Source organism: Lepidochelys kempii, chromosome 8 (assembly GCF_965140285.1).
Source record: "Lepidochelys kempii isolate rLepKem1 chromosome 8, rLepKem1.hap1, whole genome shotgun sequence".
Lineage (NCBI taxonomy): Eukaryota > Metazoa > Chordata > Testudines > Cheloniidae > Lepidochelys > Lepidochelys kempii.
The window spans coordinates 2,203,912-2,270,289 of NC_136387.1; the positions used below are offsets into that span (position 1 = coordinate 2,203,912).

General features: G+C 45.0%; 3 protein-coding genes across 4 annotated transcripts in view; 2 read left to right on the forward strand and 1 right to left on the reverse strand.

The window, feature by feature from the left end:
• LOC140916470 (ovomucoid) overlaps positions 1-4,233 on the forward strand; it is a 4,647-nt gene extending 414 nt beyond the window's left edge. Inside the window, exons 2-4 of the mRNA XM_073358114.1 lie at positions 1,611-1,633; positions 3,682-3,797; positions 4,038-4,233. Coding sequence (XP_073214215.1) covers positions 1,611-1,633; positions 3,682-3,797; positions 4,038-4,119 — 221 coding nt within the window. The 3' untranslated portion in view covers positions 4,120-4,233. The remainder of the gene's footprint in view (positions 1-1,610; positions 1,634-3,681; positions 3,798-4,037) is intronic.
• Positions 4,234-18,908: 14,675 nt separating this feature from the next.
• Positions 18,909-20,792, forward strand: LOC140916471 (ovomucoid). Its single transcript, XM_073358115.1, has 4 exons — positions 18,909-19,022; positions 19,603-19,625; positions 20,254-20,378; positions 20,621-20,792. The coding sequence occupies exons 1-4, from the start codon at positions 18,965-18,967 to the stop codon at positions 20,664-20,666; spliced, it is 252 nt and encodes an 83-aa protein (XP_073214216.1). The 5' UTR covers positions 18,909-18,964; the 3' UTR covers positions 20,667-20,792.
• Positions 20,793-42,764: 21,972 nt separating this feature from the next.
• UBLCP1 (ubiquitin like domain containing CTD phosphatase 1) lies at positions 42,765-60,311 on the reverse strand. 2 transcript variants are annotated; one of them, XM_073355190.2, is made up of 11 exons: positions 60,210-60,311; positions 55,960-56,150; positions 55,338-55,429; positions 54,853-54,938; positions 54,646-54,761; positions 53,388-53,486; positions 52,327-52,364; positions 49,500-49,598; positions 48,883-48,999; positions 46,398-46,525; positions 42,765-43,782 (listed from the first exon to the last, which is right to left on the reverse strand). In XM_073355190.2, the coding sequence occupies exons 2-11, from the start codon at positions 56,111-56,113 to the stop codon at positions 43,755-43,757; spliced, it is 957 nt and encodes a 318-aa protein (XP_073211291.1). In that variant the 5' UTR covers positions 56,114-56,150; positions 60,210-60,311; the 3' UTR covers positions 42,765-43,754. The 2 variants fall into 2 exon arrangements, with proteins under 2 accessions (XP_073211291.1, XP_073211292.1); XM_073355191.2 differs by lacking the exon at positions 60,210-60,311 and adding an exon at positions 56,246-56,439.
• Between the last annotated feature and the right edge of the window lie 6,067 nt (positions 60,312-66,378).

The following is a 66,378-nucleotide window of genomic DNA, read 5'->3' on the forward strand; positions in this document are numbered from 1 at the left end:
AAGGGCTGTTCCCGGGCTTCTCTATGGACTGGGATCTCACTGACTCTGCCAGAAACCGAGGCAGCTCAAAAGATTCACAGCCCCTAGAAAACAAACATCCATGGAATCCCCTTTCTTTTGGAATTTCTTCTCATCCACGGTTCTAGTTGTTTTCTGATTATTTTGTTGGGGACAAGGGGGTTGGTTGGCAGTAAAATTCTTGATCTAGTTGCCTACATAATTTTAATTCCTGTCATTGTTTATTAAGAAACTCCACAAAGAGGCCATTAGGTAGGGTGACCAGATGTACCAACTTTATAGGGATACTCCCAATATTCGGGGCTTTTTATTATATAGGCACCTATTTCCCCTCCCCTTCCCCCCAGTTTTTCACAATTTTTATCTACTTACCCTACCATCAGGAGTCAAAAATTCCCACCCTGGATCAGACCAGGCACCCTTCTACCCAATCTCTGTTTCCAACACTAGCCTGTGCCAGTGTATTTAGAGCGATGTACAAGGCCCTCAGCAGTTCTGAGGGAAGCTTCCCACAGGAAAAATTTCTTCTTACCTTGTATTACGTAGGAGTTGCTTTATGCCCTGAATTAATCCAGTTCAACGATACTTTATTAGCATGACAAGATCTATGGCATTGCCAAAGTAGAAAGCGGAGGATTTAGATCCTCTCCAAACATTTGCTTTGTTGGGGTTAAATCCCTACCTTGTAATGCTGGATGATCCCGTTATCCATAGCTCCTTAATACAGATAATCGTCACTTGGGGGGCTGAGATCTTAGTCAATTGGATAGAGTTTCATTAACAAACAGAGTCAGACCTGTTCAGAATGAAACGTCTCATTAGAATTGAGTAATTGTTGATGTAACTCTGTGCTATGGCTTAACTCTGAAGAGACACTTAAATAATGGAGGTTTCAGAGTAGCAGCCGCATTAGTCTGTATTCGCAAAAAGAACAGGAGGACTTGTGGCACCTTAGAGACTAACCAATTCATTTGAGCATAAGCTTTCGTGAGCTACAGCTCACTTCATCGGATACGGAGCGAGAGAGAGTCAAAAGCTGCTGAGGTTTTTATGGATGCCCGTGAGATCCTGGATCCTGCAAAATAGCTGCTGAGACACAACCGTTAGTGTTCTGGTATTTTTCAGACAGTGTCAATGAACGGACCAGACAGGGTCCCTGGCAGAGTGTGCAGTGTTATGGTCACACCATCCAAATGGATGTTAGAGTAAAATGTAAAACTCTCTTTCTGGATGCTTGTAATGTACTACGACATGAAGTTCCTGGAAAAGTAGGAAACTCCCCAGCCTCCCGCAAAGGTGAGGGTGAGATCCTGTAGAGGAGACACCTGTCTAGAGTAGGATCACTCTGGAACGTCCCAAGAATGTTTGCCTCTTCCTTCCTCCATTCCTCCTTTGCGACGTCACTTCAGTTAACACAGGTATACAAGAGCTGACATCCCTAGTGGCACAACCCCATACCAGAACATTTGAAAAGGCTCTGTACCAAAGTAAAGAGAGAGACTTGGTCAGAACTCGGGACATCAATAACCCCAGCACCAGGATGGGCGAGAGAATCTGAAACAGTCTCATTCTGTCTGTATGTTTTGTTCCAGATGCTGCTGGCCAGGCTGGTAAGGTAAGTCGAACTCTCCCTGTTCATTAATAATCACTTTCCCCAGTCTCTGGCTTGTAACATCACAGGGACCATGATCTCTGGGTTAGAAACATGCTAGAACTCATGACTCAAAGCAGAAGCAGAGTCTACCTCCTGCCCGAGCCAGGGGAGAGTGAATCTCTGGGGCTGAGAATCCCTGGGTACATCTACACTGGAACAAAAGATCCAGGGCCTGGCCATGGCTGGACCGGCTGAGCTGACATGGGCTCAGGGGGCTTGGGCTGCAAACCTAAAAATTGCGGTGTAGATGTTCAGGCTCTGGGATCCTCCCGCCTCGTGGGGTACCAAAGCTCGGGCTCCAGCCCAAGCCCAAATGTCTACACAGCAATTGTACAGCCCGAGCCCAAGTCAGCTGACCTGAGCTAGCCAGGAGTGTCTCACTGCCGAGTAGACGTAAGCCATAGGGTCAGAGTGATGGATTCCATAGACTATTGTACAGGGCAGTCTGTGATGGGCCTGTGGGAGACACAGGGAGCAACTGAGACAGAACAGAGGAAGTGACGGTATGACAAGAGCATGAGGTTTTTTATTTATGAGCATCTGCTGCCTGTGGAGATGCTCTTTCACTCACATTCTATATGATGTTGGTTCAGAAGCGTCTCTTAGACCTTCTGTATCCCTATGTTCACCCCTTTAAGAAGACTGTGATAAATTTTGTACAAAGTATGCAGTGTAAGGGATCATTTGAAAACTCATAATGTGCTGAACATTATTGTCCTGTTAAGTCTGTGAGACACCATGGTATGTAAAGTTATAAGATTCTACTGTATAAGACATGTCCCCAGTCTGGGGAAACAGTCATAAACCAGAGACAAAAGACAAACTAACACCTCAGCCAGGTCTCTACATAATCAAACGGACCATCACGTGGTTAAGGGGCCATTCTTTGGCAGCAAAAAAGCTGTGAGCGAGAAATTTACTTGTTGGCAAAGGAACAGCTGGAGGTTCCCATCCCTACAAACTTTCTGTCGCATGAACCCCAGCTGGAGATGATGCTCAAAGAAGAGGGAAAAATATAAGAATGGGGAACAAACTCCCCAAGTTACTCCTCCCTTTCTCTCTGCCCATGACATCAACAACACCTGAAAGACAAGGAAAGTAACAGTGGACTGAGGGAGGGGTCCTGGCGGAAATGACAGCCAGTAAGACTGCTGAAGCATTTGGTGAGAGAGACCTTTTGCTTTGAATTCACGTAGCTTGATAAGTCAGGCATTAGTGGTGTTTTGCTTTTATTTTCTTGTAGCCAATCCTGACTTTGATGCCTCCTGACTTGTAATCACTTAAAATCTATCTTTCTGTAGTTAAGCATCTTGTTTTATCTAAACCAGTGTGTTTGGATTGAAGTGTTTGGAAAACTCCATTTGCGACAATAGGATTTGTGCATTTCATTTTCTATTAATAAAATGACAGACTTTATAGGAGCTTATATGGTCCAGGAGGGTGCTGGGCAGTACAGAATTCACACTACTGGGGGAAAGTCTGGGACTGGAAATTTGCTGCTCTTCCCCTGCAGTGTAATTCAAGAGTGGCTTGCTAAAGGACTCATACAGTACAGCTCGGAGTAATTTACATGCTGGAAGCTGTGTGTGAGTAGGAACAGGAGTGGTTGCTTTCATAGCAAAGCAGAGTAAAAGGCACCCCAGGTTGGAGGATTGAGGGGACACAGCTGTTCATCAGTCCAGATTGTACCCTGGGTAATGTCAGATTAGCATCTGATGCCTGCGGAGATGCCCCTTTGCTCACACACCATGTGATGTGGGTCAGAAACGTCTCTTACACCAGGGAGACGGGCCCGGCTCCTCCTGGCAGCGAGAGGGGAATTGGGAAGTCAGTTAATCAGAACGTCAGTAGAGACTAGGGACAGGATTAGGTACTGTGACCTCTGGGGGCCAGGGACTGTCCCTTCCTCTCTATTCAGAGAATGCCCAGCCCCATGGGCGAGTGGGGGCATCGGGGCACTACTGAAATGCAGACAATTACTGTAATAGCAATTCTAATGTTCCTGGTAGGGTTTCTGCAGTGAGTACAAGAAGCCTCCGGAAATCTGCACCTTAGAGTACAACCCGGTCTGTGGCACTGATGGCAAGACATATGGAAACAAATGTGTCTTTTGTGGAGCAGTCTAGTAAGTATCAGAATAAAGGGCCCACTAACAAAAACTAAAATACAATTGTGAGGTAATTCAAGGCCCTGCCTGCGCCCATATCTTTACTTCGTAGAGGCTGGGTCGACTTCCTCAGTGTAATTTTTCCTGTCAGCAAATAAGCTCTGGTGAATTTGACCTCCTGGGGCCTTGACAGATGCTTTGCTCTCTTTGGCCATCAGGTTGCAGCACTGAGTTCTGTGTCTCTCTCTTTCCCTCTAGTGAAAACCTTGGAAGTCTTTGCTTTCAGCATTATGGAGAATGCAAGTCGCACAATGAGGACAAGGAAAGAGAAGACCTTTAGCATTTGGTTCCCATGAGCAGATCCCTGCACGGAGTCACGTTCTCGTCTCATCCATCGGTTCCAGGCCTCTAAGAGCATCGCTGACTCTCCACCTGTCTATGCAATAAAGCAAACTCAGCAGAATTTGTGACCTCTGTGGGGTTTTTTCCCCCTTTCCAAGGAGGGACTCTGCTCTCCCGTGTCTCACACAAGCTCTCCCCAGCTTACAGACCAGAGTTAATGAGAACACAAAGTGCAGTAACCAGTCACAGGCTTTAAGGGAGCCACAGACTGGCAAGTATTATATCTCCTCCTGCCATGGCTTTTCCTACAAGATAAATCGATACACAAACCCCGGACACGTTCCCTGTGTCTGACTCCCTTCCAGGCCTGAGTATTCTCCATGGACCACAACACGAGACCGTGAGCAAAGCCCACGTAAAAGGCCTTGACCTGGGAGAACAGCAAGGGATGGGAGGATACAGGATCCCCAACCCAGACATAGGGCCCAGGGGGCTACTAGTCGGGGTGGGAGGTGTAAAGGGCTTGTGGGCATGTGGATCCATGCTGTGCGTCACACCCTACACACCAACAAACCCTTGATCCTTCCAATACTGCCCCCCCAGAGACCCACGAGCTGCCCAGCCTGTCTGTCTCCTCCATGGCGCGCAGGGGACTGCAGAGTCCCTCTGACTGGGGTCTGAGCTGCGCTGTGCAGCAGACCAACAACCTTCCACATTTGGTTCTTCACGTGCATGGAAGCTGCCTCACTTCTGGGCTGCCCTGGGGGACTCCCAGTGACTCATGAGACTCTGGGGGCAGGGAGACGTCAGAGACAAAGAACGGGGAGGTTGGTATAAAGAGGCAGCCCGAAATGACTCTTGGGAAAGGGGGAGTCTATACAGGAAGGATGGGATCCACCTAAACCAGCCTGGAACCAGATTGCTGCCACTTAAAATTAAAACGGTCGTTGAGCAGTTTTAAAACTAAGGGCTGGGGGAAAGCCGAGAGGTGCGGAGGAGCACGTGGTTGGGACAGAGACGTCCCTTAGGGCAGGATCTACTAATGGGGATTGGCTATGTCCTATTAAGGAGGAGAGGATGGAAGATGATAAAGTACAGGTAGGATCTGATGAGAAACAGTCAAATGAAAAAAAGTCTCATTTAATTACGTCATGCAACGGGAGACAGCTAAAAAGCGACACATTTTAAAAGTGCTTCTATACCAATAATAAGCTGGGTGAACTAGAGCGCCTCGTATTCAATGAGGATATTGATATAACAGGCATCACAGAAACCTGGTGGAATGAGGATAATCACTGGGACACAGTAATACCAGGGTACAAAATACATCGGAAGGACAGAACAGGTCGTGCTGGTCGGGGAGTGGCACTGTATGTGAAAGAAATCAAATGAATCCAATGAAGTAAAAATCTTAAATGAACCAAACTGTGCCATAGAATCTCTCTGGCTAGTAATTCCATGCTCGAACAATAAGAATATACCAGTAGGGACATATTACCGACCACCTGACCAGGATGGTGATAGTGACTGTGAAATGCTCAGGGAGATTAGAGGTGCTATTAAAATAAAAAACTCAATAATAATCGAGGATTTCAACTACCCCATATTGACTGGGTTCATGTCACCTTGGGACGGGATGCAGAGAGAAACTTTCTTGACACCTTAAATGACGGCTTCTTGGAGCAGCTACTCCTGGAACCCACCAGAGGGGAGGCAATTCTTGATTTAGTCCTAAGTGGAGCACAGGATCAGGTCCAAGAGGTGACTATGGCTGGACCGCTTGGTAATAGTGACCATAATATACTTAAATTTAACATCCCTGTGGCGGGGAAAACACCACAGCAGCCCAACACTGTAGCATTTAGTTTCAGAAAGGGGAATGACACAAAAACGAGGAGGTTAGTTAAACAGAAATTAAAGGGTACAGCACCAAAAGTAAAATCCCTGCAAGCTGCATGGAAACTTTTTAAAGACACCATAATAGAGGCTCAACTTAAATGTATACCCCAAATTAAAAAACAAAGTAAGAGAACCGAAAAAGAGCCGCCATGGCGAAACAACAAAGTAAGAGAAGCAGTGAGAGGCAAAAGAGGCATCCTACGAAGAGTGGAAATTAAATCCTAGTGAGGAAAATAGAAAGGAGCATGAACTCTGGCAAATGAAGTATAAAAATACAATTACGAAGGCCAAAATAGAATTTGAGGAACAGCTAGCCAAAGACTCAAAAAGTAATAGCAAACATTTTTTTAATGACATCAGAAGCAGGAAGCCTGCTAAACAACCAGTGGGGAACTGAACGATCAAGGTGCTAAAGGAGCACTCAAGGACGATAAGGCCATTGTGGAGAAACTAAACGAATTCTTTGCATCAGCCTTCACGGCTGAGGATTTGAGGGAGATTCCTAAACCTGAGCCACTCTTTTTAGGTGACAAATCTGAGGAACTGTCCCAGACTGAGGTGTCATCAGAGGAGGTTTTGGAACAAATTGATAAATTAAAGAGTAATAAGTCACCAGGACCAGGTGGGATTCACCCAAGAGTTTTGAAGGAACTCAAATGTGAAATTGCAGGACTACTAACTGTAGTCTCTAACCCATCATGTCAATCAGCTTCTGTGCCAAATGGCTGGAGGTTAGTTAATGTGGGGCCAATTTTTTAAAAGGGCTCCAGAGGTGACCCTGGCAATTACAGGCCAGTAAGCCTGACTTCAGTACCGGGCAAACTGGTTGAAACTATAGTAAAGAACAAAATTGTCAGACACAGAGATGAACATAATTTCTTGGGGAAGAGTCAATATAGTTTTTTAAAGGGAAATCATGCCTAACCAATCTACTAGAACTCTTTGAGGGGGTCAACAAGCATTTGGACAAGGGGGATCCAGTGGATATAGTGTACTTAGATTTTCAGAAAACCTTTGACAAGGTCCCCCGCCAAAGGCTATTAAGCAAAGTAAGCAGTCATGGGATAAGAGAGAAGGTTCTCTCATGGATTGGTAACTGGTTAAAAGATAGGAAACAAAGGGTAGGAGTAAATGGTCAGTTTTCAGAATGGAGAGAGGTGAACAGTGGTGTCCCCCAGGGGTCTGTACTGGGGCCAGTCCTATTCAACATGTTCATAAATGATCTGGAAAAAGGGATAAACAGTGAAGTGGCAAAATTTGCAGATGATACAAAAACTACTCAAGATAGTTAAATCCCAGGCAGACTGTGAAGAGCTACAAAAGAACCTCACAAAACTGGGTGACTTGGCAACAAAATGGCAGATGAAATTCAACGTTGATAAATGCAAAGCAATGCACATTGGAAAACATCATCCCCGCTATACATATAAAATGATGGGTCTAAATTAGCTGTTACCACTCAAGAAAGAGAGCTTGGAGTCATTGTGGAGAGTTCTCTGAAAACATCCACTCAGTGTGCAGTGGCCGTCAAAACAGCAAACAGAATGTTGGGAATCATTAGGAAAGGGATAGATAATAAGAGAGAAAATACCATGTTGCCTCTACATATATCCATGGTGCACCCACATCTTGAATACTGCGTGCAGATGTGGTTGCCCCATCTCAAAAAAGATATATTGGACTTGGAAAAGGTTCAGAAAAGGGCAACAAAAATTATTAGGGGTATGGAGTGTCTGCCATATGAGGAGAGATTAATGAGACTGGAACTTTTCAGCTTGGAAAAAAGACAACTAAGGAGGGATATGATAGAGGTCTATAAAATCAAAACTGGTGTGGAGAAAGTAAATAAGGAAGTGTTATATACTCCTTCTTATAACACAAGAACTAGGGGTCACCAAATGAAATTAATAGGCAGCAGGTTTAAAACAAACAAAAGGAAGTATTTTTTCACACAAGACACAGTCAACCTGTGGAACTCCTTGCCAGAGAATGTTGTGAAGGCCAAGACGATAACAAGGTTCAAAAAAGAATGAGATAAATTCATGGAAGATAGGTCATGGAGGATAGGAGGATGTACAGAGATGGTGTCCCTAGCCTGTGTTTGCCAGAAGCTGGGAAATGGTGACAGGGAGTGGATCACTTGATGATTCCCTGTTCTGTTCATTCCCTCTGGGGCACCTGGCATTGGCCACTGTTGGCAGACAGAATACTGGGCTAGATGGACCTTTGGTCTGACCAGTGTGCCTGTTCTTATGCTCTCATGACTCAGGGACCCGGTTTTGATTCTCAGACTGAGATGTTTCAGAGTAACAGCCGTGTTAGTCTGTATTTGCAAAAAGAAAAGGAGGACTTGTGGCACCTTAGAGACTAACCAATTTATTTGAGCATGAGCTTTCGTGAGCTACAGCTCACTTCATCGGATGCATACTGTGGAAACTGCAGAAGACATTATATACACAGAGACCATGAAACAATACCTCCTCCCACCCCACTCTCCTGCTGGTAATAGCAGGAGATTGTTGCATGGTCTCTGTGTATATAATGTCTTCTGCAGTTTCCACAGTATGCATCCGATGAAGTAACTAATCTGAAGTAACTAATCTGCCTTCCTCTGCAGGTGCGTCAAAATTTACAAAGGCTTATTCTAAATTCACCCATGTATGTCAGGGCAGTTTAACCTTTCCCCACGAATATTTATTGCAGTCCCGAAAGGGTATCTGATACAGACACATTCTTGTCTGACTTACAACTTACAAGGGAATGACGATTTGCTGTATTGGTTTGTAGAATCAGTGACCATTTCAACAGGGATTTCATAATCTAATTGGAGAACCCAACCTCTTGTCTATATATATGAGATCTCCTCCCTTAGGCTGCATTGAGAGATCATCTGCAGAGCTCAGCGCTAACAGACTCCAGCAGACCCACGAACCACTTCCACCATGAAGACAGCAGCTGCCATTGTGTTCCTCGCTGTGGGGCTCTTCTCCAGCTTTCAGGGTGAGTAACTTTTGCTGCAGCCTGTACAGAGCTCTGTGTCTGACCCTCTAACCTTCGGCACGGGCTCGATTGTTAAAATCTTGCTTGGCACGAGCTAAGGACATTTGGGTGTTGAGACTAAGCCGGGGAAGTGGTTCATGGCAGAAACAGCAATTTCCTTTGGAAAGATGTAACTGAGGGGCCATTAAGGGCCTTTCCCCAAATTCCAGTCTGGGAGCTTCAAACAATCGCACCTGCAATTAGTTGTGTGCCCCGGTGATGATATTTCAGGCAGGCTGTGGGTGCATTACGCTCATGTTTCTATTTGTCACACCGATTGGATGAGGGAGCAGAAAACCTTCCCATGGCCCAGTTGCTGGTTAGGAAGCTGCATCCATTTTCCTAGGCAGAAATGAATGTTATTAACTGATTTCCCTCTGACATTCCCTTCGTGGTATGGTTTGTGTCTGTGTTTTCTTCCAGATGCTGTCGGCCAGGGTCATCGGGTGAGTCTAACTCTCACTTTGAATGAATTGTCACTTGCCCCGATCCGTGGTATGTAGTATCATGGAGACCAGGACCTCTGGGTTAGAAACACGCTGGAACTCATGAGGCAATTTGGGAGCAGACTGTACCCCAGGCCCTAGTGAGGGGAGAGCGAATCCGTGGGGCGGAGACTACATGTGGTCAGAGTGCTGGATTCCATACACTATTCCACAGGACACCATCTGTGATGGGCCTGTGGGAGTCTCAAAAAGCAACTCAGAGACAGAACGGGGAGGGGATGGTATAACAAGTGCATAAGGCTTTTTATATTTGAGCATCTGCTTCCTGCGGAGATGCCCCTTCGCTCACACACCTTATGGTGCAGGTTCGGAAGAGTCTCGTGGACCAGGGAGACGGGCTCAGCTCCTTCAGGCAGTGAGAGGAGAATTTGGAAGTCAGAACCACTGTAGAAAGAGACAAGGGACAGGATAAGATAGTGCGGTGGTGGCGGGGTGGGGGGTGTGACTGTCCCTTCCTCTGTGTTCATAGCATGCCCAGCACCATGGGAATGTCAGGGTACTACTCCAATACAGACAATAACACTGATATTCATTTCACTTGTAGGGTTTCTGCAGTGAGTACCAGAGTCGTCCAACTTTCTGCACCTTGGAGTACAACCCGATCTGTGGCACTGATGGCAAGACATACGGCAACAAATGTGCCTTTTGTAGTGCAGTCTTGTAAGTAGATAGGATGAAATTCAATAAGGACAATGCAAAGTGCTCCACTGAGGAAGGAACAATCCGTTGTACACACACACAATGGGAAATGACTGCCTAGGAAGGAGTCCTGCAGAAAGGGATCTGGGGGTCAGAGTGGATCACAAGAGAAATATGAGTCAACAGTGTAACACTGTTGCAGAAAAAGCAAACATCATTCCGGGATGTATTAGCAAGAGTGTTGAACGCAAAACATGAGAAGTAATTCTTCTGCTTTACTCTGCACTGATTAGGCCTCAACTGGAGTGTTGTGTCCAGTTCTGGATGCCACTTTTCAGGGGAAATGTGGAGAAATTGGAGGAAGTCCAGAAAAGAGCAAGAAAAATGATGAAAGGCCTAGAAAACATAACCTATGAGGGAAGCTTGAAAAAATTGGGTTTGTTTAGTCTGGAGAAGAGAAGACTGAGAGGGGACATGATAACAGTTTTGGAGTACATAAAAGGTTGTTACAAGCAGGAGGGAGAAAAGTTGTTTTAATTAACCTCTGAGGATAGGACAAGAAGCAATGGGCTTCAATTGCAGCAAGGGCAGTAGTTAAGCACTGGAATAAATTGCATGGGGAGGTGGTGGAATCTCCATCCTTGGAGATTTTTAAGAGCAGGTTAGACAAACACCTGTCATGGATGGTCTAGATCAGTGGTTGGCAACCTGCATGCAGCCCATCAGGGTAATCTGATTGTGAGCTGCGAGACATTGTGCTGACCTTGACTGTCTGCAGGCACGGCCCCCCACAGCTCCCAGTGGCCTCAGTTTGCCGATCCCGGCCAATGGGAGCTGCGGGAAGTGGCAGGCAGCACATTCCTGCGGCCCACCACTTCCCGCATTGGCCGGGAATGGCAAACCACAGCCACTGGGAGCTGGAGGGGGGGGGGGGCGTGCCTGCAGACAGTCAACATCAGCACAATGTCTCACGGCCCTCAATCAGATTACCCTGATGGGCTGCATGCAGGTTGCAGGCTGCAGGTTGCCCACCACTGGTCTTGATCAGGAGTGCTGGGGACTGGACTAGATAAGCTCTCAAGGTCCCTTCCAGTCCTACGATTCTATGATTCTAAAGAAATAAATAGCCCATTTATAAAAAAAAAAACATAATTGTGGTGTGATTCAAGCCCCTGCCTGCGCCCATGTCTTTACCTCCTAGATGTTGGGTCAACTTCCTCAGTCTAATTTTTCCTTTCAGCAAATAAACTCTGGTTAATTTGACATAATGGGGCCTTGACAGAAGCTTTGCTCTCATTGCCATAGGGGTTGCAAGCCTGAGTTCTGTGTCTCTTACTTTCCCCCTAGTGAAAACCTTGGAAATCTTTGCTTTGACCAGTATGGAGAATGCTGAATCCTCAGGGGTGCTGAGTGCTGATATGGAGCTGAACCCCATTTGCTTCTAGTTCCCACCAGCAGATCCCCACATGGAGCCACGTTCTCGACTCATCTTCCATTTCCAGGGCTCCTGACAGCATCACTGACTATCCCCTCGTCTGTGCAATAAAGTAAACTCAGCAGAATTCGTGATCTATGGTTTTTTTCTCTTTCCAAGGAGGGACTCTGCTCTCCCGTGTCTCACACAAGCTCTCCCCAGCTTACAGACCGGAGTTAATGAGAACACAAAGTGCAGTAACCAGTCACAGGCATTAAAGGAGCCACAGATTGGCAATTATTATATCACCTCCTGCCATGGCTTTTCCTACTAGAGATATCGATACACAAACCCCAGACACGTTCCCTGTATCGGACTCCCTTCCAACTCTGAGCGTTCTCCTTGGATCAAATCATGAGACCATGAGCGAAGCCCCAGTAAAAGGTGCATAAAAAGGTGATGACCGCGGGTTGGAGAGCTAAGGGGGGTGCCATTGAGTAGACCCCAGAGGGAGCAGAGATGCAGGGATTCAGTTAACCCCAGAAATGTGACACGGCCCACGTCACAGAGCCATGGATTCATAGAGCGTAAGGCCATTACATCATCTAGTCTGACTTGCTGTATAACGCAGGTCTTACATTTCACCATTACCCCTGTGCCGGGCCCAGCAATGCAGCTTCCAGAAAGTCACCCAGACTGGGTCTCCAGAGATGGTGAATCCACCATTTTTTCTTGGAGTTTGTTCCAATGGTTTGTCACACTCATCGCTAAAAATGTCCATCTAATTTCTAATTGGAATTTGTCTGGCTTTGGTTCCAGCCACTGACTTGTGTTCTGCCTTTCTCTGATCTCATAATGAACCTTTTAGTACCCAGTATTCTCTCCCCTTCAGGGTACTTACACACGGCAATCAAGTCACCTCTCTGCCTTCTTTCTGATAAGCTAAACAGAACGACCTCTTTAAGTCTCTCACTGCTCAGGCATTTCCTCCAGTGCTCGAGGCACACAATGCACAGTCAACCTGTGGAAATCTTTGCCAGGGGATGTTGTGAAGGCCAAGACTATGACAGGGTTCAATAAAGAACTAGAAAAGTTCATAGAGGATAGGTCCATCAGTGGCTATTAGCCAGGATGGGCAGGGATGGTGTCCTTAGCCTCTGTTTGCCAGATGCCTCTGGGGCACCTGGCACTGGCCACTGTCGGAAGACAGGACACTGGGCTAGATGGACCTTTGGTCTGACCCATATGGCTGTTCTTATGTTCTTAAGTCATTTTTGTGGCTCTTTTCTGCACCTCCTCCAATTTTTAAACATCCTTTTTCAAATGTGGACACCACAGTTGGAGTCAATCTTCCAGTATTGGTCCCAGCAATCATAGAACCATAGAATCATAGGACTGGAAGGGTCCTCGAGAGGTCATCTAGTTCAGTCCCCTGCACTCAAAACAGGACTAAGTATTATCTAGACCATTCCTGAGAGGTGTTTGTCCAACCTGCTCTTAAAAATCTCCAATGATGGAGATTCCACAACCTCCCCATACAATTTATTCCAGTGCTTAACCACCCTGACAGTTAGAAATTTTTTCTAATGTCCAACCTAAACATCCGTTGCTGCAATTTAAGTCCATTGCTGCTTGCCCTATCCTCAGAGGTTAATTAAAACAACTTTTCTCCCTCCTGCTTGTAACAACCTTTTATGTACTCCAAAACTGTTATCATGTCCCCTCTCAGTCTTCTCTTCTCCAGACTAAACAAACCCAATTTTTTCAAGCTTCCCTCATAGGTCATGTTTTCTAGACCTTTCATCATTTTTGTTGCTCTTCTCTGGACTTTCTCCAATTTGTCCACATCTTTCCTGAAATGTGGCCCCCTGAACTGGACACAATACTCCAGCTGAGGCCTAATCAACGCAGACTAGAGCAGAAGAACTACTTCTCGTGTCTTGCTTACAACTCTCCTGCTAACACATCCCAGAATGATGTTTGCTTTTTTTCGCAACAGCATTACACTGTTGACTCATATTTCACTTGTGATCCACTCTGACCCCCAGATCCCTTTCCGCAGTACTCCTTCCTAGGCAGTCATTTCCCATTTTGTATGGGTGCAACTGATTGTGCCTTCCTAAGAGGAGTACTTTGCATTTGTCCTTATTGTATTTCATGTCCCTATTTACTCCAGTTTGTCCAAATCATTTTGAATTTTAATCCTATCCTCCAAGCATGTGCAACTCCTCCCATCTTGGTATCATCCACAAACTTTGTAAGTGTAGTATCTATGCCATTATCTAAATCATTGATGAAGATATTGAACAGAACCGGACCCAGAACTGATCCCTGCAGGACCCTACTTGATATGCCCTTCCAGCTTGACTGTGAACCACTGATAACTACTTTCTGGGAATGGTTTTCCAACCAGTTTTGCACCCACCTTATAGTAGCTCCATCTAGGTTGCATTTCCCTAGTTTGTTTATGAGAAGGTCATGAGAGGCAATATCAAAAGCTTTACTAAAGTCAAGATATACCACGTTTACTGTTTCCTCCCTTAACCATAATGCTTGCTACCCTGTCAAAGAAAGCTCTCAGGTTGGTTTGGCATGATTTGTTCTTGACAAATCCATGCTGACTGTTACTTATTACCTTATTATCTTCTAGATGTTTGCAAATTGATTGCTTAATTATTTGCTCCATTATCTTTCTGGGTACAGAAGTTAAGCTGACTGGTCTGTAATTCCCCGGGTTGTCCTTATTTCCCTTTTTATAGATTGGCCCTTTTCCAGTCTTCTGGAATTTTTTCCATCTTCCATGACTTCTCAAAGATAGTCGCTAATGGCTCAGATATCTCCTCAGTCCGCTCCTTGAGTATTCTAGGATGCATTTCATCAGGCCCTGGTGACTGGAAGATATCTAAGTTGTCTAAGTAATATTTAACTTGCTCTTTTCCTATTTTTGCCTCTGATCCTACCTCATTTTCACTGGCATTCATTATGTTAGACATCCAATCACCACCAACCCTCTTGGTGAAAACTGAAACAAAGAAGTCATTAAGCACCTCTGCCATTTCCACATTTTCTGTTATTATTCCCCACACCCACCCTCATTGAGTAATGGGCCTATCTTGTCCTTGGTCTTCCTCTTGCTTCCAATGTATTTGTAGAAGGTTTTCTTGTTACCCTTTATGTCTCTAGCTAGTTTGATCTCGTTTTGTGCCTTGACCTTTCTAATTTTGTCCTACATACTTCTGTTATTTGTTTATATTCATCCTTTGACATTTGACCCTTGTTTCCACTTTTTGCAGGACTCTTTTTTTTATTTTTAGATCATTGAAGATCTCCTGGTTAAGCCAGGGTGATCTCTTGCCATACTTACTGTCTTTCCTACACAGTGGGATAGTTTGTTCTTGTGCCCTTAATAATTTCTCTTTGAAGAACGGTCAACTGTCTTCAATTGTTTTTCCCCTTAGACTTGCTTCCCATGGGATTTTACCTACCAACTCCCTGAGTTTGCTAAAGTCTGCTTTCTTGAAATCCATTGTCTTTATTTTGCTGTTCTCCCTCCTACCATTCTTTACAGTAATTAACTCTATCATTTCATGATCACTTTCACCCAAGCTGCCTTCCACTTTCAAATTCTCAACCAGTTCATCCCTATTTGTCAAAATCAAATCTAGAACAGCCTCTCCCCTAGTAGCTTTCTCCACCTTCTGAAATAAAAAATTGTCTCCAATGCATTCCAAGAACTTACTGGATAATCTGTGCCCTGTGTAATTTTCCCAAAGATGTCTGAGTGGTTGAAGTGCCCCATCACCAGCAAGTCCTGTGCTTTGAATGATGTCATTAGTTGTTTAAAAAAAGCCTTATCCAACTCTTCTTCCTGGTTTGGTGGTCTGTAGTAGACCCCTACCATGACATCACCCTTGTTTTTTACCCCTTTTATCTTTACCCAGAGACTTTTAACAAGTCTGTCTCCTATTTCCATCTCAACCTCAGTTCAAGTGTATACATTTTTAATATATAAGGCAACACCTCTTCCCTTTTCCCCCTGCCGGCCCTTCCTGAGCAAGCTGTCCCCTTCTATACCAATATTCCAGTCATGCATATTATCCCACCAAGTCTCTGTGATGCCAACTATGTCATAGTTGTGTTTATTTACCAGCATTTTGAATTCTTCCTGCTTATTTCCCATTCTTCTCACATTAGTACAAAGATATCTCAGATTCTGATTTGATTCCCCCCCTAGTTCTGTCTTGTTTCTCCCTTATCCCTGCTATACCAGCCCATGCTTCCCCCAATTCCAACTCTTCTCCCAGGTATCCATGTTTTTGACTTACCTGTGGGCTTTGGTCACCTGCCCCCTTTGAACCTAGTTTAAAGCCCTGCTCACTAGGTTAGCCAATCTGTAGCCAAATATGCTCTTCCCCTTTCTTGATAGGTGGACCCTATCTCTGCTTAGCAGTCCTTCTTCCTGGAACAGTGTCCCATGGTCAAGGAAGCCAAAGCCCTCCTGGCGACACCATCCTCGCAGCCAGGCATTCACCTCCAGGATGCATCTGTCTCTGCCCGGGCCCCTACCCTTGACCAGAAGGATCGAAGAGAACACCATCTGCACTCCCAACTCCTTCCCCCTTACTCCCAGAGCCCTATAGCCATTTCTGATCTGCTCAGGGTCATACCTCGCAGTATCATTAGTGCCCAAATGGATGAGTAGCATGGGGTAGTAGTCAGAGGGCCGGATGATCCTTAACAATCCCTCCATAACGTCTTGGATATGGGCAGTTGACAGACAGCATACCTCCCAGGATGCCATGTGAGGGCAACAGATGGGTGCCTCCATCCCCCTCAGAAGAGAGTCACCAACCACCACCACCCTACTTTTCCTCCTGGGAGTGGTGGCTGTGATCCTCCCAGCCGCGGGGGTACATGGCTTCTCCTCCTCCTCTGGGGGTGATTCCTCATCGCTCGTTGCCAGGGCAGCATATTGGTTTTCCGATACCATGGTGGGTGGGTTGGGAGCAGAGGTGGAGCACAGCCTGCTGCCAGAAGTCACCAGAGCCAGTGTCCTCCCTGTGACAGAGCCATGTCCTCTCCCCGGGTGGTGTGACAGCAGTCCTCTGTAGCTGGGTAGCCTCCTCAGCCTTGGATGTCTCCATGTGAATACTCTTGAGGAATTCCTCCTGCGCACGGATGCTCCTCAGCCTAGCCACCTCCTCCTGTAGCTCGCCCACCTGCTTCCTGAGAGATTCCACCAGCAGGCACCTCGCACACCGGATGGTCCCCCCAGCCTGGCTTTCTGAGAGTGGGAAATGCAGGCCACAGTCTCTGCAAATCCACACCAGGATTTGGGTAGAGGCCTCCATGGTCAGGTTCTCTGACTGGATGCAGGTGCAGGTGGAGGAGACAGGAGCAGCGTTGTCACTGGCGATGCGGCCCTTCCTAACCATAGCGACTATATTATGACTCCCTTTTACCAATCCCCTCTCAAACTCCCCTGTTTGCTAACTCTCCTTGGTCACCTAGCCTCTGGCTTTTAAGGCCTTCTCTTCTCCGTCAGCCCTACCCCCTCGTTAATCACACAGGGGTAGGATGATCATAAGGCTGATTGAGGCTGATTAAAGATGATCAAGGATGATCCAGGGAACAAAGGCGCAAACAGTCCCCAGACCCACAATCCCAAATGACCCAGTATCTGAAATAACTGAAAATAACTGAGATAACCTGAAAGAGAAAGAAAGAAAGAAAGAAAGAAAGAAAGAAAGAAAGAAAGAAAGAAAGAAAGAAAGAAAGAAAGAAAGAAAGAAAGAAAGAAAAACACAAACAGCCAAACAAACTCACTCACCCCGAAGTTAGTACTCGCACCTTGTTCATTCAGCAGGGGAATCTCCTTCTCCCCCTCTCAAACTGCCCTGTTTGCTGTCCCCTGTTTGCTCTGTCATGTACAGAGGTAAAATCACCTCCTAACGCCTGCACTCCCCTGCTTCTACAGCCAAAGGGTCTCGTTAGCCATTTCTGTTACATCGGGAGCTCATGCTCAGTTGCTTGCCCACTATGAAGCCTAGCTCCGCTTCACAGTCTCCACTTTCCAGAAGACTGTCCCCTATTCTACAGGACCAGCCTGCAGCCGCTAGACCCAAGTGGATAACTTTTCATTGGCTGTATTAAAACCTATTTTGTATGTTACAGAACATCTTACGAAGCAATCTAGATAGTTCTGTTTGACAGCCCTGCCCTCATCATTAGATGCCACTCCTCCAACCTTTGTGTCATCCACAAATTTTATCAGCAATTATTTAGTATTCACTTCCAGAGCAGTGATGAAAAAAGTCGAAAACTGCCATGCCTAGTACTGATCCATGCAGAACCTCACTAGAACCACCCTCATTCACTGATTATTTCCTCTTAACAACTACTTGTTGAGGCCTATGAATTAGGCAGTTAATAATCCATTTAACATGTGCTCTATTGATATTGTATAATGCTAACTGTATAGTGATAATGCAAATGTTTTTAGTCACCATGTTGTGGGGTACTAAGTTGAAAGTCTATGTATGTCACATCTGCGCAGACCCGTTTATCCACCAAACATCGTCTCCCTCCTGCCTGAGCTCGAGTGTCCAATGAGCTGTTACAAACAGGCTGGCAGGTGCCTGAACACTAAAGCAGGCGTAGGTGTGTTGGGAACAGGACACGCAGACCCTAGAATGTGCTGGGTTACTGGGGCATGATAGCATAGACTAGTGTGAGTGATGCAAAGCAGCTGTTCTGAGCAAGCAACAGTGCACAGACACACAGGCCAAAGGTAAATGATCTCTCCTCTCTACAATGCTGTACTAAGATTTACGATTTTGGTAGAATTAGCCATGCGTGTGAGAACAATGTAACTTTCCTCACGAATATTTATTGCAATCCCCAAAGTGTTTTCATAGTGGCCACTTATGAGCGTCCTGTATTGTGCAGTTTATTTGCATTAGGGATGGGGAACATTCTTCATGCAAACACCTGGGCTCATCTGACAAGCAGGATTGTCATGCATGAACAAGAGTATTTGTTATTTGTTGCTCGGCACACCTGACCTTCCTCCTGGAAAAGTTTTAGCCAACTAATCAGGGAGCAACAAACGTACTTACATCTGACTTAGATGATCAATGAGCCATCATGAATTAGGAATAGGGAATGACCATTCACTGTACTGGTTTTTAGAGTCAGTGACCATTTCAACAGGGATTTCATAATCCAAGTGGAGAACCCAACCTCTTGTCTATATATATGAGATCTCCTCCCTTGGGCTGCATTGAGAGAGCATCTGCAGAGCTCAGCACTAACAGACTCCAGCAGACCCACGAACCACTTCCACCATGAAGACAGCAGCTGTTGTTGTGTTCCTCGCTATGGGGCTCTTCTCCAGCTTTCAGGGTAAGTAACTTTTGCTGCAGCCTGTACGGAGCTCTGTGTCTGACCCTCTAACCTTCAGCACGGGCTCGACTGTTAAAAACCAGCTCGGCACCAGCTACGGACATTTGGGTGTCAAGACTAAGCAGGGGAAGTGGTTCATGGCAGAAACAGCAATTTCCTTTGGAAAGATGTTACTGAGGAGCCATTATGGGCCTTTACCCAAACCCCAATCTGGGCACTGCAAACAGTCGCACCTGCAGTTAATCATGGGCAATGATGACAGTATTTATGGGTCTGAGCGTGAGTGCATTTGTCTACATGCTTCTATCAGACATTCCTTTGTGGTTTGCTAGCCTGATTGTAAATCTCCATTCCCACTGGGGTCTGATTCTCATCTCACACACACTGCTGTCTAACCTGCTTGTGAGGGTCATGGAGTTACATTACCATACAGCTGGCGTTAGTGTAGGGAACCTTCCCATGGTCACATTTGACAATGAGGAAGCTGCATGCATTGTCCTACAGAGATGAATGTTCTTAAGTGACTTTCCTGCCAGCATTTCCCTTCATTGTGTCATTTGTGTCTGTGTTTTTGTTCCAGATGCTACTGCTAACAATGGTAAGGTGAGTCCAACTCTCACTGTTAACTAATTATTCACTTCCCCTGATCCCTGGTTTGGAACATCAAGGAGCCCATGACCTCTGCATTAGAAGCATGCTAGGACTCAGGAGTAAATTGGGAGCAGGCTTGACCCTGCGCCCTAGTGAAGGGGAGAGTGAATCCCTGGGGCTGAGACTCCATGTGGTCAGAGTGATGGATTCCATCTTTACTGGACAGGACACCTTCTGTGATGGGCCTGCGGGAGGCACTGGGAGCAACTCAGAGACAGAACAGGGAGGGGCCGATATCACAAGGGCACAAGGATTTTTATATTTGAGCATCAGCTGCCTGCGCAGATGCCCCTTCCCTCACACACCTTGTGATGCGGGTTCGGAAGAGTCTCATGGACCAGGGAGATGGGCTGTGTCGTTGCCCTTTCTTAGCTCCTGCTGGCAGCAAGAGGGGAATTGGGAAATCAGTTCATCAGAACCTCTGTAGAAAGAGCTGAGGGGCAGGTTAGATAATGTGAGTTCTGGGAGGCAGGAACTGTCCCTTCTGTGTTCATAGCACACCCAGCACCATGGGACGCCAGCAGGGCCCTCATGTAATACAGAGAATGGCATTAGTAATAATAATAATTAATAATAACAGCAGCCACAGGGTTTCTGCAGTGAGTACCAGAAGCCACCTTCTGTCTGCAGCAAGGAGCTCCACCCGATCTGTGGCACTGATGGCAAAACATACAGCAACAAATGCTTCTTTTGCAAAGCAGTCTGGTGAGTACAGGAATAAATGACCCATTCATAAAAATGAAAACACAATTGTCATGTAACTCTAGCCCCTGCTGGCGCCTGTCTGTCTTTACCTCCTACAGGCAGGGTCAACTTCCTCCGTCTAATTTTTCCTGTCAGCGAATAAGCTCTGGTTAATTTGACATAATGGGGCCTTGACAGAAGCTTTGCCCTTGTTTCCCAACCAGTTACAGCCCTGAGTTCTGTGTGTTGGTTTTTCCTTCTAGGGAAAACCTTGGAAGTCTTTGCTTTAAGAAAGAAGGAGAATGCTGAATCCTCAATGGGGCTGAGGTGGAGCTGGACCCTTTTTGCTTTTAGTTTCCATCAGTAGATCCCCACATGGAGACACGATCTCTGCTCCTCCTCCATTTCGAGGGCTCCTGCCACCATCGCTGACTCTACAGCTGCTGTTCAATAAAGTAAACTCAGCCAAATTCTTTACTTCTGTGATTTTTAACCCTCCCACCCCCACCCAATCAGCTACCCACATTCCTCCCAAGCCTGTCCAGACCCAGGACCTGCAGAGGCTGTCCATCTCCTCGTTGGTGCACAGGAGACCACAGAGACCCTCGAGCCAGGGTCTGCGGTGCCCTCATACCCCTATGCAGCAGACCAACAAACTGCCAACCTTGCTTGGTCCTCAGCAGAAGTATCAGCTGCCTCAGTTTGGGGCTGCACTGGGGGGGAGTATCCCTCTGCCCCCAACCTCTGAACACAGTGCCCCTGGCTGTCTATTGATGCCACATCACCACTTCCCCTCCCGCCAGGCCAAAACTGGCTGTCCAAACGAGAGTTACACACCAACGGGCAAGGTGCCTGGACTTGAAAGCAGCTGGCACAGCTGTAGGAACTGGGCAGCTGGTTACTTGGGTATGATGGCAAAGGTGACTGGGGTGCCAGGTGGCTGTTGTGAAGACGCAAAGGAGCTCTCGACCCGTATGACTGAACGTAAACAATCTCGCCGCCTCTACCGTGGTGCAGTACAGTGTCCAAAACTTGGTTCTGAGTGATTTCAGACAGACGCTTCCAACATCAGAGCCTGTTCTTAGCCATTTCCTGCCCAGACTAAAAATGCTTCAATTCATCAGATCATTTTATTTCGCAACTACTAATTTGACCAGCTCAAGCTGGGAGCCAAGTTTTTTGGGTTTTTTGTGGGGGAGGGGACGGGGACGGGACACAATCCATTTAACTAATAAAGTTGGACCAATTCTTCATCAGGCTTCTAGCTTGTACGTTGTAGCCCCATTTCCTACCCTTCATCTCTTTGTTTCTTTAGACTGTAAACCTTCCAGGACAGGGACTGACTCCTTTCTGTGTCTGGTTGGACCCAGCACAATGTGGGCCTGGGGCCCTGATCCCCCAGCCTTTATGGGGGCCTTTGGGGGAGAAGGAGAAGAAGAAATTTACATGCTGGCTAATTGTGTCTGCTGCATAGAAACTGACACCTGGGAAGAAGGCCTTGCAATTCCTATTGGGATCATAGGCCAAATATTGGCTGGGATTGAGGATCGGTTTGTCCCTGTGTGTACTAAGCCATTCAGCTAGGGCACACATTTAACTAGTGCTTCTTCTGATTGGATGCAGCTCTTGCCAAGCCAGTTTGTGGCAGCCCCATCAGCAACGTGCAGAGCCCCTCAGACCAGCATCAAATCTGGTCGGGGGCAGTCATCACAGATGTGTGACATTGTCTGCCTTTGGCCTCAGCCACATGTGGGGTCCTCCTGGTGGCCCCAGATGTGAAGGGCCGGCTGCACATTGACCCTGGCTCACTTGACTAGGTTCAGAAGGACCCAAGAGTGGCATGGCAAATCAAAGCTAGGTCCACGCGTGGTGGGGTCAGCTATAAAAGACTGGTTTCTGACCTCAGCTGCAAGTCATTCTTCACACCACATCGACAGCACAGAGACATTTGGTGCCAGGGGCCCCACAAAGGCTGACTCAAAGCAAGTGCCCTTCTGTACAGGGGTAGGCTTGAGTTTGCCCCAATCTTCTCAACAATCCTGGCTGTAGCAACCTCCCGGCAGACATGTGGAGGAGTGATGTTGTTTAACACAGGGAGCCACGGTACTGGTGTGGGTCGAATCATCCCAGTTATGATGTACATGGTTGAGTGTAGTTGTGTGCTAACCAACTTGACGTGAGATGAATGGAGCCAGACCAGAGCACAGAATTCTGCTGCAGAGTAACAGAGGGCTAAACCTAAGGTGACCAGACAGCAAATGTGAAAACAGTGGTGGGACAGGGGGTGGGAGGTAATAGGAGCCTATATAAGAAAAAGACCCAAAAATCGGGACTGTCCCTATAAAATCGGGACATCTGGTCACCCTAGCCATATGATTGGAGAGTCTGTGCCTTTGCTTCTCCTGCAGTGCCAGCCCATGTACTTAGAAGGTTGTTACATGGTTAAGACGTGTGAAGGATCTATCTAGGGTTATGCCAAGGTAGACTGGGTGGGATTTGTGTTTCAAGCGATGCCCATTGAGACAGCAATTCAGTTCTTGGCCTGCTCTGGCGTTATAAAGGTGGAACACACTCAGAACGGTCTTGGTGGTAACTGCCACCGACTGTAGTATTTGGCCATCTTCATCAAGTCAGTGTTTAGGGTTTGTCCCTTTTTGTACTAAGCCATTCAAGCTAGAACACAAATTGAAATCCAGCCCACACTGACAATGTCCTTCCATTGGAGGACTTGTAGCTATGTAACAGGAGCCCAGCTTCCCAAGTGGACATTAACGCCTTTCATTCAAACTGGATAAGTGGTAGAATGTCGTGTGAACTCAGGGTGCCATGGGGAGACTGGCCCTTTAAGGGGAATCAGGGCCCAATCTGCCCTTGATCGCCTGCTGAATGCTGACCTGGGGGTAACTGACTGCTAAATGAGCCCTGGGACCTAATAAAAAGGTTACCTGAGCTTAGCTAAGGAGGGCAGGTCCCTCAGAGACAGAATGATCCTGAGGAGAGGAGCTCCCAGATCATCAGATTTCTCTGGAGACAGGGAACTGTCTGGAGACCCCACCAGAACAGGGAGTCTAGGAGATGTTCTTGGAGGCAGGAGATTCCCAAGGGAGAGCTGCAAAAAGCAGACAGCCAGGGAGGCCTGGGTCTCAGCAAAGGGACCTCCCAAACCGTGGCAGGAAGCTACTGCCAGGGATAAGGGGCTTCTGGAGAGAAGGGGCTTACAGAGAGAAAGCTGCAGAGAGAAAGTGCTCCCAGGGAAGGGACAGGAGCAGCTCCGGAGAACGAACTGGGCATGGGGCCTTCCCGGCTGGTATGAGGGACTTAGCAAAGAATGACACATTTGAGCTTCTCGGTACTTCCACGGCTCATTGCAGCTCGGAAAGACATTAGCCTGACAACAGCTGTTCTGTAGAACACACAGGGCATCAGCATCACAGTGTTGCCTTGAAACCCTGGGGATGGCGCATTTTACTTGCATTCTGTGGGTGGCTGGGTGGACAGAGGGATGGATAGACAGAGGTTAAAACCAGGGGGAAGAATGGTTCTGTGGGGAAAGCACAGGACTGAGAGATAGGAAACCAGGCCAGAAGATTTCTACTCCCTTCATCTGTAAAATGGGGATAATATCAACATACCTCAGGGTGCTTTGGTGAAGCTGACTGCTTTGTGCTGTATCAGGGCAAAGTACCGGCTTTACTAAAAGTGATGATAATACATGTGTGTAATTATTCTTGCAGGTCGATTGTACCAGGTACCCTTAAGCAAAGGAGCAAGGGCCTTTTTTCTGTATGAAGGTGTGGCACAAATGATATGACATATGGCAACAAGTGCCTCTTGTGCTCAGCAATCTGGTGAGTTATTTGGGCCTGGGGCTTCCTTTTTATGATATATGTGTACAGCACCTAGCACAATCAGATCCCAGAATGCATCAGGAGGGTGTTCATGGAGGCATGGGATGAAAGAAATCAGTTCAGACTAGAATAATGGGCAAATTATACCATCCTGGTATAGCAGACAAGAGAAAAATGGGTACAATTGTTCCATTATAGTTATATTCTGAAATAGTTTTAATCTCTCCTTCTCTCTCCCAGGGAAACTGGAATCAACACTGGCATGAAGCATAAAGGCAAATGTGGGGAAAAGGTAAATCCAGGCATATCATAATTTATATGTTTATATGGCGTTCAATCCCACAGGCGTTACAAACTACAGTGCCCTGTGGAATGCAGCCATCACCGGGGTGGAAAGCAGGGGTCCACTTGGGTGTACAGAGGTGGAAGAAGTAATGTTACCCCATGGAAAAGTCCTGTTCCTACAAAACCTGCCAGGGGATCTTTAACCCTCACACAGAGGAAACCGGACCTTGGTTTACAGACAAGGAAATTGCAGGGGACTGAACACATCGACCATGCAAGAATGAAGAGCTGAGCTGACTCTGGTAGGATTTGATCCTGCGATTCAGGGTGTCTCAGACATTCAGCAAGGACCTCTAAGCAGAGCTGGTTGGACATTTTCCATCAGAACACACTGATTCAACAGAGTCTAAATGTTCTGTGGGAATGCCCCGGCCGGCTGCCTGAGCTGGGGGGCGGACAGGCTCTCTAGGCCACCAAGCTCCCTAGCCAGCCAGCCTGGAAAGTTTGAAAAAATTCCCTTCCAAAACTGAATGTTTTGAAATTTTCCCTTCTGCAGAAAACTTCCCATTTCCAGCTGTTCGTTCCGATTTGGAACAAATTCGGGGGGGGGGGGTGAACTTTTGCAGGCCAGAAATTCCAGTTCCCACAAGCTCTAAAACGACACCCTCCGCTCCACTGAAAAGAGCTCTGCACTCAAAATGCTCGTGCAACTACTTGGTATGGCTCATAGTTACATAGATATCACTTGGGGGTCCCCCCACGGCTAGTGCCAAATCTTAGGCTCCTTTTATTGTGGGCTAAGGCTCAATAGCCACACATGACGCAAAGCTTCTGCTCTTGGCCTCACAGGGCAGGGACATTTTGAGCTACAGGTCCTGCTTTGGTTTTGTCATTGGTGGAAATGGCAACAGGTCTGCAGCCAAAACGTTCTCTGTTCACTTACCAGAGCTGTTGGTCGAGTCAAGTCAGTTGCCCCTGAACACAGACAGACACCAGCAGAAAGAGAAGGCAGGAGAAGGGGGAGAGAACAGGTGCCCTCTGCTTACTAGAATACGCTATAGAGGGGAAAACCACTAGCAATAACAACCTCATTGAATGAGTTTGGAGCATTGTGCAACCGTGTTTTCAGGTTGACTGCAGTCGGTATCCACAAGCAAAGAGGCGTGGCCCCTTTTTCTGCCCGAAGGGGTACGATCCCGTCTGTGGCACGGATGGTGTGAAATATGGCAACAGATGTCTCCTGTGTTCAGCAATGTGGTGAGTGCAAACGAGTAACGGGCTCTCCCGAGAGCAGCTCTACCTGCCATGAACACCCCTAGCTCCTTCAGAAGGGCAGCGTCACAGGGCGAGCGGGCCCTTAAGGGGATTGCAGCTCAGCTGCACTCTGCCCCAGGCTCACCCCCACCTTCCAGGTGAAGGGAATGAGCCCCCGGATCACATGGTCAAAGCTTGGGGGTCTCAGAACCAGGCCAGCCAGTGTATAACAAGCAGGCTTAGCTCAGGTAGAGAGGTTCTCCTCAGCTCCCAGGCTGAAGGGAGCAGGCCAGGAAGGCTGGAAGCTGAAGAAAAGACTCAGCAGAAGGGAGCAGAGCGACTCTTAATTTCCAGGCTGGGGGAGTGAGAGCTGGAGGCTGCAGATCGGCTCCTGGGTCAGTGGGAAGGAACTGGCTGATGTAGAAATTATGTCGAGCTGGCTTGTTTTGGAGAAATAAAATGCAGCCCTGAGGAAGAGGGACTGAGGCCCATGGATTTCAATAGACGTTGGGAGCCTGAATACCTTTGAGGCCTTGGGCCTAAGCTCCCGATGCTGTGAGTGGTTTCACTGATCACTTCCTGCTGAGCTGGCCCACTGGCTCACAGGCAGTCTTTCAGCTGAGGCTTGTTACAGTTTCTGTGGTGCCTAGTGCTCCTAGGTCACCACTCGGAGCAGTGCATCCTCTAGCCAAGGCGGGCGCCCACACCCATGATGCCAATGTCACGAGTTTGCACCACGGGGACCGTGCGTCTCTCTCTAGAGCCTGGTGGGACCTAAGGGGTCAAACCGAAACTACCAGAATGCCTGAGGAGGCGCCATGTTCAGGGCAGCCTGTGGTTGAGGAAGGGCCTGGCACGCATGGAAAGAACTGGCAGTACCCGCCTGGCAGTGTGGGTGGTAACCATGGATATGCCTGACCCAGCCACACTGCTCATTCGGTGCACCCCAGGATTTCAATTTAACAGTGGTCTTATGCGAAGCACTGTGACAGTGGATGTTTCTCTCTCCCACTGTTGCAGGGAAAGTGGAACCCAGCTCAGCATGGAGAATGAAGGAGAATGCAAGCCACAGGTAGACCCAGGGGTATATTTAGTGATGGTAATTGCTGTTACCTGAGACTGGTGAATAATATTGTACGCTTATATGATGCAGGCCACACTCCAGAGAGCTAGAGGATCTGCAGCCTGTACACCCCGAAGCAACGAGGCAGAAGGCTTTAATCAGATGAGGCATAGCAGCATTCCAGTTGGGGGAAAGGGATTGGGACCAAGCACACCTGCCAAAGGCCTGTACTTGGAGAGGTGGCCTGGGGTACTTAATGATCACACCAGAGGCAGAGAGAGGACTTATCCCAAAGAGCCACCCACAGAAAGTCATAGGGAATTTATTTGATCAGCTTCAGGAGAATGAAGGGACTAAGCTGACTCTTCTGGGATTTGAGCCTGTTGTCTAGGTATTTCAAACCTTTGGTTTGGGTCACTCAGGGTTTGTCTACACTGCAATAAAACCCCATGGCACAGAGTCTCAGAGCCCAGGGCAATTGACTCAGGCTTGTAGGGCTATGGGGCTAAACACTGCAGTGTTGTAGATGATCGGGCTGGAGCCTGGGCTCTGAAACCCCACAATGGGGTGAGTCTCAGAGCCTGGGCTCCAGCCCACGCCTGACCATATGCACAGCAATTTTTACCTCTGGGAGACCAATTCAGCTGCCTTGGGCCAAGCCCGTGTTGCGGGCCTTTAATGCAGTGTACCCGTACCCTAAGCCAACCCCTCCACTTACGAGCAAATTATGCTCCAAAACCGTTGTGTTCAAACAGCTGAGAAAAGGAGAAACACCAGGAAACCCCATAAACCGAGCTGTAAAACCTTGATAATTGGCCTATGTATAATTGGATGATCCAGCTGGGATTGTACATAAATGCTCTTGCTAATGAGAATAGTTTACACAGAAATTGTATCTTTTGGACCCCTGAGGTCTGTAGCACAAGTTCAGCTGGAAAAACCACTATCAACTGACTGCTCATTTCCCACCAAAGCACTAATCCCCCGCAGGGCACATGTTCTGCATCCTAACGCTGAACATAGACAGCAGCCTGCCTGGCATCAGCCCTCTAGGCAGGGTAGGTGGCACAGCGGTCTACACTCAGAGAGTCTTAATTGCTCAGACTCTTTGTTGTTTGAATGGTGAGATAAAGCCAAGAGCTGGTTGCAGCAGCTCAGGGCAGGAAGGCTCCCGAGTCTGGGGTCAAACCCTTCAGAGGTTTTTTTGGCTTTTCTGTAATTAATGCGATAGACACAGATGGGGCTAAGCCACACAATTCAGACTCGGAATGAGTCTGGATCCCAAGCTCCGGCTGGGGAGCTGAGCGTGTGGCTCTAATTCAAGCCAGTCTCTAGTAACAGGAGAGGGTCTCTGAGGCGCTGAGCACTGCTTTAGCTTCCAGAGCAGGAGCCCAGCTTCGTGGGGTGTGGAAATGCTGGTGCCCAAGAGGCAGTTGCCAGGAGGCATTCTCCATGCTGACGATGGAGGCAGGCAGGCTGCCACGACAGGAAAGGGTTTCAGAAGCAGCGGCTACCCTGCCCCGTAGAAGGACGTAGCATGCGCATCCTCAGCACCAGCCACCAGTGCGTGAGCAGAGGGTTGAAGGAGGAAGGATGGGCTAGTGGTTAGGGACTCAGCCACAGACTTCCTGTGTGAACTTGGGCATGTCATGCAGGGTGGGATCCACAAAGGGACCGAGGTGTTACAATGGTGAACATCTCGGCACAGAACTTTCAGATTGGTAGTTAGGGCACTCTCCTGAGAGGTAGCAGGTCCCTGGCTAGACCCTTCTCCCCCTCAGGCAGAGAGGGACTTGGACCGGGGGTCTCCCACATCCTGGATGAGTACCTACCCTCTGGGCTAAAGGCGATAAGGGAAAACCACCTTCTTTTGTGTGAACTTGCCAGAGGAGCCCGATCCAGTAGGAGAGCTCAGAGGGCGCCTACCGGGATGGGCCCTGACACTGAGTTAGGCAGCCGAACACCTCTCTTCCCCAGCTGGCAAATCACTCTGGGGCTTAGGTGGGAGCTAGGTGACCGGGTGCCTGGCAGGAGGCTGCATTGCACATGGCCAGAGGAAAAAACAGAGGTGCCAGGGGAGGTTAGGTGCTTCCAGGATTAGGCAGCAGCTGGGTGGGTGTTTTGTGAATCGCAGAGGTGCCCAAAAGAGGGACTTTGCGGACTGCACCCGTAGTCTCTCTGGGCCTCAGTTTCCCATCTGTAACGTGGGGATATTAGCACTGCCCTGCCTCCCAGGGGGATTGTGAGGATAAATACGCTAAAGATTGTGATGTGCTCAGATCCATTGGGGGGGGGCGGGGCAGGTAAGTACCTTTGGGAGATAGCATGGCTGGAGGCTTTCTGGTCTAGCTCATCCCCCCCCTTCCTCTGGTGCTAGACGATTGTAAGCTCATGCGTACACACACAGAGCAATGGCACTTCAACCTTTGACTGCTACTCCGCTCTGGCAGGAGTCCGAGCCCAGTAGCTCGTGTATGATTGAGCAGGAACCTCTGGAGCGGCTCCCTTCCCGGCCCTATGGTGCCGAGGCCAGAATCTCCAGTATCTTTTTTTTTTTAGTTTTCTCAGGTGTTTGTGTAACACTGACAGACCCCAGTCGTTGGCAGGCAGGGCTGAATCTGGGATCTCTGGAGCTTAGTGCATGAGCCCCTGCTGCATGAGTTAAAAGCCCCATGGCCCTTAGCCAAGGCTGGAGCTGACTCATTAATCTGTAAGTGGTCTCCCTGGCCCTAGCGGGGACAGAGCACCACACCCAAGGCGTGTGTGGGTTACATTTGTACCATGCCTGCTACCCTGGCTCCTCTGATTTCTCTCTCTCTCTAGGGGAAGTGATGGGAGAACTGGTGTATAGCACAAGGGGTACTGGTTAACTTTCACCCAGGCTTTACTAGGGAATCTCCACCTACAGCTGCCGTTCCTGTATGCTGCCTTCCCTGGTCACCCAAGGTCATCACGTGCTCTCAGTTTCGTGGTTGAATAAAGCACCATAAATTCAACACAGGTGCTGGTCTTGGTTCTTTTATTGGCCCAAAGTGTTAAGGGCTTTCTTGACAGAATCACTGAGTCAACACCTGCCATTGGCCCCTCACTCTCTGTAAGACAAATAAAGCACAAATAAAAGATGTATTCAGTAAGGGATGGGCTGTGGGGTTAGATGCCTTGGGTTCCCCAGGAAATATACGTGGGACACTCTGAGTCCTCAGCTGGAATCATTCCAGGAGGCAGCTGTGATTCAGGCTGCAACTACACAACCCCCCGCACAGATATCTATATGGGGCAGCTACTGGGAGTCTCATCATGCCTGTCAGACCAAGCAAATGAACAAAGATACCCTAGAACTAGACCACTCATCACCAATGTTTCATTTCAGAATACACAACACCCTGCAATAAGTGACGCCACCTAGTGCATGTTATTGGTATTACAATCTCTATTTCCCAGCAATGTTACTCTATGCTTTGTATTATATTTTTTGCTATAAATGGGAAAGACCTCATATGAGATGCAGGGGGACCTATTTTTTCCCCCAGGGGAGAAAAAAAAAGAGGACAAAGAATTCTGCTGCATTTCTTCCATTGCACAAGCAAAGCAAGATGGCCTTTGTCCACACTAAGACCTAACTCAGCCAGTTTAGGTTGGAGTCTGATAAGGATGCCCACCCTTATCAGACTCCTGTGGCACAGGCTCCCATTGTTGACAGCAGGGCGTGTCACATACAAATAAATGTCTTCTGCTTTCCAGAGCTATCAGCGTCTCTACAAAATGGGTTTATAAATCCAGGTGGGTGCTCTGAGGGACTGAAGCTGAGCAAATGGGATCCTGGGGCTGGCCCCGGCCTTCTGCGTATCCCTTTATCTCCATGCATACCCTAGGAGATTCTCTAAGTTTAGAGACTTCAATCGTGCCCTATTCTGAAGGGTACAGCTGCCACTCCCCCTCCATGGAAAGAGAGCCTCTCCCTGCCCTCCCAGCCATGGCTGTCACTGTGGGAAGGGGCTATTAGTCCTCGAGAAGTACTGTATCAGTTGGGTTGATTTCTCTGGATCTCTCCTTTTAGGATAAGTCATGGAAAATTTTGCATCAGATACTATGGACCATTTAAACACATTGATACTGAGAACTCAGTCCCCTTTAGCCAAAGGCCATGACCATAGGGAAGATGAGGGAGACGTTCCCCGGCACCTCAAATTTTCTGTTGATGCAGCTTCAGAATGAACACAATCAGAGTCCTGCAGCAGCTCCCCAGCGCTGCTTTTGTTTTTAGTTTCCATGTGCAGATCCCTGCACGGAAATCCATTTTCTGGGCATCCTAAGCTCCATGGGGACCACAAGAGCTTCTCCCTTTGGCTTTGCTTGTACAATAAAGTCAACACTGCAAAATTCTTTGTGCCATTAATCCCTGGGATAGGAGTTCCTGGGACTGGAAGTTCTCTGGTGCCCTTTATAGGTAAAAAGGGAAAATCAAGAGTGTGTTGCTAGCTTCTGTTATTTGCATATTAGGTTCTGGCTCCCCCTATAGGAAAAATGGAGAAATTGAGGGGATTCCTTTCCTGCTGCCAGGTTTATTTGCATATGCTTCAGAATGGTTTCATAGAACGCTTGAAGCTGCCTCATTTGGTGTTTCTGTGTCTTCTGTTCTTAGGAATTATGTTAAATACACTATGTAACTGCACAGATGTGGAAGGGTAGCTGAGAAGATGAATTTATGTTGATTATTCAATAGGAAAAGCTGGGCACCCTAATCCAGTAGACGGTGGGCTCAGATAGGGTAGCTGAGTGCAGGGTATAGGAAAGTAAGAGAGTGGATTTTATTGAATGTTTTGTTTGGCTTTAATAAGGCTCAGCATGTCATATTGGCCATGTAGTAGAGCAGTTGTGTTGTAAGAGAGTAGTGATAATAGCCACAGAGCTGCCAGTGCAGGTTGAGTAGCAATGCAGACTAGGTGAAAGTTAGCAGTGATAGACTGGGTCTGACTTGGCTCAGTGGATGGAGTCAATGAAATAGCTAAGTAATCCTCACTAGACAGTGGTAGACCACTGGACCTGCAGAAGTACCTTAGTATTGTGCAGAGCAATCTAGCTGAAGGGGTTGTCTCCCCACTTTGCATCTGCTTGATAACTGCTGAGTCAAAGATGTGAGTATGCCTTCGGCGGGTGGGGATTGCGCTTTGAGTAAGAGTTTAAGGGACCCAACAAACTAGCCCATGAATAAAAGGGTCTGAGGATTGTACCAGATGGCACCTATTTTAGGAGGCTTTCTCTATTTTTTTAAAAAAAGCTTATTTCAATAGTGTGTTAACCCTGTATTTTAAATAACTGTGTTTCATGATCCCAGAGACGCTGGTGCATATTGGCTGAGGGAGGAGGGACACTGTTAAAAGTAATCTGGGTTTTACTCTTGTATTCAAAGAATTTGGGAGTGAATAAGGTTTTAGGTGGGGGCTTGAGCCCAGTGTTATATTTATTCTGAAACGGAGCCCTGGTAGTAACCCTAGACATCATGTTGAACCTGGCCCTATTAACAGCTGTTAATACCTGGCAAAAGGATTATGGTGCTATAGGCACAAAAACTTTTATGATGCCAAAACACAAGTAGATTTGGCAAAGCCCCCAAAATCCTGCAGCCAATGGCCCTGGATGCTTACAGCTTGCCTGCCAAGTAATATTCACCAAGGGCTAAACTGTGCTGTGTGTCGTGAGAGTTCAACTCCCAGGAACATCATTGAGGACTGCGAGTATATAATCAGGGGCAGCGTTTGGCCTTCAGAGCCAAAATGACTTTGATGTATGCTTCCCTAAATGCCTCGTGAACCCTGTATCTCATGGTTTAACCTGGAGACTGCTGTTTTCCTCCCTCCATGTTTTCCCTAACTGCTGAGTAACTGTTGTCTCACTGCAAATGTGTCCAATCTTAGTAGAGGTGGAATGTTGTTACTGACTTCTGAGATGTCATGACCAGCTGACTGTTTTATTACTCGGGTTGTCCTTTATTATCAATTAAGGGGGCTTGGATCTGTACCCTAATCTCTCAAAATCTGATTCACTCAACATTCATGTTTTCAAGCACATGCATTTTGCCCTCTGCTTGCATTCTCTATACATAACATGCTGTGTTAACTTTTAAATGTGAGGACAGATGGGATCTGGAAGTCGCCAGTTGTAACCTTTCTTCCATAAATCTCTGGGCTCTTTTATTATCTCTGGACACCAGCCATGCAATTTAGAATGTCAGGTCCACAGAAGCATCCTTGATTGGAGTTACACTGTGAGAGTCTCAGCATATGCAATTAGGCACATCTTTCAATGTTTCTCCGAGCAATGGTTCAGAACTAATGATACAGGTTTAACTGCGAAGCTTATAGCATGCTTAGGCTATAAATAGATGGGCTGGCAATTTAGCTTTGTCCAGTTGCTGTAATAAGCATAAAAATAACCTGCATTTAGTCTTGTCATTTGCATCACTGCCACTTAAGTTGTGCTGGTTACCTGCACATTTTTGTCTGGAGTTTAAAACTCCACTCTTTTAACATGTTAAGCTTAGCAAGGAGTGACGTATCTTTTTATTTTCAATCATATTTATTTTTAAAGAGTTTGATGTGTAAAAACATTCCACCACTGCTAAGACTGGACACATTTGCAGTGAGACCAGCCAACTTTAGGGAATTGTTTAAATGCCGTTTTAAAAAATCTCTCACTTGTCTAGTGATGGAGGCGTTTGCATTGTACGTGGAAAACTTGTTCATTTTGGCCACGATTCATGTTTTGGGGCAACAGAGATCCTCCCCCCCCCCAGCACATAGAGCAAGTGTAATGAATGATGGACTTTAGTTCATCTTCAGTGGCCTATCAGAAGACAGTCACGGGGAAACATGGGGAAACGGAAACTCCTTTCTTTCTCAGAAAAGCAGCCACAGCTGACACGCATTTTGTAAAGATGCAGGGTGCAGTAGAAAGGCCAAAGGGGAGGACCTTGTATTGGAAATGGCCCTGCCCTAAGGTAAAGTACTTCCTGTGTGATGGTCTTCTCGAGATATGGAAGTACGTATCTTTTAGATCGAGAGCAGCGATACAATCTGGATAGCAGAGGAACAGATCCTAGAGTTAGTATTCTGAAGAGAAACTTTCAGATGTAGCTGGCTAGGTTCCTCAGCTCTAGGACTGAGCAAAGTCCTTCATCTTTCTCTGGAATTAGAAAATTTAGCAGAAGTAAAAAAAAACCCTGATTTCTGAGGTTTACTAGTGTTTGTCGATTGCTTCCTCCAGAAGTAGAGAATTGCTTTCTGACTTTAACACTCTCTCATGAGAGGGGTCTGTGAAAAGTGAGGGAGGGGGAGGGTTTCAAACTGGATGGTATCAACGTCTTTTATAGTGTCCAAAAACCATCCCGTCTGTGGTAATATTTGGCCACCCACTGTAGAAATTGGCTAGATGTTAACGTGAGGTCTGACATTAGGCACAGAAGAAGTGGATGCTGAATTTTTTGGTCTCATCTTCGGTCTGGAGGTTCATCTTCTGTAGTTCTGATGAGGAGCAGTAGACTGTTGCTGCTGATACTGTAGTCTTCCTCTGTGGTCCACGGGAAATTGACACCAGAGCCAAACACGGGAGACTGAAATCCTGAGCCAAACCCAAAACCTTCCCAAAGCTTGGATCGAGTGTTCAAATGGAGATATAACTTCTCTGGGAACTCTGATGAGGTTCAGACCCACCTCCTGCAAAGGACAACCTGGAAGCCCTGGAGGTTTTTCGCCTTCCTCTGTAGCATTGGGCACGGGTCACTTGCTGGAGGATTCTCTGCTTCTTGAAGTCTTTAAACCATGATTTGAGGACTTCAATAAGCTCAGACATAGGTGAGAGGTTTGCTTGTTTTCAGTAGAACTTATTAACCTGACTGTGCCCCTTTCATGTCTCTCGTGTCAGGGAGCCTGGAATTGCATTTCATGAAATTTTTTTCCAGGGAGGTCTCCCTGTATTTGTCTGATCTTCCATGCCTGTGTCAGCTCACATCTTGTAGCAGTGGATAAGCAGTCTAAATACCCCCGTGTGGGGGGAATGGGGGTCAGAACATAAGAAAATCTCACTGCAAACTGGGAAGGTACCCAGTTCCCAAAGGAAGTCCCATGTAGAACTTATGTTGAAGACCTAGAAAGTCCCTTTTTACAGCCCATTTAGGGAGCAGTTAGCCCTTCATCATGGGCTTCTTCTGAATAAAACCATCTATACTGTAATGTTTGCTTGTGTTCAAGGCATAACTTGCAAAACTGCAGTCCCTGGCTGTGAACAGATCATCATGGCAGATGGGATGGCACCATGTTTTAACTATGTTCCCAAGTCATGCTACAGGCATGGGCCAACATTTTCAGAAGTTACTAGTGACTTTGGGTGCCTCCATTTTTAAGAGCTCAATCTGGGAAAACTTGGAGGTGTCTGAATTCTGGGAGGGTCCACTTTGCTTTCTGAAACACCCATCAAGATGCCTCAAGTTGGGCACCAAAAAAAAAAAAAAATCACTAGCCACTTCCACAGATCTTGGCCTTGGACTTTTAGCTGGGCTGCAGCACAGTATGGAACAGGGCTGCAAATGTGGCTTCAGCCCTAGATGCTCCCTAGAATAGCTCATGTTTTAATTGTGCTAAGAGACACTGCAGTGTTTTAAGAGGGTCCCCTACCACAGTGGGAATTACAGACTCAGTTACTTCCTAATGACAGGTTTCAGAGTAACAGCCGTGTTAGTCTGTATTCACAAAAAGAAAAGGAGGACTTGTGGCACCTTAGAGATTAACCAATTTATTTGAGCATAAGCTATCGTGTGTAGCTCATGAAAGCTCATGCTCAAATAAATTGGTTAGTCTCTAAGGTGCCACAAGTCCTCCTTTTCTTTTTACTTCCTAATGTACATGTACCACAAACACTTTCAGTGTTTGTATTAGCATAACAGATGCACTTAGAATATCAAATGAACTCTCGAAAGAAAATAAATAACTTTGAACTAAATGTTAATGATCCACTTCTTACCCTGCACCCGTGACACTACTCCTATTAGTAGGAACATTGTGCAATCCAAGAACAAGCTTTCTTTGATTTGTCCCTGATTACTGTGCAAAAGAAAATTAATTGGTGCTGGAGCTGTTCGTTAGGAGAGAGCGACAGGAAACCAGTAAATGATGACATGGGGGGGGGGTGTAGAGGAAACATGCCAAAGCCTGCAAAGGCTCAGGGGAACTAAATGCATATCTAAGTGCCTGCAGTGTATCAAAGCAGGATCTGTGTATTCCTAGAGCTGAACAAAAGGCATAAATATGCGTTAAAGAATGAAGCTCGGGGCTGCAAAAGGAAGATTGCCTGTATTTATACTGCTCACTTTCAGGCAATCTGTTGTTGTGCCTTTTTCTGGCAGTGTTTGCTGGATGGCTGAGAGGGGGCTGAGACCTCACCTGATTTCCACCAAGCAGGAAGTTAGCTAGAGACATCGCATAGGGGGGTGGGGGGAATAATGCAGCTAGGCGAGGGGCTAAAGACCTGAGGAAGCAGGGTGGTCCAGTAGCTAAGGCACGAGGCTAGGATTAAGGAGACTCTAATGTTAGTCCCAGATTCAACCGTTGGCTGCTATATGATCTTAGCTGCTTCACTTCCTTGTACAGCATCTAACACAACAGGGCTCTGATCCCTCATTTGGGCTTTTAGGAACTAGGATAATATCACTGATAATAATGAGCCATTCACCTCATATTTCCAACACAGGACTCCAGCCATTTGTATCATGCTAAATAATTTTTCTGCCATTTTGGTCTTTACAGCCTTCCAATACTGGTGGGCTGCTAACTTTTCTCCCCTTGGAGTATATGTACAAAGCAGCAGGGGGGATACACGCACTAGCTCTGATCAGATTAGTGCGCTAAAAATAGCTGCTCTATTTAGCATGCTAGCTCAGCTAGCTGTGTACGTCGGCCCAAGTGGGGCGTTACTTCGTCCAGCTGCAATGTAGATGTAGCTCTGGTTGTCACTTAGCCAAGGTAAACATAATAGGCCCGTTTCCAATGGTGTAACTCTACCGACTTCAGTGGGTTTACGCTAACGCTGGATTTTCATTTTTAGGGAGAGATTTTCAGAGACAGAGGGGAGCTAGGCAGCCACAAAGGGTAGCTTTGGCTTTCACTGGAGTTGGGCATCGGTCTCTTGTGTCTTTGAAAGTCCCCCCTTAACACTGCATTTAAATCAGTCCTTCCAGCTCCTTAGTTATCTTCGTTACCCTTCTCTGAGTTTTCTTCAAATGTCCATAGATGTTTCTCTGCAAATGCACCACCCTCTTTGACTACAGGGCCTTCCATTAGAATTGAACCTGTGTCCTGGGGCAGAATTGAGCCCACCGGATCTAATGATTTTCAGAGTGCAACATACAGAGTCAATGTTATTTTGAAGGCCTCTGTGGAAACAAAACATGACTGCTTTTCTCTGAGTAATTCCACTTTGTGCTTTGTTTTCTATTCAGTAACCGCACATCAGAAGCAATCAGGAAGTTTAAGATTCTAGTAATGTACTTTATAAATGGATATAGATCCTTGTGCTCAACTTGACAATGCTTTGTTATAAAGTACAATAAATCAGAGCTGCTTCTGCCTCTGAAAATCTCTCTTGCTTCCTGTTCAGAAGACAGAAATAGGAAATAAACTCAGCAGCTCTTTATTGTAGGAGTCAATGGTTTCTTTTCAGAGTAGCAGCCGTGTTAGTCTGTATTCGCAAAAAGAAAAGGAGGACTTGTGGCACCTTAGAGACTAACCAATTTATTTGAGCATAAGCTTTCGTGAGCTACAGCTCACTTGGTCGGATGGTTTCTTTAAAATTGTGATAGCACCCCCTTGTGAAAAGAAAAGGAGTACTTGTGGTCATTTTACTCTAACATAACCTATTTTCCTTGTTATAATACCTGGTGATAGTCTTAAAATAGCAAACATCCCCTCTAATAAGTGACATTGAAAAACAAAGGTTTTTCAATCCATTGGTCTAGTGAGGCTGTAGACAGCAAGACTTGAAGTTCTAAGTCATTGAGGCCTTACAGGCTATTCAGAGACCAAATGGCAAGATACTTTAAAAATAAGGTGAATTAAGGCTGAACATCAACAATTTACTGGTAAAAATCCTTACAAGAATGTTGATTTTTTTTTTAAATAAATGTATGTAACTCTTATGGCCAAGAAACTAAGATTTTAGGTTAAAATTTACAAGATTCATTGATATTTTTCTAGTCTTAAAATTTCTCTGATCACCTCATCTGACCTCCTACACAGCACAGACCATGTATGAAAGCTGTTCAGTATCCCTAATAATTTTTGTTGCCCTTCTCTGTAATTTTTCCCAATTCTAATATATCTCCTTTAAGGTGGAGCAACCAGAATTGCACGCAGTATTCAAGGTGTGGGTGTACCATGGATTTACAAAGTGGCATTATGATGTTTTCGGTCATATTCTCTATCCCTTTGCTAATGGTTCCTAACTTCTGTTAGCTTTTTTGACTGCTGTTGGAGATTGAGCAGATGTTTTCAGAGAGCTACACAGGTTAACTCCAAGATCTAATTTAGAACCCATGTATAACTGGGATTATTTTTTCCAGTGTGCATAACTTTGCACATATCATCATTGAATTCCTTCTGTCATTTTGTTGCCCAGTCATCCAGTTTAGAGAGATCTCTTTAACTCTTCACAATCAGCTTTGGACCTAATTATCTTGACTAATTTAGTATCATCTGCAAACTTTGCCACATGTTTACCCCCTTTTCCAGATCATTTATGAATATGTTGAATAGCACAGAGCCCAATACAGCTCCTTGGGGAACCCTGCTATTTACCTCGTTCCATTGTGAAAACTGACCATTTAGTCCAACCCTTTGTTTCCTATCTTTTAACCACTTAATGATCCATGAGAGAACCTTCCCTCTTATCCCATGACTGCTTACTTTGTTTAAATGTCTTTGGTATGGGACCTTTTCAAAGGCTTTCTGAAAGTCCTAGTATACTATATCCACTGGATCACGCTTGTCCATATGTCTGACACCCTCAAAGAATTCTAATAGGTTGGTGAGACATGATTTCTCTTTACAAAAGCCCCATATTGACTCTTCCCCAACATATTGTGTTCATGTGTGTGTCTGATAATTCTGTTGTTTACTGTAGTTTCAACCAATTTGCCTGGTAATGAACTTAGGTTTACTGGTCTGTAATTGCCAGGATTGCCTCTGGAGTCTTTTTTAAAAACTGGCATTACATTAGCTCCAAGCATCTGATACAGAGGATGATTTAAGCAATGGGTTACATACCACAGTTAGCAACTCCACAATTTCATATTTGAGTTTCTTCAGAACTCTTGGGGGAATACCATCTGGTCCTGGTGACTTGTTTAGTTTATCAATTTGTTCCGCAACCTCCTCTATTGACACCTCAATCTGGGACAGCTCCTTCAGATTTGTCCCCTAAAAAGTAGTGCTCAGGTGTGGGAATCTCCCTCATATCCTCTGCAGTGAAGACCAATCTAAATAACTCATTTAGCTTCTTTGGAATGGACCCGGTCTTCCTCGAGTGCTCCTTCAGCACCTTGATCGGCCAGAGGCCACACTGATAGTTTTTCTGTCTTTTGCTAATTGCTCTTAATTCTTTTTTGGCCTGCTTAATTATACTTTTACAGTTGCGTTGCCAGAGTTTGAGCTTTTCTATTTCCCTCAGTAGGACTTGACTTTCAATGTTTAAAGGATGTCTTTTCATCTCTATCTCTTGCTCTGCTGTTTAGCCATGGTGGCATTTTTTGGTCCTCTTACTGGGTTCTTTATTCATTGGGGTATACAGTTAGTATGAGTCACTATTAAGGAGTTTTAAAATAGTTTCATATAAAATAATTGTGTATTTTAATATTATAGTAATTGCAACATATCCAAGTAAAAGGATCACTGTTTCAAAGCTTTCCATAACTTCAGGGTTTGTTACTAAGTATTTCTGGGCTGGAAATCTGTAAGCCAGTCTCTCTGATTTTGGCTCAGAAGTCTGAGGCATTTTGAATTAAAAAAAACCCCTAAACATAGTTTTATTTACCTAAAACAAAGATCTGCATTTAACAGCTTTCTGGTCTACTTATTTAAAATTCAATTAGGCTTGGCACAAAGCCACAAGGAGCAGTGGATAGGAAACTGTATATTTTTTGACAAGTCAGTCAGCTATGCTATAGCACGTTCATCTTAATGGCTCATTTGTGTCTGTAGCCTTGACAGTCTGACACTTAAGGCAGGTCTACCCTACAGCTGGGATCAACGCTCTGAGATCGATCCACCGGCAGTCAATTAAGCGGGTTTAGTGAAGACCTGCCAAATCGACAGCAGATCGCTCTCCAGTCGACCCCTGTACTCTACCCCTGACGAGAAGATTAAGTTGACAGGAGAGTTTATCCCATCGACCCCCCCACAAAGTGTAGACCCTGCAGTAACTCGACCTAAGGTACGTCAACTCCAGCTACGTTGAGTTGCGTAGTGTAGGTTGACTTACTGGGTAGTGTAGACATAGCTTACTGCCCCAGTTCTCTTTCGAGACAGCTGTGCTCTTCAGTATCTCAACATCAGTCTAATCTGCGCTGGCCTATACCATACTCCCATTTCACAGATGCTCATCTCACAAGAGCTGTGTTATAGTATCAAAATTAAGAGGATGTGGCTAATTTATTTCTCCTTTAACACTATCTAATGGAAGAATGAAAATTGTTAATGGCTATTGATTAAAAAAAAGGAAGATCTATTCCTAAATCAACTGCAAGAAGTAACTGTAAAACTGAGCATAAGTCCCACTGTGATTTTCTATATGGTTATTTAATACCATCTTACCTTCAGAAATTCCAACAAGTCAGTCCTGGGTCGTGTACTATTCAGCATTTTCATTAATCACTTGGCTAAGGGGTTGAGAGTACACTTATAAAATTTGCAGACACCAAGCTGGGTGGGTTTTCAAGCACTTTGGAGGACAGGACTAGAATTCAAAATAACCCTGATAAATTGGAGAATTGGTCTGAAATCAGAAGAAATTCAATAAAGAAAAGAGCAAAATACTTCACTTAGGAAGGAAAAAAAAATCAAATGCTCAACTATAAAATGGGGAATAATTGGCTAGGCAGTAGTACTGCAAAAAAGGATCTGGAAGTTACAGCAGCTCACACATTGACTATGAGCCACAAGGTGATATTACAAAAAAGACTAATGTAACTCTGCGGAGCAGTAACAGAAGTGTCATATCTAAGATATGGGAGGAATTGTCCCACTCTACTCTGCACTGGTGAGGCCTCAGGTGGAGTATTGTGTTGAGTTTTGGGCACCTCACTTTATGAAAGATATGGACAAACAGCAGAGTCCAGAGGACAGCAACAAAAATTATCAAAAATTTAGAAAACCTAACCAATAAGGAAAGGTTAAAAGAACTGGACATGTTCAGTCTTGAGAAAAGACTGGGGTTGGGGGACCTGATATTGGAAGACTATGTTAAGGGGTGGGTAATTGTTCTCCATGTCCACTGAAGATAGGACATGCAGCAATGGGCTTAATCTGCAGCAAGGGAGATTTAGGTTAGATATTAGGAAAAACTTTTTAACTATGATAGTTAAGTACTGGTATAGGTTACCAAGGGAGGTTGTTGAATCCCCATCAGTGGAGCTTTTTAAGAACAAGTTATACCTAGACCACACTTGACAGGTATTTGTCTACTTGGTCTTGCCTCAGCATGCGGGGGGATAGACTAAATGACTTCTTGAGGTCTCTTCCAGCCCTACATTTCTGTGATTCTGAGAGTATAACGCTAATGAAACAAAATTGCTTTCCTGGATCGTAAAAAAGATGCTTGGTAAAGACAAATATTAGATTTACCTACATAGGGTTACAGTCTAACGTTACATTTTTGATTTACTGTTGTTGAATCCATACCAAATTCTTATGAAAACAGTGCGAGGCAATGTATATGGAGTTCATAAAGTTACAAGCTTCAACTCCAAAAAAAATATCTTGGTCACAATGTTAACTAATACCCCCAATTTAGCTTACTGAAAGTTCACAGCTTTTAGTTTTGCTAAATCAAAAATATGTACAGCATCCATTTTTTAAACCCAAAGCATATTACTAGTTGCCCCTACTATAATTAAGGTTGCAATTTTAATCCCATGATCATCTTTCTGAAGAATTCACCTTTTGTGCTGACATTTCCTTTGATTATTCCTGCCCACCAATTATTTTGGTCGTTGACTAGCTTAGCTGACCTGTTTTTCAGCATTTTTTGCATTATAAGGGGGTAGGCAGGATAATACTTTCCCAGCTTAGACAGTCATTTTTTTAAAAAAACTTGAGGCTTTGTATGTAAATACTCAATTAGTGGTACATTTTTTTAAGTTTGGAAACCGAGTTTTAAAATAAGTTATGGACACTTCAGTGCAAAATACAAGTAATAATTTAAGCTGCATGCTAAGGCCCTTATCCTGCAAACTGATCCATGTGGGCAGACTCTTATTAATTTCAGTGGGACTCCATGTGAATGCAAAGATGTGCCCTCTTGGATCTGATGGCAGAACTGTGGCCTTAAAGGTACATGTACTGGGCGCAGGTGTACAGCTAGATAAGGGCCTGATCCAGCTCCCACCCTTAAGGTCTATTTAGTTCAGTGAGAGTTTGATCAGTCCTGAAATGTAGTGTCATAGTTCATTTACCCAGTAAAGGTAGTTAACAAAGTACATCTCTTTCCCAACCTGTTTTCTTTGACAATAAAACCCAAAACCATTTCCCACTAAAATTAGGACAATTAGATGCAAAAATCCTCATGTGATTCAATGATAGGGTTATTCACACAGACGGGAAAAGAGGGTCCTTAAAAATTGTGTAAGATTAATATGGGGAAGGAGAAAGAGATCCTTGTTAAGAAAAATAACATAAGACACATGCAACCAACACGTTAAGAAAAAGGTATTTTATTTACACAACTGCTATAGTTCCTTAAGAACAATATATACCATCTTTATTTGAAAGGGTCAGTCTTCTTTCAAATACAAGAACTGCATAATGCAGGACTGTCAGTAATGCAAAACAGCAGTCACACATGACACTTCTATAGTGCAGGCTCAAGCAGCGCAAGTAAATTATACTTTAAAAACAGTATGGCTGAATATTATAATTGAAACACAGTGTTTGCACTTTGACAAGGTTAACTAGAACAGAACAAGGGTTTTGTTCATGCTTTAGTAGGAATGTGACTCTCATTTGAGGTTTACACCCTTTATCGGGTTAGGAGAATTTTTCTTCAGGCAGACTGCTTTTCACTTAAACAAGGTTGGATTTCTTTCCCTCTGTAATTTTGTCTTTTGTATTCCGGTAATCCACTGCTTTATAGTATAAGTTTGCACACAGGTATATATGTGCCTTAGAGATGGTGCTTTCCAATCTTGAACTGTCTTGCACAAAGAAACACTGACCTACTAATATATACCAAAATTAGACAGCTTGTATTTTATAGTCTTAAATAGTGGAATGGGAGAGGGAGACTGTTTCTAAGACAGAGGGGAAAGAGGACTGATAGAATTCAGAGAATGCCAAGACTAGCTCCTTACTCAACCTTTTTGGTCTAAACAATTGTTTTTCCAGTTTCAGAATGGTGTTGCTCTTTAATGGTTATGGGGGTATTATGGCAGCAATGAAAGAGAAAGTATTTTAAATAACACCGGAAATGAATGCAAGAAAAAGTAACTTATTTCTCTTTGAGCTTATTGCTGTGATCTTAAAAAAAAAAAAAAATTAGAACAAACCAACTGGAAGACCAAGTATAAGCAGTCATTCTGGTGTTTGAGTCAGTGTCCAGCACTATTGTGTTCTAGCAGAAAAGCAAGGAAAAGTCCAAAGATCTCAAATTATGTTTCCTTCAGTTCAGTGCCACAAGAGTTTATTAAAGCTATTGTCCTTGCTTCTTTGAAAGGTACCTGAAAGAAACAAAACAAATTATTTTTAACAAAATAAAATGGGGGGGAGGGGAGAATGTTAGTTAGTACACAAGCTGTCATAAATATAAAGGGAAGGTTAACCATCTTTCTGTATACAGTGCTATAAAATCCCTTCTGGCCAGAGGCAAAACCCTTTCACCTGTAAAGGGTTAAGAAGCTAAGGTAACCTAGCTGGCACGTGACCCAAATGACCAATGAGAGGACAAGATACTTTCAAATCTGGAGGGGGGGGGGAACAAAGGGTTTTTCTGTCTGTGTGATGCTTTTGCCGGGACCAGATCAGGAAGGCAGCCTCAGAACTTCTGTTAAGTTAGTAAGTAATCCTAGCTAGAAATGCGTTAGATTTCCTTTTGTTTTTCCTCAGCCTCAAATCTGGCTAATTCCAACTTCTGTTGAACAGTGCAGTCTGTCATCCTAACCTCTCTGTTTTTAACTAACTTTACACCTGAGAGTTAGGAAAAAAAACCAAAAAAACCCCCCAAAAACCTGACTTGTAAAATTTTGCTGTGCTGTAACCCGATAGCTGTTTTCAACCTACAGAAAAATCCTTTTGTTATGCCTGCTGCTCTGTCCCCCAGGCAGACACACAGAATCTATCGCTGCAATCACCTTTTACAAAACTGGCTTTTAAAATCCTGCTGTGCTTCTAGTTCAAAACGATCCCACCACCCTGCCACCATGTCAAGGTTCCTTCCCCACTCTGAACTCTAGGATACAGATGTGGGGACCTGCATGCGAGATCCTCTAAACTTATTCTTACCAGCTCAGGTTAAAACTTTCCCAAGGTACAAACTTTGCCTTGTCCTTGAACCGTATGCTGCCACCACCAAGCGTTTTAAACAAAGAACAGGGAAAGAGCCCACTTGGAGATGTCTTCCCCCAAAATATCCCCCCAAGCCCTACACCCTCTTTCCTGGGGAAGGCTTGATAAGAATCCTCACAAATTTGTACAGGTGAACACAGACCCAAACCCTTGGATCTTAAGAACAATGAAAAATCAATCAGGTTCTTAAAAGGAGAATTTTAATTAAAGAAAAGGTAAAATAATCACCTCTGTAAAATCAGGATGGTAAATACCTTACAGGGTAATCAGATTCAAAACATAGAGAATCCCTCTAGGCAAAACCTTAGTTACAAAAAGACACAAAAACAGGAATATATATATTCCATCCAGCACAGCTTATTTTACCAGCCTTTACACACAAGGAAATCTAACGCATTTCTAGCTAGATTACTTACTAACTTAACAGAAGTTCTGAGACTGCCTTCCTGATCTGGTCCCGGCAAAATCATCACACAGACAGAAAAACCCTTTGTTCCCCCCCCCTCCAGATTTGAAAGTATCTTGTCCTCTCATTGGTCATTTGGGTCAGGTGCTAGCTAGGTTACCATAGCTTCTTAACCCTTTATAGGTGAAAGGGTTTTGCCTCTGGCCAGGAGGAATTTTATAGCACTGTATACAGAAAGGTGGTTACCCTTCCCTTTATATTTATGACACGAGCTCTTTTATAATGACACTGCTTAAGAACCAGCATGCCTTTGAATGACTTATTACAAATGGAATGATTCAAGACCTATGATCATTAATGCACTGGGTAATGGAAAGGTGGTGGTTAGAGGCAGCTTTCAAGATTTCACCATCATTCCCCTCTGTGAAAAGTAGATTTCCTACAATCCAACACAGACATGGTTACTATTTTTGAAAGTAACAACTAACTAAATATACAAACACGTTTAAATGAAATTTCAGTTCATCAGAAATTACCTGAATAGCTCTCTCTCTAAGTTCTTTTGGTCTAAACATTCTGCTGTTAGGAGTCTGACAAATTCTGATGGAAGATGCCTTTAAACATTAAGGTTTTGATGACCATTCATTAAAGAGTAAGGCCATTCAATTACTCCACTTTTAGCAAGCTCCTCTCAAAGCTCAGGGCACTTGTATAAAAGATTATGAGGAAGACTTTCAAAAGCACAAATGAGAGTTAGTTGCCCAACTTCCCAATGACTTTCAATGGAAGTTAGGCACTTACCTGCCTTTTATGCCTTTGAAAATCTCCCCCCAAAGGCTATATGGCCTTAATACTTTATTGCCCAAACCTGGTGCACAACATAACCCCTCTGCATTGCATAAACCCTCATTAACAATTAAGAACCTCATTATATACAGTGATCCACATTTAACCACCTCCAACTCTTTAATCATATGTTCTGAAAAAAGACTGTAATATGCCCTGAAGGTTAATAAAGTTAGACTGTCAGACTGGGGGTGAGAAGAGAAGGACTTCCAGGCCCTCTGATTGAGAACACCCTAACCTCCATACCCCACTATAGAGCAGTTAGGTTGAACACTTCCACTGACCACAACTGCTATAGTATCACATGGAACAAGAGGTGCTCACCCAAACTGTCAGGTCCCAAACCATTTAGTGGGTTAGGTCATAAATCAAAGCCTTAAGTTCTAACCAAAAACTAGAGACCCATCCCATCTCAAGTTGAAGTGTGTGTAGCAGTGCAGTTTTTCCTTCCAGGTAATTTTAAAGCAGGATATGGTATTTAGGGATGATGGGAGGGAGAAAACTTGACATAGTCCTTACCTTTCCCAGTGTTTGTGATTCAGTTCCAAAAAGTCATCTAATTTTGCTATTTCTTTGAGGTACTGAGTAAGCTTTAAAAGCTCCTTGTCTTTATCCCGATTTAAATGTGCTTTCATAAAGGGTCTTATCTATTGAGAGACAGAAGTATAAGCATTTGCCTAACACAACACTTGCAATTCTCTCACATTTGGTTATTTGTGAATTAGGTATATTTTTTTATTATTTGTGAAGTAAGTATACTGTTCAGAGTAAGTTAGGCGTCCCTGCCACTCACTCATGTAAAGAGAAATCCCAGAAAAGTCTACACAAAAATAATCTGTATACAAACTATACCAACTAAGTCTTTTCCAGTATTATATAGAACAGGGTACTTTATAGGCTTTTAATTCTTGAGAGATCTCATCCTTCATGAAATGCCCACCGCTTAAACCAACTAGAAAATAAAATTCTTGCTGTCTCATTTTTTTCAAACAGGAGCAAAGGAGGATACTCTTCATAATTACTTTCCCGCTAGTTAGTCCAGAAGTGCCTACAATCTGAAGCTCAGTTCACTAAAGTCTTAAGTTATGTGGTATGCATACTGCATTTGGAATCTGGACGCCTGGATGGCCATAACTGAGACATTTAAATGATCATTTCCACAAGTTTCTGTAGAAAACTTTCTACCTCATAGAAAGGAAGTCCCTTAAGTATCCATAACAGAACACTACTGTTACTTTTCTGTTCTCAGTCTGTTCCTGTTGCCATCTCACCACAGAGGTACAAAATTATAGTAAGAACTTAAGGTATTTTCCAGTCCCAGATCAATCTGCTGCTATTCTAGCTTGAACATGTCTATTACAGGTTATTTGACTTCTGAGTTAGTTAAAGGGACAGAGTCAAATACAAGTCAATTGAAGCGTCAGGTATTGCGTCTTCCCCAAATTCCCCTGCTAGTTTGTGGCATTACATTTTTCCCTACCATTTTTCTCTCCCCTATTATTCTGTGAAAGACGCCCCCACACACACCACCAAAAAGGGGGTGGAGAGAGGAACAAAGTAAAAATAACTGCACAAAACAAAACTGAAAAGGAAGTTTTGTGTCTCAGTAATCTCTGGTGTTGCTTGTAACAATAGAGGGTTCAAAAAACTTAAATGATTTTGAGTTGACTGTGACCTTTTAAAGGAGCTGTGAAACTCATTCCAAATCTCGCTATCTACTTGTATCATAAGCTTTTAGACAATCAGTGAAGCCCAAGTGGAGTGGCTGATTAAATTCTTTTGCCTTAGGTTGAAAATCTGATCTTGATTCCCTCTCCTCCAACATCCTCTCTCAACAACCACCTCCAATTTGTCTTGCTGTCAATATAATCTGGGCTGTAACACATTTGTGCTGTACCCCCGTGAACAAGTAATGATACTGTTCTGTCAGTCTCGCACTTCATCACGTCTCCCTCTAGTCAGACTCAACGGTCAAGCGATTTGCACTGGTCTGCCACAATTTCTAACACAACCAGATAGATTTTACAACAACAAGGGATGTAAGAATAGTTTTCAGTTCCTTGAACTTTGTGGCATTACCTCAACAACATGTCTCATCCAACACAAACATTTTACTAGGGTGACAGCTTCTTTGGAAAAAGAAGGCTTTAATATAGCTTTGCTGACAATTGCCTTAGTCTTGGTATGTGTTATACCTTTGCCTCATTTTAGCCACTCACCATTCTTCCCCCTCTACTTTACTAATAGCATTTTGCCATACACTTCTCTTAGGATTTTGCCCTGGAGGAATATCCTTGGGCAGTCCTGTCACAGAAAGAGCATTGATAATCTTCTGCTTCCCAAAACAGTGCACATTTCTTACTGAAAATTTCATACAATTTCACCCATCATATGTCCGTGTGCAAACATCTTGGAGTCCTATTTCTTAGACTGACAAGATTTTTTTTCCTCATGAACAACACGAGTTTAACAAGTTTAACCCATTATCAGAAATTCAAGCAGTGTTCTTTCTATTTACTGAATCAACATCAATAAAGAGGAGTCTGAAAACAAGTTAGTTGGCAATTTTGTTCCGTATGATAACTTGCATTTCTGCAGTACCACTGATTTCATAGGAGCAGGACCTTTTTTATATTGGCATACCTCTGATAAAGTATAGCAACAAGATATTTAATGTCATATATCCTATGTTTGTACAGCACCAAGCACAGTGGGGCCTAATCTGATTGGTCTTTAGTCTTCCTACTTCATTTCAGTAGTCTAAATGTTTCTACTTTAACAGTAAATCAAAATACCATATTCAGTACATCTCCCTTACTACTAAAAAGCAATTATCTAGTCCAAATAGTTGTTTTGTTTTTAAACTATCAAATATGCATTGTGTTTTGTTCATCAACATCTCACAGTAGTTTAAAAACACAGTAAAGAAATACAGAAAGCAGCTATAAGAAGTCAATTTACTTTCATTTGTTGCTGCTTTGCTAATAATTTCATTGAAAGTTACCTTTAGTCCATTTTGTGGGTTCATTAGAAAGTTTCGTCCAATATCATCAAACATGATAGTATTTTTCTTGTTGTAAAATTCCGAAAATTTGCCCCATATAACACCAAGAGGTTTCACCTGCAAATAGAAGTGTGTAAGAGTTACCTGAGGTAAAACACATGATGTAAAGATTGCAAGAGATGTGGAAATCATACCATCAGTATTGCAACTTTACTGTACTTTTCACTTATCCTTTTGCTGAAGAATTAGCAGGTGCATGCAGTCTATTGTCTTCAATATAGTACTTCAAAATTACTCATTAAATGTATATCGTGAAAAGTAGTCTTGTGACACAAATGAATGTTCTCCTAATAGCCCTATTTATTAGTTGTTTGACCGCCACATTGTCTATTATAACCAAAGAACGACTGTAAATTCAAAATGCTACAGCGAGATTGTTCTTCCCAGTCCCCCTTCCTGAACTTCAGGTGGTTTTTAGGATTTTCTTATGTGCAAGTCCCAACACAAACAAAAATATATAAAGGGGGTTCCGATCACCAGCTATTTTAAAAGAGAAAAAACTTTGCTGTTTAAAAGGAGGAAAGCCATTAATCTAGGAAATACAAAATGATTCTTACATCTATTAGTCCTCTCCTTGGAGTGTGCACCGTTATCATGGCAGCACTGTCCAACATGAAGGTTATCTTGTAGTTTGCATTTGTACTCACTCCCAGCTCCTGGGTAACAGAGATTAATAATTGAAATTCCAGACAGACAGTTTTACTGCTATCAATTAAAAACTTTGATTGCAACACATTATATTTGTGAAGGGGTCAGCGGCGGAGGATGAATGGAGACATGCAAAAAATAGATTTCTACTCTCCTATTCAGCGAGAATAAAGTACAGAATTCTACTAACAGAAAAAACTGGTGAGAGTGTAGTATTGCAATTCCTCGGGCCAAACTTCATAAACTGACATCAGAATAAAATCAGTGAGTTCAGTGAAGAGAGAAGATACAGAGAGCTTCTGACCCACCTCAGTATCATCCCTGTATCCACAACAAGCAAGAAGAGAAGAGGGGGCAATGTTCTCCAAAATTTCTAGATGATGTCGACCCCCGCTCAGTCTCTAGAGCTAAGTGTGTAACAAAGAGCGTGTGTTTTCCTTTCTTCAATTTGCTCCTGTTCCACATTATAGCCAGGCCCAACGACCAAGCAAATATGATAGTAGTCAACATGTGGGACAGTAAGTAAGTGCCTAATGAAAGGATCAGCCTTGCAACAGATGTGGCTCACCTTTTATAGACCTGGCCACTCCTGAAACAATGGGAGCACAGACAACTTAGATCATTTATAGAAAATAATCTTTGAGTAAATGACACTGCATCATTTCTATTTCAAATCCTTTCTTAAAACTATCATGTAACACTAAACTTTGCTATAATGTGTAAATTTTATTTATTCCTTTGTTGCACATACCAGAATTAAAATTCAGAACCATGCACCAAGTAAGCACAAACCATCCACTGCAACAGCTTTCCTTCAGACATCTAGCCACACCTGAATGCCTTGCTGTTATGTACAAAGTGAATCTTCTTACAAATGAAGAGTGCTCTCTACATAGATCAGTGTCAGTGTTATACCAAAGCAAAATGCTAAACAGCATCTGAATTCCATTTATGTGTGTGTGATAAGAATAAAATTGAACTGAGTTATTCTGCCTCATTTTTGTTGCTGCAGATGTTACCTCTGAGAACTAACAACGTGTGGTGGTCCTTTAAGGACAGCTCCAGAACTTTTTTCTGTTTCAGCCCTTTAAGGCCAGGTACTTTGGGGGTGGTTGTTCCCAAATGGAGGATGCAAACTGTAGGCTAGAAGCAACATAAGCTTGAAGCTATGGAAGGGGACAACTATACAAGAGAGGTCTTCTACTCAGTTTAGAGAGAGAAGCAGCAAACTGCTATTGGTGGGAATCAAGTGACCAAGATTGAGGCCTGGACTACAGTGGGGCTCCCAGCAGAGAAGGAAACCAGGAAGGCCTGAGTGTGAAGCAGATACAGCTGAGTTTAGACCAAATGACTGCTTTGCTATCCAGGACTACCTGCAGCCCATGGTAGAGGGAGATCACACAGGCGCCCCTGGGGCGCCGAGGTACCATCTAGAGGTAGTCTGGTTCTATCCCAGCAATCAAGGGGAGATTGTTGCATGTATCTAGGGAATGGGCTGTGGACAAAGAAAGGCAAATTATTGGTTTTCTGGATCTCTTATTTCATTAGACTTTCCTTTACCTATGACAGGACGATTGTTGGTTTTATCTAGAGTGCTGACCAACCAGAGAGGGGAAACTGAGGCAGCAGCTGCACCTCACATGAGTGGTAAGCAACCCTTTTACAAAGATATTTAATCATATATCCACATTGGTTTGAAACCATTTTTTAGTACCAGTGAACTGAAATGTAAACTCTCTGAAGTTTCCCTCGCAATAAACGCTAGCCAATAAAAAAATAAGAGCAGGAAAGTCTGACAGACTAATTTATCATAGTGAGGTACAATTGACCATAGTTAAGGATGGGTCATGTTTACCATTCTCACCCCAATTTCATTCATAACTCAAAGCTTTCATAGCTTTGCCTGAAGTTCTCGATCACTGATCTCTATCTGAAGCTGATTTATAAAAAGACCATGACTATTCTGAGCATAAGCAAAGTGGAAAATATACTTGTCCCAATTAAAAAAAACACTCAAAAAATGGCAGCTACAAAGCCAAAACAGCAGAAGTACAAAAGGCATAAATCTGGAACTGAAACTGGTTTTGATTTGACTGAGTTTTGAGAATTTGAAAATTACAAAGCAAGCACACAGTAATTTTTACTAAGCTCACTAAGTGGATAGCTAAAGCTAGCTGCAAATATGTTCACAGCTAAGTCAGCTGTGCTGTCACTAGCTAATTGTCTATTGCGCTTAAATCAGTAAAGAACTGGATCTGAAAGGGCTCCTATGGACTTTGTAAGAGGCACAGGAGAGAGCAGAACTCCACCATTGGGGAAGGTGCAAGGAAAAAATGGGAGGGGTTCCCTCCTGCTGTTCTCTAGGATGCTACATGTGTATCTATGGACACTTAAAACTGCATTACATTTATGAAAAATAGTATTTGATATAATTACAGATTATATATACAAATGAGAGCAAAATCTGCATGACCAATCTAATCTCTAGCACCTCCTAGCTCATTTGTATGGAATTCTAAAATTAGGATTATTCTCAGTTTTGTGAGGGAGACTGTTTTAAAAACACTAGGAACTTTTAGAAAACCCAAACAGCTTTTTATCGCCCTGCCCACACTCCCTAACTGCTAGTATTGCTATATAAGCTGCTGAACACAGTCCGATTAAAGGTTTCAAACCCCTATCTACCAAATACTAACAACATAACAGAAACAAATGATATTTCCAGACATAACTTACTTTCATTTTAGCTTCAATCCACTTCATATTAGTAGCAGCTAAAACAAGGGGAGGGGGGAGAAGAACACTTTATCAAGATGAACCAGTGAAAGGTAAAGTTTCAGTTCTTTTAAACTATCATTTCTGTTTAACTGCTTGGTACAAGTTAAACTATCATTACATTTTCCCTCCACCACTGTCCTCAAGTTTGTTTCCTATATAAAATATTTAGTTGAAACTAATTCCTTTTAGCTTGAAAAAGCTAACAGACTAGATCAAATTCTGCACATACTTTAAAAGGCAGACTATTTAAACTAAATTAACCATTTTGCTGTAACATGATTAAAGCTAGATTAAAAAAAATTAGACCGTAGCTCAGCTCGAGACAAGCCTCAACCTGCGAGAAGACAGGAAACCAACTGGTGTGTTAGGGCAAATTAGTGACCACCCTGTAATAATGGCAGAGTTTTGCTTGTTTCCTGCCCCACTCTGCTGATGAATACGCTTTATCTATTGGCTGCTTTGGGATATATGCACATCATCAAGCAGCGTATGGGTGTTTAACATACATCTTGATCCCTTCAATTACTTGTTAATCTGTACAAAGTAATATTCGATATTGTTTTATACCCTGTTCATTTCTTCACCACATTCATTTATTTGCCTGGGCAGTATACTGTGTTTAGCTACATAGAATCATAGAATCTCAGGGTTGGAAGGGACCTCAGGAGGTCATCTAGTCCAACCCCCTGCTCAAAGCAGGGCCAATCCCCAATTTTTGCCCCAGATCCCTAAGTGGCCCCCTCAAGGATTGAACTCACAAGCCTGGGTTTAGCAGGCCAACGCTCAAACCACTGAGCTATCACATGAGGTCTACCATCTTTCTAAAAATAGATCTAATCACTACTGAGCATGAACCGACTACTCACTCAGGGATTAAATTCAATACAGCCAAAATTAAGGTATTGCATAAGGTTTTACAATAAACAGCAAAAGATGCAATTATATTTAACAACTTTACTGCAGCATCCCACATGCTAAACAATTCACAAGATTTTCATTTGGTAAAGAAAATAACTTACACCAAATTACAATATCATAATCTTCATATGCAGACGTCAGGAATTCATGAAGGTATGGCCTCATTAACTCTACCCCAGTTTCTGCACATGACCTATGGTCTGAGAGGAAAACAAACAACTCATTATTAGTTTAGCATATTTTTTGTTAAATCCAATTCCTGTATGGGCCCCATCAATGAAACACCCAACACTTCAAAAAAACAATGAATAAATTCTCCTAAATCCTATTATACAGGGAAGTTGTATCCCCACTCTGGGAACTAAAGCAGAGAGACTGTAGCTTGCCCAAGCCTGTGGCAGAACCAAAAATGTAACATAGGTTCCCTCAGACAGAGTCCAGTTAACCATAGGACCATTTTTCCTCCTTTATTTCAAAAGGCAATATTTGTGACCATGTGCCTTAATGATTCTTACTGTCAAACACATAAACATAACAGTCTGCCTTCATTAGAAAATGGCTTCCTGTGAAACTCTCATTATTACAGCACCTTCAACTCATGTTCTTACTAATGACTTGAATTCTGATCCTGGATTACCAACATCTCACACATAATTTTTTAGGGGGTTGGAGGAAAGGAGAGAGAAAGATAATTGGCAAGGTTTAGAGTCAAACTCCATAATGTCCCCATATCCCAATACAGTCTGTGAAGTCATAAGAAAACACTGATCTCTCAGAGAAACCATTTTGGTAGTTTAAATATGCAATGCATTATGGAGTGGTGTTTCAAAACTCCATGGAGAATCAACACTGAACTAATCTCCTCTTACCAAAAAGAGAAACATTATCACCTACAGGTTGACTTTATCATATTTAAAATAAGTGTTTTTCCATTCACTACCACCTCAATGCCTGGGACAGCATACAAAAGGAAAATTACACCGGACCCTCGCTAGAACACACGTCTATATAGCACAAATTCGCATATAATGCGGTTGCAGCCACGGATCCCAAATTTAAATTACTTTAATTGCAATTCATTTTAATGCGGTCCCTGCTATAATGCGGTACCGTGCATGGATCCCAAATCCCGTGTTTATGTATTGTGGCCTTAAATCAACAGTATTCAATGTTGATAAAGCACAAGGCTATTTTAAAAATAGTAGCAATGCAAGACAAAAAAACAGTACAAGGCAGCAGTATGGTGGTACAAGCAGATGGTATTAACTGTGACTTGTAAGGGGAAAAATACCTATCAAAGGCTAACATAGTAGTTAATGAACAGACTAATTTCTTAAAAAAAAAAGTTTGATAACTTACCAAACAGTGTGTAATCAACATCTAGTACCAACAGCTTTTTCCCTTCCCTAGGAGGATTCAGAATTTCCACTTTGTACTCTTTGACTCTGCGGGAAATTTTTAGTAGGTTTTCTTCCCTAATACAACAGTACATACAGTTATAGTTAACAAGTGAGGACTGAACATTCAGCAACATTGCAATCTTTTCTTAAAATGGCTATAACACACCTATTTTCTACTTCAACAACTTCTTCTTCAATATCAAAGTCATTGACTACATCATCATTGTCAGGGGGTGGTCCAAGGACATCCTCCTAGAAGGATGAAAAAATACAGCAGCATTAAAATAAACACAATTGAATCTCAGGATTTTGTTACAACACATTACAGGAAAAAGATAAAACTGCTTAATCTATATGCTTTTCATTTTAACAGTGGCACAATTAGTGAAACGTTTCAGAGGTGCTAGAAGCACATAACAGAGCTTATACTTAAGACTGATCACTACAGCAATTATAACAAGCAAATCTATTACAGTTCTACAGGGAAGTTCATTTTACACACAAGGCAGGAGCAGCAAAGTTGGTATGGTGCCATTATTCTTAAACTAACTAGTCTCTGGAACACTAGAATTTCAGTCACAATTAGGAAACACATGACAAAGTGTAGTTCATAATTTTATAGAAACAAATGGGCAAAAAGAAAATGTTTACCAAACTCTCTTCACGAGTTCCCATCATCATGATTTTAGTATTTGGTTTCAGTTTGAGAGCTCCGAGCTTAACATCATTGTCTGCAGGTTTGCCTACAATACAAGCAGATCATTGTTTTCGCACTGAAGTCGAGGGATTTCATTTGGTTTAAGATGACAGACCCATACTAAATACCATGTCATTGGAGCCTCAGTTTCCCTATGTCACTAACACGTTCAAGGATAGACTATTATTATGAACCTGTATTAATACAGAGTAATGCCAAACTGAAATAAAAAATTACTTATATTACAACAGTGCTTTGAATCTCCAATCAAGACAGGGGCTTCATTGCCCAGGTACTATACATAAAATCCCTCTCATACTTGCAGTTTACTTTTTTTTTTTTAAAAAAACTTTGACTGATGTGAAATTTCTGCAAATTATTTAAAAACAGGCATGATGTACCAATGCTAAGCAACATCCCATGACGCGTGACATCCCTGTGAACACACCCATCCAAAATCCATAGCCATTCGGGTGGGGAGGAGAGAGCTCCACTGGGGTATACAGCTTGGACACACAAAAGCAGATTCTTCCTCTGAGTTACGCAGCTCCACCAATAACTAATGTGAAGAATTACCTTTCATTTTAAGTCCAAGCAGCTTTTGGCGCTCTGGTAGCACTCCTGTAAGGCCTTTGAGAGATTGTTTAAGATCTAACACTGTATCATCTTCTGATAATGAGGTTATAGAATATTCCTGTCCACCCCATTTTATTATGAGAGAGAGAGACATCCTTGAAGCATATGTTCAGTATTACTGCCAGCAATATCTGCAAGAAGGGAAGGGACAAAGAGATGGTGATATTAAAAAAAATACAGAAGTGAGAAAAGCATTTAATTGGAAGGCAATTAAGTTTATACTTACAGTATTTTAAAAGCTGCAGTATTACTTAGGTTGTTTGTTTAAAGTTTTTAATTTTGTATGAACTGCAGCAGCTATGACCAAGTTTTAAAACTGAGGGATAAAGTGCAGAGCTAAAACTGGGGCCTGTAGTTACATTTGTATTGAATTTAGCAGTATTATATTCATTAAGGTGCTCCAACAATGCTGATTCAATGCACATCCAGCCCAGTCTATGCTAGTAGCACCCAACTATAGTAAAGCAGCGTCACAATCATAGTCACTGCAAATCTCAACTGCACTAAGGAACTATTAAGCAATGAGACTGTCAAGAGTGTGAGTTCTACACATGTAATTATGGAAGAACTACGTATAAATATATTTCTAATCTTGACAGTTAGATTTAAGCATTAGCCTTGCCTACTCATTTACACCATTACAGATGTGTAATACAACACACTCCAGGGCATATTTTATTGTGCCATTATCAAAGTAGGTGTGTGAAAACAAAGCCAAAGCACTTGCCCAGACAATGCAATTACATCATAATAAGTACCTTATAGTTCACTCAAAACAACCCTATTGTTGATTTACTTAGTATCATTTATACCAACTGTGTCCAAAACAGCTTACAGTTAAGTCACACACAGCAACATACAAATAGCAGAGGGAAAGAGAGATGAGTAGTATAGAGAAGGGAAGAAAACATGGTTTCTGTTGAGGTTTGAAAACGGGTGGAGAATCAGTGAGGGTACAAGGTCAAAGGAAGGCTGTTCCAGATTAGCAGGAGGGGAAGAGGAGAAGGCTCCTGTATCACCAGTGATAAACTGTCCCAAGGGACAAACAGAAGGTTGGCATTAGAAAGTGGAAAGAGCTGATGCACAGAAGTGCTGAGGACATCTACAGCAAGTGCATGGAAGTGTTTAAAAATAAGTAAGGCAAGTTGGAACTACAGACTGAAAAGAAATTGTCAGATGCTTTAAATCTGATTTTTTTTTTTCTATTTGATGCTCTCTCCAGTGTTCTACCTCAGAATTATCTGGATCTCAGCCGTACTAGTCGTATTGGAAAAACCCAGGAGGTGGGCAGGCGCATGCCCACCTACTGCTAAAGGCCCCTCCCCCAGCCTAGCGGGAGGGACCACTGGACCCAGGGACCAACTGATTGCGGGGGACAACTAATGAAAAACAGGGATCGGAGTGAAGGTCAAAGGTTCAAAATGAGGATACCGGATGGGGACACTAAGCAGAGAACCCCGGACCGTGCCCACTGCTCCTCAAAGCTGTTGAGGGAGCCAGCGGACGCTGCTCAGTGGAACTCTGCCCGGATGCATGAAACTAGGGAGGAACGGAAATAGGCCCCGCAGTCGCAGAGCACCCCCTCGTCTAACATCCTCCTCCTGGTATTATAGATGGTAACTTTGGCCAGAGCCAGGAGGAGGAAGTCCCGAGACCTCCTCGTCAACATGGGGCCACAGATAGGGTGTGCAAAAAGGAACAAGTGTGGGGAGAAGTGCAGCCATAACCTCAATAAGAGGTTCTGGAGGAGCCAGAATAGGGGCTGCAACCTGGCGCATTCAAGATAGGCGTGCGCCAGCAAAAGGGGAAGGCCTCAGGATGAACCGCGCCAGGTGCATGCCCGTGCTCACAGCTCCATGAAGGAGCCGTCAACTAATGTCTCCAGCGGGCCATGGGACCAAGGTGAAATAAAGGCTGGCCCACCGGGGCTCCTCACCCACTTTAGATGGAAGATAGTCCCGCCATTTGGTGTCGGGGCGGGACACGAGGGTGAGGAAATGCAGTGTATGGAGCACGAGCATGTACAGATGGTTTCTGGGTGCGGTTCGAAACTGGACTGGCTGCAAGGTATGCAGCCGGCTCGGAGTGTGGGAGCGGGGAGGCGGTGGGGGGCTCGCAGAACAGGGGCCCCTGGTTCCCACACGGGAAATTGAACCTGGGCCGCCTGGGTGAAAACCAGGAATCCTGACCACTAGACCACAAGGGATACTAGTGCTCACCACACCCTTGCTCTATTAGGCACAGGGAAGTAATTGTTCAATGACACCAATCAAATCAGATGAGGACAGAAGGCTTGTATAGTCCTGAGAATACCACAGTCCACACCTCCTCATTAACGCTCCTAACTGCCACATATACACAACTGAACAGGAGAGGTGATAAAAAAAATTGAGGGTTTTATTCTAAATCCTTCAAGACAGATATGCATCCAATATTATCCTGTATGGTCGCTCAAAAAGAAAAATTATTATTTGTATCAGAGTAGCACTTAGAGGCCCCTAGCAAACTCAGACCCCATGGCAGTAAGTGATGTACAAACACAGAGTAAGAGATGATCCCTGCCCAGAAGAGTTTACAGTCTAAGTACGCAAGAGAAAGAGCATATATCCCCATGTTCCAGATGAGAAAGTAGGCCCAGACAGAATAAGTGACTTGCCCAAGATCACACAGGGAACTGGGATTGAGCCATGAACTGAAACCAGATCTCTCACATGTCAGTCCTGTGCTTAACATACAAGATCAGCCTTCCTCTCTTGTACAGCCACTTAAGCAACCATCTATTGCTGCTGGAGTACACCACCTTCAGGTGCCTGGTATCAGAAGCAGATAACAGATCTGAATTAACTTCATCCACAGCCAAGAGATCATCAGTTATCAGAACCAATCAGCTTTCTCAAATGTGCCCAGGATGGGCCTAGAAGGAAACAGCTGGATCAAAGAGAGCAAAGGACTTCATGCACTGCTGAAGCTACATCAGCTTCCTCAAGAATCTTCCATTAAAAAAATTAAAGTGCGATAAACCTGCAGCATCAAGAGATTTTATTGGGCATAGGTCTAGTAGTCATTTATTTAGCAACAGCTAGCATCATGCCCTCCAAAAGTGACCCCAGCACCTTCCCATTGGTCTTCACTAGCTGAGAGGAACTAGGTTCTAATTCAGATTGTGTCTGCATGTCACCCAGCACCCCCTGAACTTCAGTGAGCAACACTGGGGGAAACTTGGTCTCAGATGACTTGCCACCCCCCTCCCCCAAGACAAACAGCGCTGTCCAAATCCAAAGGCTCTTATCTGGAAAGTGAGAGAGCGCACCTCACTGTCAGGAACACTCAGCTCTGCTAGTGGATGCAAACAGATTAACCAGCTTGTTCGCCACCCAGAAGAATGTTTCCAGTTAGAAATTCAGATGTTATGGTGGAGATAAAGCTCTCTGCATCTTGCACAGCTGCAAACGTTCTGTTTTGGTCAAACTCAGAATGACTTCCATTGCTAGCGCTCCATAGTCTCCCTTTCACTTCACCTATCATAGGTCTTCTGTATACCAGGGCTCTGAGGAGTCACAGCTTAGACCATTATTCAGAAATGGAAGACAAGACACGAGGGCCTACCAAGCTAGTAGGGGCCAGTGGGCCTACTCTAACGAGGCTCCTACAACCAAGGCTCGTGACCGCTCTCATTTTTCCTTAATGCAACAGACACATGCGTAAGCACCTACACCCCAAAGGCAGGGGAGAGTTTCTAAACCTGCGGGTTAGCAACTCCCACCGCCTGCACACTGAGATACCATCCCACCGCCCACAGTGACCGCCTCGCCCCAGGCCGCCATGTCAGCCCGTCTCCCCGGCACGCCGCAGGCCCGCACCACGAGCGGCGAGGCTACCGCCCCCCATCACCGGCGTGCCCGGGGCCTCGCCACGCGCCGTGCCGCCGGCCCCCCGCGGCCCGTCCCGCGGCCCGCAGGCCCTCGCCAGCCAGGGCGATGGCTGGTGCCCTGCAGCCAGCGGCATCGGGGGCGCACCTGTGGCACCCACCCAGCTCAGTCCAGCCACGGCGCTGCCCCCCCGCCCGCCGGGCACGGTCCGTGAGGAAGAAGCGGCCCCCCCCCCCGCTGCATCCCCACGGAGCGGTGTGGGAGAGGGATCCCAGTCCCGACTGCGGGCGGCCGCAAAGGGCCCTTCGCCCCCTCACTCACCCTGGGTAACGGAACCGGCACTTTCCCGGTACCGGCCACACCGGAAGCGGAACTTGCCGTCACCCCCGCGACCCGGAAGTAGTAGTGGAGAAGGACCCGGATGTGGCTGGACAGGCGTCAGGACTGGGCCATCCACTTCCCGCCGCCGAGCGCGCGCAGCCCACCGGTAACCCGGATGTGCGCGCGGCACCACCTGGGCAAGGGGCCTCGGCACAGTGCGCGTGCGCCCTCGAGTCTCGACGGGACGAGAGCGGGGGCAGGGGCGTCGGGCGAGAGACAAGGAGCTGAAGGGGGGGGCCGGCCTGGGTGGCGGTGGGAGGGGCTGCAGCGCTGAAGGGGACCCAGGGTGGCTGGGCCTTTGGGGTGAGCCTCCCGGGTCGGGGGGCGCTGAAGGGCTAGGCCCCCGGGGAGGGGCGCTGAAGGGCAGGGAAGGGAGGCCTAGGCCCCCGGGGAGGGGGGCACTCTGAGGGGGAGGATGCTAGGCCCCCGGGGGCTCCGAAGGGCAGGGGGAGGGGGGCACTCTGAGGGGGAGGATGCTCGGCCCCCGGGGAGGGGGGGGCTCCGAAGGGCAGGGGGAGGGGGGCACTCTGAGGGGGAGGATGCTCGGCCCCCGGGGAGGGGGGGGGGGCTCCGAAGGGCAGGGGGAGGGGGGCACTCTGAGGGGGAGGATGCTCGGCCCCCGGGGAGGGGGGGGGCTCCGAAGGGCAGGGGGAGGGGGGCACTCTGAGGGGGAGGATGCTCGGCCCCCGGGGAGGGGGGGGGGCTCCGAAGGGCAGGGGGAGGGGGGCACTCTGAGGGGGAGGATGCTTGGCCCCTGGGGAGGGGGGGGGCTCCGAAGGGCAGGGGGAAGGGGGCACTCTGAGGGGGAGGATGCTCGGCCCCCGGGGAAGGGGGGCTCCGAAGGGCAGGGGGAAGGGGGCACTCTGAGGGGGAGGATGCTCGGCCCCCGGAAAGGGAGGGCTCCGAAGGGCAGGGGGGAGGAGAAGGGGGCCTAGCCCCCTGGGTAGGAGGGGATTTGAAGGGCAGGGAAAGGAGCCCTAGGCCCCCAGGAAGGGGGGGGGGGGCTCTGAGGGGGCAGGTGTTAGGCCCCCTGGATGGGGGGGCTCTGAGGGGGAGTCTAGGTCCCCAGGAGGGAGGGGCTCCGTAGGGGACGTGGTGGGGGGGCGTGTCTCGGTCTCAGGAATGGTTTTCAGAGTAGCAGCCGTGTTAGTCTGTATTCGCAAAAAGAAAAGGAGGACTCTTTAGAGGCACCTTAGAGACTAACCAATTTATTTGAGCACAAGCTTTCATGAGCTACAGCTCGCTTCATCGGATGCATTCACTGGAAATGAATTTTTGAATGGTTTTGTAGACTAGAAGTTATATGTGCATTTAGGGGCTGCATGCACGTTGGGCTGGTTGGTATGGCTGGTGGGCAAGAGGAGGCTGCATGCATGTTGGCTGGGACGCATGCCTGTGAAGGGGGTGTCCCGGCCTTAAGGGCTGGGACTGTGCAGCAGGGGTAGAGGGTGTCTGGGTGCCAGAGATGTTGTGTGTGTGTTGGGAGCTGTATCTACTTGGGGAAGCTGCCTTGGCTGTTGGGGAAGGGGAGGTTCTATTATTTGTTGGCTGGGAGTTGTGGCAATGAGAAGGGTAGCAGGTAGCTCAACAACTGGCTGGTCATTAACTCAATATTTCAGGCTGGCAGAAGCAGGCTTTCATTTGTATACATGGAAAAACCCACACGCCTTAATAAATTCACTCTAAATTAGTAGCAAACGGTATTCTGTACTTGAAGGTCTGTTTACTAGATGCCCTACCCTGTTCCAGTGTGTTTCAGCTTGCTGTTTTCATGGAATTGGAAAGATAATTGTCAGCTGCAGGCAGTAAACATGGCCTGGAATTAAATTGTTACCTGCCTATCTTACCATGGGTATTTCTGGATTCTTATCTGTAGTTAGCCAAGTTCATTAGGTATAGTATAGGGCAGGCTCTGTGAGACAAGCACTTACATGGCTAGCAAGAACATCCAGAGTTACATCAGAGGTGTAGAAGAGATATAAACCCTCCGGGCATAAGTCACCCTCTAGCTGGCAGTGTTTATGAAGAAACTTTCCATGTAAGAAGGTTGTTCCATAATTACCTGTTGTACAGTTTCTTATAAACTTCCTCTGAGGAAACTGGTGAGACCAGATACTGGATTGGATCAACTGCTGGTCTGATCCAATGTGATCATTTCTGTGTTCTTGTGACTGGGGCAACCAAAGTTTGGTGAGACATCAGTGTATGAACAGTTATGAAATCAGGAGTGACAAACACTTTGCAGCTTCTTTAGGGATCCCTACCTGCCCTCAGAAATTCCAATTTAATGGGGGAAAGATAGAGGTGGTAGTTGAAGAGCAAAAACACCTAGTCCTCCTAAATGAATCCCAGGACAAATACCTGAACTTGTCTAAACCAATATGCACAAACACGTAGTTAAATTGTTCATTTATTAGGTTTACAGAATTCTGCCTTCACTCTACTGTTTCCTACATTAATCCCCTCCTTTTTCTCCCTGTTCTCTCCAATTTCACATCCTCTCTGCTGTCCTTCCACTTACTGCTTCTCCAGAATCTTCTTTGCACTAGGCAATGTTTGAAAAATGTTCCACCACTGCTAACTCCCATTTATTGTCGACAGCATTTTGGATTTCACTAGAGTTTTCAGCATGTCATCTAACCCTGCTGGGATCATGTCTAAGGCCTTGAATACACTCAAAGTGCACTGATTTAACTAAACTGTTGTCTAAATCAATTCAGTAGAACACTATTGAATGGACACTCATAAATCAGTTTTAAGAGTAGCTAATATAAATTTAACTTAATTCAATATGTTAGCAGATTAAGCTACATTTTAAATGGTATTAACATGAGAGGGTTGTACCAAGTTAACTAAATAGATTTAGAAATGATTGAACTAAATTGATGTAATTGCTATATGTAGTCAAGGCTTAATTGGCAAGAGGCTGAATTCTGCATTGACAACTGAAACCCAGTCTACACTAGGGCTCCCAACACTTCTAGCACCAGTTCTTTTGATTAGGCCCCAGTTAAGCTACATGCCTACAGTGGCTCTTGGTTCAGCTCACTGCATGAGACCCATTTAACACAGCATTACAGCCACCCTACAAGAGAAGATTTCCACAATGTGAGGCTCTGTTGCTGGCTACAGAAGTTCTTCAGTCACACTAGCATAGAAGTCTGAGGGCAGGTCTACACTTAGAAAAGCTGCAGCAACGCAACTGTAGCATGTTAGTAAAGATACTACCACATTGACAGAACTTCTCCCATCAGGGTAGTTAATGCACCTCCGTGAAAGGCGGTAGCTTTGTCGGCAGGAGAAGCTCGTCTGTCAACACAGTGCTATCTGTGCTAGAGGTTAGATTTTTCATCCCCCTGAGTGATACCATTGTAAGTTTGTAGTGTAGAGCTGGCCATACTCTTTGGCCATACACCTAAAAGTTAGATGAACCTAGCTACACCCCCTGAGAGACATTAGTTAAGCTGACCTAAGCCCTGTTGTAGACACTGCTTCCGTCAACCTACCTGCTGTAAAGGATTGGATTTACAACAGAAAAAACCCTGCTGTAGCTGTAGCAAGTGTCTATGCTACAGTGGCATAGCAGCAGCGCTGGTGTATACGTACCCTTTGTTAGATGAGTGTTCATTTACTACTCTGTCAATATCTCTGGTTTTGGTAGGCTACTGAAAAGAAGTAATCCATAAATGTAGTTTTAAAAAATAAAGCAGCACATACAAATAGAAGTCACCTTTCAATGTTCACGGAGTGTCAGGGAGATGAATAACCAATTCACAATCTTGTACCACTGCACGTTTATTTATGACAACATCAGAAAGTAATTTCTAACGGTGATCATGAGGCTCTGTTTATAGCTAGGAAAGTTTTATCTTTTTGCGGTATATTTTTTATTAAGGTATATGAAGAGGGGAAACTAACTTTTTAAAATAGAATAATTTAAATAGCTTGCCTAGTATGATTGACTTAAGAGGAGGTGGTGCTTTCTCTCTGTTGACACTTATTTTCACTCTCAGTGGATCAGGTTGTCTTTTCCAGTGAAAAAACATAGAGCTGGCATTTAGGGAGCAGGAAAACTGCCAGGTTCCTCTCATTTATGTTTCCCTAGATTATTGTTGGCACTTATGGAGCAGATTGTGGGTTTGGTCTGAAGCCCAGTAGATCCTCTGAAATCCATGCGGATTCCAGGAAATCTGTTGGAGGCAGAGGGCCACGCACTGAGAGGTTCTGTGCCTTTACATAGCTTCCAACTCCTGTTCTCTTGTGCATCTTCTTATCATCATCCCAATAGACCAGGGGTGGGCAAACTACGGCCCATAGGCCGGATCTGGTCCCTCAGGGCTTTGGATTCGGCCCGCGGGATTGCCGGCCCCGTGGCGCCATGGGCCCCCTGCCGCTCCCAAAAGCGGCTGGCACCATGTCCCTGTGGTGCGGTGGGGGTGGGGCAGAGAGCTCTGTGCACTGCTCTTGCCTGTGGGTACCTCTCCCGAAGCTCCCATTGGCCAGGAACAGGGAACTGGGGCTGCAGGGATGAGGTGCCGGCCGCTTCCCGGAGTGGCGCGGGGCCAGGGAGCCTGCCTTGTCCCTGGTGCATGCCGCTGCCACCCTGGAGCCGCTCCAGGTAAGCGGTGCTGGGCCGGAGCTTGAATCCCTCCTGCACCCCATACCCCAACTCCCTGCCCTGAGCCCCCTGCTGCATCTCAACCACCTGCTGCACCCCTCCCTGCACCCCTGTCCTGAGCCCCCTCCCGCACTCTCCTCACCCCTCCCTGCACCACTGCCCTGAGCCCCCTCATGCACCCTAATCCCTTTCCCTGAGCCCCCTCGTACACCTTGTACGCCTCCTCTGCCCCAACCCCTTGCCCTGAGCTCCTTCCTGCACACCGCACCCCCTCCCACACCCAGCACTCCCTCCTGCACCCCAACCCCCTGCCCCAGCCGTACATTCATGGCCCTGCAAGCAATTTCCCCACCCAGATGTGGCCCTCGGGCCAAAAAAGTTTACCCAGCCCTGCAATAGACCCTTTAAATGGAGGTTCCTCAGTGCCTAGGGATCTTGACTCAGCAGTTAGTACCACCCAAGGCTATTACAACTGCTCAGCTGATTCCCATCAGGCTTGGTGTCTCACTGTACCAACTCTGCAGAGGCTACCCCTCCCCTCAAGGATCTCCTGAGTAATCACTGCGGATGGACATCATTTGAAAGGGTTTTATTTGTTTGTTTGCTGATGGCAGAAGTACTGCAGAGAAAGGAAAAATAACCTCTGCACAGAGATGATGTCCTGTAACATGGGGGTTTCCTGTTTTATGGAAGTTAGGGAATAATCGTTCAGCAGCAAACAGCCTGATTTCTTACATGTGAAAACTCGAGTAGAAGTTGTAAAAAGTCTTAATTTGATACTTTTGGGCCTCACTAAATAAACTATACGTGATGGAGGAGTTTACAAAAATATGTAATTTTAAGAGACACTGAGAAGCAGCAGATAATGAGCTTTTTCCCCAAAATGGCAGTTACACCTTTAAAATGACAGGTTTCAGAGTAACAGCCGTGTTAGTCTGTATTCGCAAAAAGAAAAGGAGTACTTGTGGCACCTTAGAGACTAACCAATTTATTTGAGCATGAGCTTTCGTGAGCTACAGCTGATGAAGTGAGCTGTAGCTCACGAAAGCTCATGCTCAAATAAATTGGTTAGTCTCTAAGGTGCCACAAGTCCTCCTTTACCTTTAAAATGCATCTCACATACTGTTTGTTGTGTCTATCTCAGACAAGAAGACATTTTCCTTGAAATCATATTTTCCTTTTATGACATGCAATTGTCCTCTGTTGACGTGTCCCTCTATGGGGGAGCTTCCAGAGTTGTACGTAGCAATTAACAAAGTCGTATTTTGAGATTAAAACGTTCTGCTACATAGGAACACTACCCTCCCCCATACTCCTACAAGGCTGGTTCCCATTTCCTCTCTCTTCAAAGATGTTGAGTAGGAAAATGTCACGTAGTTTGGTAGTTTCCCTGTCTCTGAAATCTTTGATGGTTCTTACAAGTCTAAGAGAAAAATAATGAAGTAAAAAAGTAAGTAAGCTTTCTTATTTGGTCTGGGGAATGAAGCTGAA

What these genes read in the sequence shown, in the direction of transcription:
- UBLCP1 (XM_073355190.2), bottom strand. Translation starts at nt 56,113, where the DNA reads ATGTCTCTCTCTCTCATAATAAAATGGGGTGGACAGGAATATTCTATA. An exon ending in GAACTCGTGAAGAGAGTTTG is followed by an intron (nt 54,939 to 55,337) that starts GTAAACATTTTC and finishes TCATCCTTCTAG; the next exon opens with GAGGATGTCCTTGGACCACC. An exon ending in ACCCACAAAATGGACTAAAG is followed by an intron (nt 46,526 to 48,882) that starts GTAACTTTCAAT and finishes GTCTCTCAATAG; the next exon opens with ATAAGACCCTTTATGAAAGC.
- LOC140916471 (XM_073358115.1), top strand. Translation starts at nt 18,965, where the DNA reads ATGAAGACAGCAGCTGTTGTTGTGTTCCTCGCTATGGGGCTCTTCTCC. An exon ending in CTACTGCTAACAATGGTAAG is followed by an intron (nt 19,626 to 20,253) that starts GTGAGTCCAACT and finishes TAATAATAACAG; the next exon opens with CAGCCACAGGGTTTCTGCAG. An exon ending in TTCTTTTGCAAAGCAGTCTG is followed by an intron (nt 20,379 to 20,620) that starts GTGAGTACAGGA and finishes TTTTCCTTCTAG; the next exon opens with GGAAAACCTTGGAAGTCTTT.